General features: G+C 39.8%; 5 protein-coding genes across 6 annotated transcripts; 3 read left to right on the forward strand and 2 right to left on the reverse strand.

The window, feature by feature from the left end:
- Positions 1-836: 836 nt before the first annotated feature.
- On the forward strand, positions 837-8603 carry LOC103712260 (protein PHOSPHATE STARVATION RESPONSE 3; the record flags this gene model as incomplete). Its single annotated transcript, XM_039117585.1, has 10 exons — positions 837-1019; positions 3789-3840; positions 3980-4012; positions 4150-4709; positions 5109-5316; positions 5395-5471; positions 5568-5607; positions 6418-6490; positions 6604-6673; positions 7967-8603. Coding segments are annotated over 10 exons (1581 nt in total), but the record flags the coding sequence as incomplete, so codon positions are not given.
- Positions 8604-8786: 183 nt separating this feature from the next.
- LOC103712230 (vacuolar cation/proton exchanger 3-like) lies at positions 8787-34050 on the reverse strand. Its single transcript, XM_017844064.3, has 12 exons — positions 33485-34050; positions 32242-32502; positions 32044-32111; positions 31888-31916; positions 16855-17051; positions 16566-16775; positions 15568-15702; positions 14990-15106; positions 14866-14919; positions 14502-14618; positions 10449-10545; positions 8787-9212 (listed from the first exon to the last, which is right to left on the reverse strand). Exons 2-12 carry the CDS (start codon positions 32500-32502, stop codon positions 9190-9192), a joined length of 1308 nt encoding a protein of 435 aa, XP_017699553.1. The 5' UTR covers positions 33485-34050; the 3' UTR covers positions 8787-9189.
- A 5360-nt stretch (positions 34051-39410) lies between these two features.
- Positions 39411-45517, forward strand: LOC103712229. 2 transcript variants are annotated; one of them, XM_008798699.4, is made up of 3 exons: positions 39411-39696; positions 41792-43648; positions 45001-45517. In XM_008798699.4, the coding sequence occupies exons 2-3, from the start codon at positions 41842-41844 to the stop codon at positions 45288-45290; spliced, it is 2097 nt and encodes a 698-aa protein (XP_008796921.2). In that variant the 5' UTR covers positions 39411-39696; positions 41792-41841; the 3' UTR covers positions 45291-45517. The 2 variants fall into 2 exon arrangements, with proteins under 2 accessions (XP_008796921.2, XP_038973514.1); XM_039117586.1 differs by lacking the exon at positions 39411-39696 and adding an exon at positions 39707-41531.
- A 4818-nt stretch (positions 45518-50335) lies between these two features.
- On the forward strand, positions 50336-63611 carry LOC103712228. The gene is made up of 12 exons (XM_008798698.4): positions 50336-50731; positions 51847-51905; positions 51991-52099; positions 53163-53252; positions 54098-54211; positions 55777-55950; positions 57323-57807; positions 58626-58725; positions 58871-58930; positions 61584-61676; positions 61799-61918; positions 62647-63611. Exons 2-12 carry the CDS (start codon positions 51898-51900, stop codon positions 62959-62961), a joined length of 1668 nt encoding a protein of 555 aa, XP_008796920.3. The 5' UTR covers positions 50336-50731; positions 51847-51897; the 3' UTR covers positions 62962-63611.
- Positions 63612-64070: 459 nt separating this feature from the next.
- Positions 64071-65414, reverse strand: LOC103712227. Its single transcript, XM_008798697.4, has 4 exons — positions 64949-65414; positions 64709-64841; positions 64494-64538; positions 64071-64340 (listed from the first exon to the last, which is right to left on the reverse strand). Exons 1-4 carry the CDS (start codon positions 65412-65414, stop codon positions 64283-64285), a joined length of 702 nt encoding a protein of 233 aa, XP_008796919.3. The 3' UTR covers positions 64071-64282.
- Positions 65415-72089: the final 6675 nt, after the last annotated feature.

Raw genomic sequence — 72089 nt, forward strand, 5'->3', positions numbered from 1 at the left:
CTATTAATTTACTGCGAAGGGTATTTTTGGAATTTTAAAAATATCTTGTTTATCTTATGACAATCATGCCTTCATGGATCCTAAACGGCAGGGGTATTTGCAACCAAATCTTAAGTTTTGGTTTTTAATCGAAAAAAAATAGAAATATTAGGATGGAAGCGCAAATCTCAAAAAGCTGAAGGAGATATTTCCTAATTATCCGTAGCAATCCGCCTGCAGGCTGTAATGGTTGAGAGGTCATCTTGAGTATGCGGCTCGAGTGGGCAGTGGGGATGTCCAATTTGTTTTTTTGGATTGGAGGGTTGTCCAACTTGTCCGGCCCGGCGGGCATCAAATGAGCCGGGGATGATGTCACCGACCCAGCGCGCATCTGGTGCCGTCTCAAGCAACGAAAGGGCGCGCATGGATAACTTGCTCGAGCTTCCAGCCTGGAAGTCCGGCAAGTGAAATTTGCGCGGTCGAGCAGCATCCAAGTGGGCGATAAAAACTCAGGTGGCGTCCCACCACGCGCCTATTTTTCCACCTCCTCAATCATCGCTGTCCGTCAGGCGGCGGAGGATGACGCCCTCGGTTTATTCTGATAGGTATCATGCGTCCCCCCTTTCTTGCTCGCCGTCTCTTCTTCCGTCTTACTTACTTCTCCTGATACTTTTTGTTTTTTATTTTCCTATCGGACGACGACACGGCGTCGTTGTCGTGGGAGGGAGGACATGCCTTTTTTGCATTCATCTGGAACTGGTGGCATTTTGGGAATTCTGGGTTTTATTCTTTCATCTTTTGGTTTTACAGGTCATCATCATCTAACCTAGAGTGGAACGAAAACAAAAGACTCCTAATTGGAAGATATTAAAACAGGAGAGAAGCGAAGACGAACGGAGGATTCGTGGGAGCTCCAATCATTTCCTTCGGATCGTCGTCGTCATCGACTCCAGCCGCCAGCCTCCCTGGGATTCCGAATCTCTTTGCTTTTCCTGACATTTTGGCTATCCAGGGATCTCCCATCTCCATCTGCAGCTGAGGTGAGTGCTTCCTCTCTCGCTCGCTTGCTTTCTCGCAGCCATGCCCATGCCCATGCCCATACCAGACTAAGCTCTCTCTCTCTCTCTCTCTCTCTCTCACACACACACACACATTCTGCTGCGCTTTTCCTTTCGGATAGATTTCCTCTCCCCCTTTCTGTGCATGATTGCTAGCTCTGTCTCGAAGCTCGTGACAGGAGGGGAGGCATCTCCACGAGCCCCCTCTGGATTTGTCGTCGCCAAGCCTGGTGGCCTCTTTTGTTCGTCCATCCGAACCACAGATCCCGAGCCATGACCGATGTCGATGGCCATTTCGGACCCTGCAAGACGGTACAGTCCGTAGATATGAATAGATACCAACCCGAGTTAATTAGCCAGCCGAGCTCACCAGTTTCTTCCCAAGATTATTCGCCTACCGATCGAGTTAATGGTAGAAGCCAATCGACCGTGTTCACGGAACATTGCTTAGAATAGGCCTAGAAAAATTTTATTTTAAATTAAAAAAAAAACCCGATGATGTCCTCGTTTCAGATCGAAGAGGAGGAGGAGTCTTCTTTAGCTTCTATCGAGGGCCGTTGTAACTGGTAGAGTTCGAGCGATCTGGTTCTTGATGTGTGCGCATTTGGAGAGATTATGTGACGCGTTGTTGGATCAGAAACCCATATCTTTGTTCCAGCCTTTTGATCGTGCTGTTCTATATAATATCGGTTAGTTAGTGTGTAGATTTTAATTCACCGTAGAACAACAAAAGCCTTCGGATAGTGAATTCGTTTCAAATTGGCATCCCCCACACCATAGAAATCTGGGATGATTCCCTGTAGGTTCATCCTCCTGGCAAGCCGGATAGTAAATTAATGCTTTTGGCTTTTGCGCATCAAGACTATGATAAGCAAAACCTGAAGGGTGAACCGTGTCCGGTGATGAGGAGAGCTCATGATGTGTGCTAAAAAGGTAGTTGATATGGTCCAAACATGTGTTGCCTGTGAGAAGGCCCCCTTTGTTTTGAAGATGAAGAAAACTGCGTCGGGTGGCATTATCACGTAAGTGACTGTCTTGGTTGCTGGTTGCTCTTGTGGCTTGTGCTGCGTCAATAGAGTATGGCCATGGTTTGGTGCAGATGGCCTTTACCCTCATGCTCATGAAAATTCTTCTCAGGCTTCCAACCAAATTACAAGACTAGACTAGTACTTTGGGCAGTATAACTTGGCTCCTAGCTGTGGTTATAATGGGATTTATCTCCATTAAATATGCTGGCAGCTTCATGGCGATCAGATGATGCTTTCAAATGATGTGGTATAAGCTTCTTATCTGTAAGAACTTCGCAAAGGGAACGATTATCATGAAAATGAAAAATACAGACTGAAGAATAATATGTTCTTCGGTCCACTTTCATATGTGGGTCCTTCTAGTAACCTGTATCGGAGATAAATTGAACCCTTTGTGGGGTGTCAGTTCTTGGATGATTCTTTGGAATCTTCTAAGAAATGAATTTTGATTATATAGGGAAATATCCCAAAGTCCGTAACACCAGACCCTCAAATAACAATAACCAACTTGATTGCTGAAAAACTTTCAAGAAACATCGAAATATGTATGAGCTTACGAAAGTCAGAATTTAGTTATGCAGCATTGATGACCTTGGCTTAGGGTTCATATAAATTTATGTTTTAATATATTGATAATATTTATAAGTGTACTTCTTTTAACCATTCCAATTTTTGGTGTAGTCAGTGATAAAGTTTTCGCAGATTTCTCTGTAACTTGTCTGATGTCTTCTAATTATTACTAGCTTGAAGCTCACCAACAGTCAATTTAGTCGAATTATCAATATGATTTAAGCATTAATCTACATGCATGATCCCATCTAACTATACGTAGCTGTATCACTGAATCCTTTGGAATTTGGTGAACAGGACAATCCTTAGCAGTGTCTAATGACAAAATTTGTAGCAGTATCTAAGCAAAATAACTATTCCAGTATCGGCAATTTTTATGTTTCATATGCTGTACCATATTAGTTACCTTGCAAGGGTTGGCACCAGAACTTAAATGGTTGACTGGTCTCCCCTGATTATCAAGCAAAATAACCATTCCAGTTTCTCCAGCAAGTTTTACCTTTGACACACATTTGTTACATCACAAGGCTTGACACAAAATCATAAATGTTTTACCATGATTATTTTCATATGATGACAAAACAGGGTCCTACTGAGCCCTTTTTGAAGTCAAACACTTTCAAATTCTTGAGAACTGCATGACATCAGCAATAAAACTGTTTTTTTCTGGAATCCAACTAAACTATCAACGGTATAATCTTTCTCTTTTTTAGCATTGGCTATAACTATAGAGAGGTCGAGCAAAGACCACCTCTCTGGGATTCCTTTCCCTTTTTAGGTTAGAGGATTCGGCCTTTTCCTTTTTCACCTTATGAGGTTGCTACGTTCTTAACTAGAGTTACTGTTTTCGGTATTTCCTTTACAGTGTTTGACTGACATCAATATGCAATAAGCCTCTCTGGACCTGGAATGATGCGGAATGCTGGTAGCATGATATTTGATGATTCTGGTACTTAATCTCTAATTTGTTTCTGAATGTACGTCTATTGATAGTTGTCAGTCTTTGAATCATCTGCTAGTGTCTCCAAATTGAAATATTCATCTATAAAATGCTAGGTCAGAGTATCTGATCTCTATGTTAGATATTGTGTAACCCCAGGATTGCCCATTTCAGATATTTGAACACACTTTACAACTTTTTGTGAAAATGCAGATATTTGAAACACCAATTCTTGACATCTTATGGAAGCATGCAGGCTTCTATGGTACAATCTGTTTAAACCCATAATTGTGTACCGTATCTCTCTTATTCTTCAATAATCCCTTTGCACAATTAAATCATCCATTTTATAAAGTTTTTTTTTAGCACTGTAGTGTGGGCTGACAAAGTGGTTTACCTTGTAGGCTCAATAGAGATTGTATTCTTCAGTCAGTTTAGTAAGTGATTCGTTCATCAAAGAACATGAGTAGCCACAGTATCATCACAGTCAAACAAAGCAATCCTCCTGAAGGAACGAGACATTGCTGTCATGCTTCAGCCTCATCTATTTCTAACTTGTTCAATGTCCAATCAGATTGCCAAGAATTATTGGATGACAAATTATCGTGCGCAAGCCCATCCCCCCATGTTCAAAGAGAATTAATCAATTCATCCTCCCCCGAGAAGGGCCTTCCTTTTTGCCTCAAAAAATTATGTCCAGAATCTGAACCAGGAAGCTCTCTCTCTAATGAGTCTCACACTCAACATTTTGAGCATGCGTTTTCTGGTTCTTCTACATTTTGTGCTAGCCTATATTCGTCGTCTTCAACAAGCTCTGAATCCTATCGGCAGCTCGGTAATTTGCCCTTCCTTCCTCATCCTCAGAAATGCAAGCTGGAAAATTCAGTTGTTCAATCTTTGAATTCTCCTCTGCTTCATGTTGGAGATACAAGTAATGTACATAATGAAGATGAACACTCTGATGACCTGATGAAGGATTTTCTTAATCTGTCTGGAGATGCTTCAGATAGTAGTTTTCATGGAGAGAATTATGACAACAACAGCATAGCACTTGGCGAGCAGATGGAATTACAGATGTTGTCTGAACAACTTGGCATAGCTATCACAGACAATGGGGAAAGCCCGCGGCTGGACGTAAGTATATTTTTTATTTATTTGCTGTTGTTTTCTACTTTTATCATGGAGGTTCTAGAAGAAACATGTTGTATAATTTGAGCCGATTATCTCCTGTAGATAAATGTTCAAGATCTTGGTCTGATACCACAATCAACCTTTCTTTTTTCTTCAATTCGAACTTCACCATTTTCTTGAAAAATTAGTCCTATATTTAGCCAAATATATTCGGACTAGTTCCTCAGCACTTCCTTGAGTCTAAAGTGGATATGCTGGCATCGTCCAATTGTAGTAAAAGTGATATTTCCTTTGACAACCAATGAGTCGCTGAAAATACTTTGAACAAACTATAGTTATAATTTCATCAAATTTGTTCAGAATATTGTTTTGCATCTAAAGTGGCTATATTTTTTTATTCAGGATATTTATGAGACACTGGCCCCATCTGTTCCACTTTCCTCTAATTGCAACCAGACTTCTCAACCATTAACACCTCCTGCTAAAGTTCAATTACATTCCAAATCCTCCACATCTACGACTGCAGCTGCAAATAAACCGAGATTAAGATGGACCTTGGATCTCCATGAGCGGTTTGTAGAAGCTGTAAACAAGCTTGATGGGGCCGAAAGTAAGAACATTATTTTAATTTGTAATGTTACGGGATGTAATTCTTACATCACTTAGCTGACATCTCTTTCTCATGCAGAGGCAACTCCAAAGGGTGTTTTAAAGCTTATGAATGTTGAGGGTTTGACCATATATCATGTAAAGAGTCACTTGCAGGTAATACAGCAGATCTCTTATAGGAAGTATTTTCTTTCTTGCAATGTTTACTTGCTGTGATACCTCACCCTTCTATTGTGTGGTCGTAACTTGCAGAAATACCGACTTGCCAAGTATCTCCCAGAGGCGCAAGAAGGTAAATAATGAAAATATTGAAAAGAAATTGCTCCTGAAGCAGCGCTTGCTTGGTATTGGAAAAATGATGTCTCTAACTGAATAAACCAGTATCATAAACTAAAAAACTAATCCAGACTTCGACTGAACTGATTCTAAGTTAAGTTACGTTTCTCTGTGAAATATATTAAAATTTATCAAGGTGATCATCTACAACTTGGCTTGCATATGTGTAGAGAATCAATTTTTGGACTTGGCACTGGTGGGACGGTAGGGTATCCCACTATCTCGAGTATCAGGATAGGACAAGTCAGGATATGGACCTGGACAGGATAGGACATCCACTGTCTTGATCTTGAGTGTTGATAAGTGGGGCGTCCTGTTCATGGAGTAACTGGGATGGCCTCATCTCACGGTATTTAAACCTCATCCACCAGTGTGAAGACAATACTTCCAATTGACTGAGCCAATGCTCCTCCTCTTCCCACTTCTCAATGAAAAAAATGGGATAAATAGAACTTTCAGCATCTGTTGTTAAACAGCAGCGAAGTTAGGAAGTTCATCAATATATATAAGACTGACAGTTTGCAAAGATGAGGCATCTTTCCTAGGGAGCGACTCTTATGAGCCATCAAATAACAAAATCCTTCTGCTCTATCTGCTGAAAATTTTATAAATCAGCTCTTTAGATACATTACACAAGTTGCCAGCTCTATTATCTGGACGTCCATGAATACTGTATCACTGTTATTCATTTATAATATCTAGGTAACAACCCTAATTTGTCACTGACATGCCTATTTCTTATGGTTTTGATTACATGCTTATCAAGACAAAAAAGCTTCCTCTTCTGAAGATAAAAAGGCACCAACAATTAGTCATGAAAGTGATCTAGGCAACAAAAGGTAAAACTTACCCCCCACCCTCCCTCCTCTCTCTCTCTCTCTCTCTCTCTCTCTCTCATATTTGAGATCAAACTTTTGTCCAACAGCTCTTTCGCTAATCTATTCATTTTTAGGAGCACACAAGTGATAGAGGCTCTACGGATGCAAATAGAGGTTCAAAAACAGCTACATGAACAACTTGAGGTGAGCATTAATTATTGTAATTCTGGGTGAGAAAATTGACATTTCTCTGAGAGACTGTTTTTCAAGCTGACACATGTCAGTGATTGTTCAATTCCAAATGATATTATGCAGCTCTTCCAAACTGTTTTCAGAACTTTCACCAGTCCTATTTTCCTTTGGTATCATCCATATAGCATCATGCCAAGAACTTTGCATTTCCAGCCTCCCCTTATGATCAGTTTCAAGAAAGCGTGTGTTACTTGATCATGGTTTTATGTGGGACCTACAGAGCTTCCACAATTGGGCAGCTGTCTCTTGTATGTCAATGCCCATACAACTTTGATTGATCAATCAGGAGTGCTTTAGTCTAAAGTGATGTAAATATGCCCCAACAAAAACACTAGTTCATGAAATCTAGCCCATATTAAAATTTATACAAAAAGTGACAATTTTCTGTTTTCTACTCAACAATGCTTTTAACCTGTCATGCTACCAGAAGTACATCTTCATCAAATTTGCATCAGTTCATTGGAGGAACTTACAGTGAAACAAGTTTCACAAAACAGAATCAAATAAACTTGATGTGTATTCTCGTTTAATGGCCCTCGTTATATTCATCAGAAGATGTGCAATCCTACAGTTTTGCCAATTTATCTACATGCAGACACAACCTTATTTGCTGCTGCTGCATTCTGTAATTTGCATATATTGTTCTGGTCCACCTCACATCTAGCCAAGATTGTTGACTCATTTTCATCCTGGGCAAGTTGAAGAACATTTTAGAAGTCAATGGAAGCTTAAAAATTGGTCAAAACCAAGAAATGCCGTACCGGTCCGTACCGGCCGGTACGGGCCGGTACGTACCAGTCCGGTCCCTGACCGGTACCGGACACAGATGAAAACCGGTATTTCCGGTTTTCTTCTGTGAACCGGCCGGTACGGAGACCGTACCGGCCGGTACCGCTTGGTACCGGCCTCGTACCGGTGCGGTGTTTTTTTTGGGAGGGGGGGGGAACCACAGCGCCTCGCTGTGGTTTTTTTTTTTTTTTTTGATGGGAAAGAAAGTGGTCCGGACCGGTACGGTACCGGTCCGGACCGCCACTGGTACGCCGATCCGGACCGGTACGGCGGACCTTGGTCAAAACCACTAGCTCAAGTTACAACTGCTGTGACACTTCTAGATAAGAATTCAAATGAAAGGGGAACTGTAATTTCAATCACAAATTGTAGATACAGATGGAATGATATGAATATTGCCTCCTTTTTTCTTTTCTTTTTTTTTATTAATTTATTCATCTGAGTGCACTTCTCTAGGTACAAAGGGCACTTCAGTTACGCATAGAGGAACATGCAGGGTATTTGCAAAAGATTCTGGAGGAGCAACAAAAAGCCAGCAATACCTTTGTATTCTCCATGGAAATGCCAGACACAGAAATGCAGCTAGAATCTCCTCATCATTCCTCGCCACATCAAGCTGAATCAAAAGTTGATTCCATCTGTCCACCTAGCTCTTCCAACTCAAAGCATAAAGGCACTGATTCAGATACTGACTCCAAGCCCCTAGAAGATCATAAAAGGGCAAGGCTTGAAGTTGAGTGAGAAATAACTTCCTTAGGTTCATAGCTGGGATTCCATGCCATGACAACTTGCTGCCGCACCACATATGTACCTTGTTTAAGTATTGCAATGCTATTTTTATGCTTATTTCTTTCTACACTTTAAGGGGCCTAGCAGGGTTCTTATTTCTAGTCTATGTTGATAGCTGTCATGTGGAAAGTACAATTCAAAACCTAAGGCCCCTTAAATTGCTAATTATTTTGCATCCATGGAGTTCTGTCCTAGAATAATCTGATGAGTGGGTTTTATGTGGTCATTATCATTGTATCTGTCGATTTTCTTCTCCCGCGAGGTTTGAAGTTTCAAGGAAATATATTCATCATCTTAGCAGGCAGAGTAAATGCGAATTCCTTTCATCATTTCATCCATTTGCATCCTCGTGACATTATCAGTCTTTCCATGCCTGCTGATCCTGCATGCACATGCATGCGCACACGCATGTGTTCACACACACACACACACACACACACACACACACACACACAGAGAGAGAGAGAGAGAGAGAGAGAGATGCATGCTGGGTATTCCACCTTCAGCAATAAAAACATTATTCTCATGTCTATCAGCATTCTGATAATTGAAATATAAATAGGCTTGTCAACTATTATGATGATAGTAGAAAAAATTGTGAATGAAGGGAAAAGAAAGAATGACAGCAGTTAGAGAATTATCATCTTTTATTATGGTTCAGCATTTTGACATCATCCCAGTTTTCCTCTACAAATTACATAAATGAAGCTCTCTAAATAAATCTTCAGCCCTACCGCAGCAGAAATTTCCCATGAGGCAGAGAACAACGAAACCATAAAATTCTGAGTAACCAATCTGTGCTATGGTATTGCACCAAAGACCAAAAATCATAAGGCAGCTGGACATGGTTGAGCATGAGTTCTGTGACTACAAGTATAAATCCCTAACTCCTAGCCCTGGGGAGATTTATCTTCTGCAAAACCAATTAGTTACTTGGTTATTGGTAGTGCAAATGCACACAAGAAAGAAATACAGATAGCATGCTGACTATTAGTGAATGTTGTATTAATGTTTGAACATGCAACATGAGTTTATGTTCTCAAGACAATACCTAAGGACAGCAGCAAATGTCACATACACCATTAACAAATACATATATTGCAGACATATCAAAAGAGAAACACGTACTAAATTTTCTAATTCGTGCATGACTTCTTGTCATGCACCAAACAGTTCTCGTGAATCTCAGAAATCAAGGCTGTAAAGTTCTCATCAGTTTCTGTGATCACTACAGCTTTTTGCAGATCCAGGTGATGAAAAATAACACATGGATTCTTCTAATTTCAAATTAACAATCAAGAAAATTGCATTGTCTGTACAAAGAAAAAGACTTAGTCATCACAATTTTACAAGCATGTAGGGATACATACAGGCATTCCTGACATGTAACATCAAAATTTATGGCTTTGCTAAATATTCATCTGGAATATTAGACACTGAGATGACGACTGCATTCTAATGTTGCTTGTTTTCATGCACTCAATCTGTATCTGGATCAAGTTTGAGAATTTAGATACTTTCTCTAGAGCATGAGGCCAAGGAAAGATAATATAATTTCTCATCCGTGTAGACTATATTTTGAAAATTCACGTATTATCCCTTATTTTTTGACTATACAGTACCTACCAGCACTACCTACAACAAACTTTTCAAGCGAAGGATGTGAAAATGCACATGTGCAAAAGCACTTGAGCGTCCTCAAACACCACTACATGATCTGATACTCATGCACAAGGTCCAAGAAATGTAAAATCCTGAATTCTAAATAGTATTTTAAAGACAAGCTGTTTATGAGAGCATAAAAGGATTGAGTTGAGAAACATGTCTCTGACATTTAATTCAACTCAAACTTTTGCTACCTTCAGTTCATCTTAAGTCCAAACTTTTGATAGTTGATACTTTGAATGATGATAACATTGCAAGAATTAAGACTGATAACAATCAAAAGCCATGAACTTGTGATCTATAATTGATTCTTGTAAGTTGAAAACACAGAAGCAATATTTCTTATTCCTGAAGAAAAATCCTTTTTGCAATTTCCTCGAGGAAAACAAAAGTAATGGTAGCATATAGTCCATCAACATGATATATATCATCAGATGTCAAATTACTCAAATACTTTCAGAAATTGAGGTTATGAGGAACTCACCAACAGAAGCAGGATCGACATGTACATAGAAACTGGCAGCTACTATTAGATAGCAAAGAATAAGCATTAAACCTTTGAAGTAGTTTGAAGATCCATCCTGAAATAAAATTAGAGATGAAAGATAAGCATAAAGAAAAAAAACAGGATCTTCATATGGTTTTTATTGATTTAAAAAAAGTATAGTATAGTCACTAGAGAAGTGTGGTGGGTGTTAGAAAAGAACGAAATTTTTATTAGATATATTAATATGATAAAGAACATGTATAATGGATTGGTCATTGGAATGAGAACTATTGGTGGTAATACTAGTGAGTTTCTAATCATGATAAGTTTCGCATCAAGAATCTGCTCCAAGTTCTTATCTTTTCGCGTTAGTTATAAATAACTTACTAGGCATATTCAGAATTATATTCCTTAGTGCATGCTATGTATGGATGGAATAGTCCTACTGGATGAAACTAAGATTGGAATCAATCATCAGTTGGAATTATAAAAAAGTACCTTAGAATCTAAGAATTTTAGGTTAAGTAGGACGAAAACATAATGCATGGGATGTAGTTTAAGTAAAATTAAAAATAGAAATGAAAGTGGAGCGAAAAATTAAGAATCATGAAATTTCTAGTAGTTATAATTTTTGGTATTTAAGATCGATTATTCATAAAGAATAAAAAGATTGAAGAGAATGTTATCCATAAGATTAAAATATATTGGATAAAATTGAGAAGCACAATTGGGATATTATATGATCGTAGAGTACCTGCTAAGTTATAGGAAAAAATTTATAGAACAAACAGACAACTACTTATGCTTTATGGTACAGAACATAGTATACTATACTGGTCGATACTGGTGCGTATCGAATATAATACTCGAGCCCATGGCCTAGGCTCAACTCATATCAGAGCTTGCTTGTAAGATGGTGCTCTATTCTTATCTGAGATAGAGAACATGGGACGAATCCCTTGCTTCTTCATTCAAAGCCCTCGCCCCACCTTTATCCCCCACCCAAGCTCCCCACGAGCACCCAAGTTCTCTTGCCTCTCACCCCCACGAGCACCCAATCTCCCATCCAACAAGCACTCAAGCTCCACCCCATCACCTCTCTCATTCCCCTTCTCTGCCCAAACGCCTCAAACTCCTACCTCTCTCCTTCCCATTCTCCTCCTCTTCACCCCTCTCTCCCCCTATATCTCTCTCTTCTCCCTTCGTGTGTGAATGTGCGTGTGTTAGGGGTGCTCCCTTCTCCCATCTCTGTGCATGTAATAGCAGACCTCTCTTCCACTCACTCTCTTTCTCACCATCCCCATTAGTATCTCTCTCCCCCACCGTGCCACCTACGATCTCTCGGTATATGAAAGCATGGCAAGGTTAGTAGTCTGATTACTAGAACAGCAATAATTTTTTCTGTTATAATGATTGTTAGTTAGAAATTGGTATTTCAAAATTTTGGAGAATTTTTAAAAATTATTTAAAATATTAGTGCGGCACTATTCAATAAAGCAAGGTTAGTAGTTTGGTTACTAGAAAAGCTGTAATTTCTCCTATTATAATGGTTGTTAGTTAGAAATTCAAATTTCAAAATTTTGGAAAATTTTTAGAAATTATATTAAAATATTAGTGTGGCTTTGATTCGATATAGGTGTGGTTTTTGGATTATTAGGTCCCCAATGATCTTTGTAAAGTGATTAGATTACCTAGTTGTAGGTGCATGCAAGATAAGTAACAGTTTACACTTTATAGTGCCTATTTAAAACTATTTGCAAAATAATCCATATCTAATATTGTGCAAATTATTATTACAATTCCAAATTTATGTATATAACATCTCTGTAATTATATGAAATTGATTATGATTGCATTACCATTAGTTAACTGCATGATTATCACCTATTATGTATAACTTTTATATAATTGGATCAACCATGTGAAGTTATATTTGTTGTATGCTTAGTGTAAAACTCGAAGTGGTATTGTAAAAGAAAAGAATGCTTGGATTTTGTGTATGTATATATATGTATATGCATATCTACATATATATGTGCATACATATATATGTATAATTATGTGTGTGTATCACTTGACTCTCGGCTTGAGTATGATATGGATCCAGACTTGATTACGTGACCTATGCCATAACAGGTAAATATGCCAGCATGACCTAAGCTGTAGGGGTTAAATGCGGCCACTGATTATCGTTCCAAAATTTGATGAGCCCCTGCCATAGGGGTTAAATGTGGCAGTGACCCATGTCACAGGGGATGAACGTAGCCACAGTCATGGCTGTAGAGCTAAAATAAATTAGAAACTTGATATTCGGGATCAAGCATATGAATGTATGTATAGTTGAATAAGAGATAAGAGATTTTACTTTATGATGATAAAATGTATTGCTTCATTATGTGGATATTATTCAAAAGACAAAATATATTATTTCACCATGTGGATACTATTGAAAGTAAATGTTATGAACTTATAAAGACGTATCATGCCTTGTATAATTTCATTGAGCTAAATTATTTAATATGGCTTGATCCAGTTCTACAAAGTGGATTTATTACTTGCTGAGCCGTGAAGCTTGTTAGTTTCACTTTTTTTTCTAGATCCAAGAACAAAAGACAAGACTGGTATCTACTTTGAGGGAGAGCACTTAGAGCAATGCCATCTTTGTAGTTAAAGTAGATTTAGTCTTGGTCAACTTATATGTACTAAAGTGTTGTTTGACAATTATGTATAAATAACTTAAATACTAGAAGTTTTGAGCTGTAAATTTGGAAGAAGGTACCTATTTATAACTTGAGGTAGTGTGTACGAATATATGTGATACTTTCTTTAATAGTTTAGTCATTTTGACAATCATTACTGCCTGTGTATGAATTTTATATTTATATTTTCTAGATTATGTTAAATTCATTAACAGGTGGAAAGCCTTGCATGCTTATAAGGCTAACTTTTGTGATGTATACGACAATTGTCATACCCTCGAACTATGATTTTAGGGTTAGGGGCGTGACATCAAGTGTACCATATAGTAGCGATACCAAATCAGTACACTGTATGGGGGGTATATCGAGTATCTGTATACTAAATCGAGCCTTGTACTGGGCGTACCAATACTGTACCAAGATGTAACCAGTACGAAATCCAATACCAAGATGATGAACCTTGGTACAGAATATTGAACTATTTGAAAACATGTACACGATGAGTATGGCTGAAATGAGAACGTTGAGGTGGATATATTGTAATACAAGAAAAGATAGTATGAAGAATAAAGTCATTCGTAGAAAGGTGGAGGTAGCACCAATCGAGGACATAATGAGAGTATGACTTAGATGATTTAGACATGTACAACATAGGCTGAAGGATGCGCCAGTATGAATGAGTGATATGTAGAAGAAAAGAGAGGTAGAAGAAGTCGACTAAAAATCATATAGCAGTAAAAGACTTGATATCACTATATCTTTTAAAATGTATGACTCTATATAGAGCAGAATGGAGGAAAAGAATTTGTGTAGCCCACCCTATCTAATTTGGGATGTAGGCTTAGTTGAGCTAAGATAAATTTTTATTAGAAGTAAAATTAGGAACAAGCGATTATAGAGCAACTGATAAACCAAATATATTATTACCAATAAGGTTTCAAATATAGATACTAGATCTCCTGCCCTTTGTTTGCATGAATGGTACAATACTAAGTATTGACACACCGTGTACTGGTGTCAGAAATATGCGAGAATGGTATTGGTACCATTCACACCATCCGTTTCGGCAGAATTTGAAACCTTGGTTGCCAACATGTAGTTAATTTCACTATTTATGATCAAATTAGAGGAATAAATGTCAAAATTTATCAAATGATCTTAATCAGGCCATATATTTTGTCGACAAAGAAGAATATAAGGATGAGCGGCAACCCATTTAAGGAAAGAAGCCAGAGATCAATCTACATTTATATTTCTGAACAAAAGAAAAGTCATCATTTCAATTTCCAAGAAATAATTCCCAAATTCTAGAAGAAGATACTGCTATTTTCCTAATTTGCATGAGGTGTACCTGCAACATGAAGGCTACAACTAATACTGTAATAAAGAGGGTTGCTGTCTCAAAGAGTTGAAAATTTAAGTCCATTGGTTGTCCCATAATCCACCCTATTACCACACAGAATGGGATCTGCAAAACAGTATAACAAAAAGAGTTAGATACATAATGCAGATGAGAGAATATCATCGAAGAACATCAACAAAGCTCAAAGCAGAATCTATTTAATTTTGTAGTAACAGTTGTTCCAAGCATACAATTCTATAAAAAGGTGCATTCTTTACATTTAGCTGCATCTTGTACATTTTTAAACAACTCTTAGATATCAAAATAACTTCCGTGATGACAAAGGCAAAAGAAGATGTAGAGGTACGCTTACCCCAAGCATGGATATTTGTGTAGATGATCCTATTGCAACTCCAAGGGAAATGTCCTACATAAGGAAGTCGAAAAAAATCAGTTTTGGATGACTGGAAAAGAAAATGGAGAGTTAAGAAACTTACAAGTTTATCCTTCATGGCAAATATAATGGCACTTGCATGCTCAGCAGCATTCCCCACAATTGGGAGCAAAATAACACTTATAAAAGGAACAGGAATTCTCCATGCAACTGAAGCTCCCTGTAATTCAAACACAAACTAAATAGATTGTGGATGAAATAGTGGCAGGAAGACATTATATTGGCAAGAAAGAAATAAATAATGAAATAGCAACAGGAGAATTTAAGCAAACTGGTACTCTTGTCAGATATGAAACTAAAATCAATTAATCATGGCTTGTGCATTTAAAACATATTTCTAATCAATAGACATGAAAAAAAATCCATTTGAATTTGCACATTTATTTTGTTGAACAGTTCAAAAAAAAAAAAGAGTGGCATGGAATGTAGTTCATGGATGTTATTCTGAAGATGTCCTCGACTATTATGTAATCCCTAAGTATCTCTATGTAAATGGTTGTTTCATTTAGTTATTAAACAAGAACTATAAAGCTGAATACTTGATATGACAATAAATGACACCAAATACCCAAAAAAAAAAGTGAACCAGAAAGGTAACATCATAATTACCAGATATATTACCTGTAAGGCATCAACTAAGTATTCAGAGAGGACTGAAATACAAGCAGTCAAAATTGCAAGCCAGATGAATGCCTCCCATTGAGAAATCTCAGCGACTTCCTCATCAACTAAGCTACCTTCATGCTGGCTTCCTCCCTTACACATTAATTTAAAGAACATCATTTGACAATCTTGAAACCCAAGTATGATAGAACTGCATGAATACAAAAAATTTGGGGTATCTGCATAAGCAAACTTGTGCATCTGCCAACAATTCACTGCTACAATAGAGCATATCACAAATTAGTTTAATTTATCTTTTGTTTAAATTAATTCTCAGTTATATGTTAATCTGCATTCCGAAAAGTTAAGTATTATGGTAAATCAAGCGTGGAACAAGTGGAGGTTTCTGACTACAGAGATGTTAAAAAACACGATGGAACAAGGCTAGCAACAGCATTCTCCATTTTAAGGTTCAAGGAAATAATGAAAGACAAGTCTTTGAATTTAATAATCATCACAGAGAAGTTATTTATGATCATAATCTGCATGATGCACCACTTTTAACCTAAAGGAGAGATAAAAAGGAAAACTATGGACAAGTGTTTTTCCCCTCCTCAATGGCTGTAAATGGATAACAATTTGCTAGTTCTACTATCGACCCAGATGTCAGATTGGTTAACAGGCTGGTACTCTATGTATCATGGCATTCAACCATTAAAAAGGAGGTTATCATAGTCCAACTTATCAAGAAACTAGCTAATTCCATAAAGTAAGAAAGCTATTAGGACAAAAAATTAACCAACATTCAAAATCAAGTAGTTTAAGAAAAAGAACCACCAGAACATCAATGAATGACAGCAGTTACAATTTAATGTTCATTTTAGCAGGCCAATCAACATTATAAGGCTATCCACATAAAAGGAATGCTTTATAGTGCACAGCTATATATGAAATGCCATAAGAATGCAGCACATCATTTATACTTAGCTGTTTGCAATAATGTATACAGGACCAACCTCGTGAACTGGATCATGCGTATTTTTATTTTTTAACTGGAAAAAGAGATAGGCAGCATAAGCCACGAGCATAATGCAGCTGCTAAATCTTGAAAGGGCTAATTCCGACTTGCCATATTGTACTTCAGTATGGGTATAGTGGAGCACAGCAGGAAACAGTAAGCCCATGACTGCCATTAAAAGCAATCCAGAGTTCACTACAGCAGCCGCCTGTCCATAAAAATAGAAGCACTAACTAAACTTCATGATACAAAGTAACTATATGTCCACTAGATATGAAAGTAAGTACCTTATTAAAAACTTGCTCCTTTTTTATAAAAATAATCCCTCCACTGAAAAATGCACACCCAAGGACCAACAGCATGTTTGACAATATGGATCCCAAAAGTGACTGTTGAACAACACGTATCATTCCACTTTTCAGTGCAAAGATTGATATTATCAATTCCGTTGCATTACCAAATGTAGCATTTAAAAGACCACCCACTGCATGTCAAATTGAAATGATAAAATAATAAGTGAATCATTCAGACATAATGGTAATAATCATGCCAATGCCATATATATAGAAAGCACTTATTAAGAATAAATTCAACAAAAATCAACTATTAACTCAAATATTATTCTTCCTAGATAAGTAAAATAACCATGATGTGGGGTGAGTAGGATGTGTCAATCTCCAAGATTGGTAGATCGATCACAATCAAACTGGAAGCAGGTGTTGAATGAATTGTTCAATAAATTAGGTTTCTCTGGACAAGTTCAAGTGAATTCATTAAAATTTACAAAAAACAGACGTCATCTTATTTTCTTTTGCAATTATAAGGGAGATCACTGAACTTTTTTTTGAGGAAATAATCAGAACATTTGAAGTGATCAAGTTTGGTCCTGGCATCTCCATCAATACCAGCTAAAAAGATTAACATCCAACAGCTTCACTTGAACTGGGCATTGCCACAGTGGTAAGACCACCTTCATCTAATTCTGGAAGCTCTGAGTTCAACTCTTGAGTAGCGAATCCCAAGCATCCAAATTTGGGTAGCTCCCGGGCAGTTCTCCTCTCAGGAAAAAGGAAAAGGAAAAAAAATGTAAAGTGTTCACCATCCTTCTCTTTCAAGATATACCTGACAACCTTATCATGCATGCAACTTTTGTTGGAGGATGTAGTAAAAGCAGTATTGTGTTCCATGTGTTTCATCATGTTATTTTAAGAGTAAAATCATATATCGAAATTTAATAAATTAGTAAAAAAAAGCTAAATGATAGGAAACTATAAAAAAAAGAAATTAAAAAGAAATTATATATCCTAATCATAAAGTTAACAGATATCTGATTAATCTTAGGAACTATAACAATTAGACAGGCAGTTCATCCAGCAGGATGACTGTAAAACACAAAAACCAGATAACTCTAGCAATAAAAGCATCAGTCACCAAATTTGGGACAACCGTGTAAGAGGGCATTCACGAATCACAAGAAGCTAATGACGGGGTATCAAATGTAACTTAAGATTCAGTAGAGCAGCAAAACCAGCATGCGGATCCCTACAAGCAAACCATCAAAAGGAACCCATTGAAATTGGTGAGAAAAGTCTAAAAAGAAAGCCGCCTGGTGGGACACAAAGTGTGAAACATGAATCAGTACCACAATCAACAGATGTGAGTTATAGATACCAGGAACTCTGAAATGGTAAAAAAAATTCTTCACCATAATCAAAAATTTTTAAAAAAAAAAAGAATCACAAAGCATAGAAGCAAGGTTAAATAGGTTTTCATAGGGCCCTAATAGATGATACTAAGTATTTAATTAATGGACCAATATGCATCTGTAGAACATACTTTTCATGAAAATAAAGAATGTAAGGAAGGAAGAGTTGAGAGGCCTCCCAAGTCACCAAATCATGATAGATTTGATCACTTGGGCCCTGTTTGGCAAGGCTGCCAGATTTCAGTTTTTCTTTCCAAAAACACAACTCAGGGCAGAACAGGTGTTTGGTAACACAGATTTCATTTTCAGTTTTTTGAAACTGGAAACCATTTTCTAGAAATTGATTAAACCAGAAAATGTGGTTTTGACTTTTTTTGAAAACTGGCAACTGCCTACCACCACTCCCACTGCTCACCACTGGTCACCACAGCCAAATTGGCCGCCACCTTCACCTGCTACTGGCCATCGCTGCCAGCCATTGACCCCTACCACCGATCGCCGCCTCCCGCTGCTTGTTGCTGGTCATTGCTGATCACCCCCTGCTACTGGCAATCACTGCCACCCACTACCACCACTGGTCACCTGTTAGGGTTTCCCAGTGCCCTAGGGCGCAGCGGAAGATACGGGATTATAAAATTTTCTTATAAAACCCATTATATGAAACCCTAATAAGCCAAGATCGACTTAATAGTATAACCAAATAATGTAAAAAATATAATCTTGGTATAGAAGAATACCTATCACGCTATATCCAATATATCTGAAGATGTCCTAAAGTGCCCAAATGTTCACCCTCCGATGTTGATCCACACAGGAATGGGTTCAAGACTCTAGCTCCACCAAAACTTGATTCTAATTGTTCAATCCTTCCAAAGGATTTAATTGGCTGATTTTCCTTCACTTCCTTCTTCCTTTCTACCTCTAAAACATTCACTAGCCTTTTTGTCCTAAAGAAGACCCTCTTGTCTTGGGTTAGGACAAAAGAGAGACTTGTAAGAAAGAAGGGATAAGGGAGAGAGAAGGAGAGGCTTTTTCTTGGATGATCTTTAGAACCCTAAGGCACCTCCTTATTTATAAGAGATGGAGGGATGCATCATAAAGGGATGCATCCCATCCACACACCTCATCATGATGAGGCATGTGCCAAGAGATGCATCCCATCATGATGGGGTGCTAAGGAGAAGGGTGTATCAACTTCTTTCTCACATCTCCCTCTTAAATCCTGATGATCCAAGGGCTCAAATGCAGTGAACCAAAGCCAAAGGTCCAGATCTAGGCGCCATCTAATGGTCCAGATCAGGGCATCATCATCCAGGGTGTCATCCAATGGTCCAGAAGCAAGATGCCATCACCGATGGTCCAGATTCAGGCGCTGAGCAACGGTCCAGATCTTTCATCCAGAGAGCCATCCAGTGGTCCAGATTCAGGCGCTGAGCAACGGTCCAGATCTTTCATCCAGAGAGCCATCCAGTGGTCCAGATTCAGGCGCTAACCAGTGGACCAGATCCTTCATCCAGGAAGCCATCCAATGGTCCAGATGAAGGCGCCAACCAGTGGACCAGATCCTTCATCCAGGAAGCGATCCAATGGTCCAGAAGTGAAGGCCCTATCAAACCCAATCCAATTGGGTTTAACCAACTTAAAGAAAACATTAAACCTAATCAAATCAGGTCTAATTAAAGCCAAATGGGTTTCAACTCATGGCTAACCCATATTAGGTCATGATCTAATCATATTAGGTCATGATCTAATCATATTAGATCAACCTAATCTAAGAATCATATTCGAATTTAATTTGAATCAGGAGCTAGGATTTGCAACACGTGCTAGCATGTTCATCTTGCAAACATGATCTAATCCAATTAGACCCTTGATCAATTCCCTTGTGTGTGACCCATTGGGTTCCTTATCTTAGCCAGCAGTAGGTGCAGGTGCAAGTTGACCTAACCTGATTAGAATACCTCTAATCCAATTTAGGTTCAATTTAGTGCTAAACCTGACTTAGCAATCAGAACCTTTCTGATGCTTTGATCTAATCAAACTCTTTGATCCGATCAACCCACAAGACATGATTGACGTCTAGCAACGTATCATGTCTACCCGGAAGATGAGGAATGTATTGGACAAATCCAAACATATCCTTCAGTGGAAAGTTACTATGCAATTCAATCCCTCAGTCATACTACATCCTGAATAAGTGCATGAGTATGGATCAATATCAAACTCAATCACTTATTCATGTCTCTCTCAATCTTTTATATGATAATTCAAACAATGAAACATTAGAAACTCTTTCTAATATTCATTTTGCTTTGATCAAAGGCTTCTTGAATCATCATAAGATTAGAGTAAGTAGGATGTTACCTTCTCTTACTAGAAGTAACTGATTCCTTGTTGACCTACTCACAACCTTCGTACAAAATCCACCATATCCAGAATACCCCGTGCACAACGCAATGTCGTGAATGAGGGTAAACCAAAACATAGCTTCAAGTGCACAAGGTACCATGGTGATCTCAGGTCTAAGGATCACTTGCACAACTCCCACTATGAGAACCATCTTTTGATAATTAAGTAAGAATCCATAAGATGTTCTCATGGCTGGTCATTTCAGTGAACTCATTCCTCTAATGAGCACCCACATCTTTGTATTAATGTCTCACACAAGTGATTGTGAGATCAATCACCCTCTACATTGAGCATACATAAGATGTGCCAGTCTTTCCGGTAATATTGATCCCCGACTCAATATACCAATTTGACTGGGAATATTCTAAATTAGGATTTTAGGATTTTAGGTCTCACTGGTATGATCTCATCATAACCCTAAAACCAATGTCCTAATTTATGGGGTTCATCATCCAATAATAAAATAGATAAGCAGCAAATGATGAAACACAATGCCTTTATTGATATATATCGAGTGTCAAAGTACATGATTTGGAGGATTACAAAGAGAAATCCATCAAATGATTGGCTTATAGGGCATCTACTCTTTCAATCTCCCACTTGCACTAAAGCCAATCGCCCTTATATTTTAACCCCATACAATCGAGGTGACGATTGAATTGCTGCTGTGGTAGAGCTTTAGTAAATGGGTCTGCTATATTGTTCTTTGTGTCTACTCGTTCAATCTTGACGTCTTGTCTTTCGATTATCTCTCGAACAAGGTGAAAGCGTCTCAAAATGTGCTTGGATCTATGATGAGACCTTGGTTCCTTAGCCTGTGCAACTGCTCCAGTGTTATCGCAATAAACTGGGACTGGTCCGGCAATCTCAGGAACTACACCCAGCTCTGTGATGAACTTTTTCATCCAGACTGCTTCCTTAGCAGCTTCACTAACAGCTATGTATTCTGCCTCAGTAGTTGAGTCAGCTACAGTTTGCTGTTTGGAACTTTTCCAACTCACAGCTCCACCATTCAAAGTGAAAATATATCCAGAGATTGACTTGCTATCATCTGGATCAGATTGAAAGCTAGAATCTGAATAGCCTTCTAGTTTCAATTCTGATCCTCCATAAATCAGAAAAACATCTCTAGTCCTTCTCAAGTATTTGAGAATGCTTTTCACAATTTTCCAATGATCCTCCCCGGGATCTGCCTGAAATCTACTTACCATACCTAAGGCATAAGCTACATCAGGCCTGGTACATAACATAGCATACATGATCGACCCTACTGCTGAAGCATAGGGAATAGAACTCATTCTATTCCTCTCTTCAGATGTCTTAGGAGACATCTTCCTAGAGAGTTGTATGCCATGTCCTATGGGTAAGAAACCTTTCTTACTTCCATCCATGCTGAACCTCTTCAGCACATTATCTATGTACCTAGACTGGGACAAACCTAGCATCCTTTTAGATCTATCTCTATAGATCCTTATACCAAGTATATAGGATGCTTCACCCAAGTCTTTCATGGAAAATTTCTTTGATAGCCAAGTCTTGACCGATTGCATCATTGGAACATCATTTCCAATGACCAATATATCATCCACATATAATATCAAGAAGACAATAGCACTCCCACTAGTCTTCTTGTACACACAAGGTTCATCTATATTTTTAATGAAGCCAAACTCTTTGACTATCATGTCAAAATGGATGTTCCAACTTCTAGATGCCTGCTTTAATCCATAAATGTATTTCTTAAGCCTACATACTTGATTTGCTCTCCCTCTTGAGACAAATCCCTCTGGCTGTGTCATATAGACCTCTTCCTCAAGATGACCATTAAGGAAGGCGGTTTTGACATCCATCTGCCAGATCTCATAATCATAGTATGCAGCTATAGCAAGCATAATCCGAATAGATTTGAGCATAGCTACTGGCGAAAAAGTTTCATCATAATCAATGCCTTGTTTTTGCCTGAAACCTTTTGCCACTAGCCTGGCCTTGTAGGTTTCTACTTGGCCATCAGCTCCTATCTTCTTCTTGTATACCCATTTGCACCCTATTGGAATCACTCCCTCAGGTGCATCAACCAAAGTCCACACTTGGTTTGTATACATAGAATCTATCTCGGATTTCATGGCGTCCAACCATTTGTCAGAGTCCCTACTCTTGACAGCTTCCGAATAGGTCAGAGGGTCATCGTTATCAATGATGTGGGCTTCATCATTCTCAATAATAAATCCATACCTCTCAGGTGCATTTCGCACTCTTTCTGACCTTCGAAAAGGAGTAGTGTGTAGTGGCTGTACCTCTTCCATGGGTATATCTGGTTGAGGATTATTATGTGTCTCACCTTGTAGGTCTTGAACTTCATCAAGTTCAATTTTTCTATCCTTGCCCTTTTCTAAAAAAAACTCTTTTTCCAAGAAAATGGCATGCCTAGCAACAAATACCTTTTGTTTGGTAGGATTATAGAAGATATATCCTAAACTGTCTTTAGGATAACCTACAAATATACATTTGTCCGATCTAGCACTTAGCTTATGTCCAAAATTTCTTTTGACATAAGCATGACAACCCCATATCTTAAGATACTTAAGATTAGGTTTCTTTCCTTTCCATATCTCATATGGAGTGCTAGATACAGACTTAGATGGTACTCTATTTAATACTAATGCAGCAGTTTCTAGGGCATGTCCCCAGAAGGAAATTGGAAGATTTGTGAAGCACATCATGGACCGTACCATATCTAATAAGGTACGATTCCTTCTTTCAGCTACACCATTTAATTGTGGCGTATATGGAGGTGTCCATTCAGAGAGTATACCCTTTAATTTAAGATAGTCTAAAAATTCACTAGAAAGGTATTCTCCTCCTCGATCAGATCGAAGGATTTTAATACACTTTCCAGTTTGTTTTTCGACCATACTTTGATACTCTTTAAATTTATCAAAGGCTTCGGATTTATGTTTTATTAGATACACAAAACCGAACCTTGATAAGTCATCAGTAAATGTGATGAAGTAAGAGTATCCATCTCTAGCTTGAGTTGACATAGGACCGCACACATCAGTGTGTACAAGTTCTAACAACTCACTTGCCCTTTCTCCATGTCCCGAGAATGGAGACTTGGTCATTTTACCCATAAGACAAGATTCACAAGTTCCTAATGATTCAAAATCATAAGGATCAAAGAATTTATCTTTATACAACTTATGTAACCTTGTCTCACTAATATGACCTAATCGGTAATGCCAGAGAAGGGTATTATTAATATTTTCTCTTTTTCTTTTATTATCTTTGCCAATATGAAACATAACATTATTAAGACATAATACTAAAAGACCATTTTCCATAGTGCCATAACAATAATACTCATTAGATAAAGAAATAGCGCAACCATTGCTCTTTCCATTTATTTCGAATCCTTTCTTAAGCAACAAAGGAATTGAAATTACATTTCTAATGATTTTTGGCATAAAATAACAGTCTTCTAGCTTCAAGAACTTTCCGGAGGGTAGCTCCAGTATGTAGGTGCCAACAGCTTCAGCCTGGATGGATTCTCCTCCAGCGCCATATAGCTCGAAGTCACCTTTCTTCAGTCTTCTAATTTTCTGCAGTCCATGCAAAGATTTGCATATGTGAGAACCACAACCGGTATCCAATACCCATGAATTAGAATCAGAAGAACTTAATGTCATATTGGCATGTAATAAAAACATACCTTTTGATGCAACACTTGCATCAGGCTTCACACTTGCAAGAAAGCTCTTGCAGTTCCTTTTCCAATGCCCCGTCTTGCCACAGTGGAAACAGGTACCGGGTCCAGAGATTTTCTTTCCCTTCTTCTTTTTGATGCGACTCTTAGGGTTTAGTTTTTTCTTTGAACCCTTGTTGCCCGACTTCTTCTTTGAGCTCTCACCAACAAGAAGGATCGGACCCTTGTCCTTCTTGATGTGAGACTCTGCTGTTTTCAGCATATTTAGAAGCTCAGGCAGGGAGGAATTCAGTTTGTTCATGTGATAATTCACGACAAACTGCGAGAATGAGTCGGGTAGTGATTGCAGGATCAAATCCTGACTGAGCTCACTGTCCATAGCAAAACTAAGTTGACTTAATCGAGTGATTAAGTCTATAACCTTTAAACAGTGGTCTTGCACAGACGATCCCTCGATCATTCTAGCACGGAACAACTGTTTAGATATCTCATATCTAGCAGTTCTGCTCTGCTCACCATATAACTCCTTTAAGTTAAGGAGTATAGAGTGAGTATCCATGCTATCATGCTGCCTCTGCAATTCATTATTCATAGAAGCAAGCATAATACATTTGACAGTCAAACTGTCATTTTTCCACATACGATATGTGGCCAATTCCTCCTCAGTTGCATCTTCCCCTGCTGACCCTAGGTCAGGGGTTTCAAGAATGTAGGAAAGTTTTTCTTGTGTGAGAACAATCTTTAAATTTCTCAACCAATCCACATAGTTGGGACCAGTCAATTTGTTTGTATCTAAGATACCTCTAAGTGAGAGTGAAGATGCCATTTTTGCAGAATTAATCTATAATTACAAAGAACACTAATATAAGCAGACCAATCATGATGACATGTATTCAATCAGACAAGGACTTTTATCTAATTGTTACTCCCACTATTTTTGTCGAATATCATAACCCTCAAGTATGATGAATGAGAAAATACTAATTTTCTTAGTGGGGTTGAGATCCAAATTCCTTATAAAAGACCTTGTGGGAATCACAACAAGCCCTTATAAGTTCAAAGGTAGGAAACTCTTTCCAATTGCATCCCATGCAATTCCCAACTTTATTCTATCCTCTAGCACACATATAGTCTTGTGGGAATCACAACAAACTATTGTGTCTAGTTAAGTCAAACCCTTCATTTTTATACAGTCATATTTGAATAATGCTGCCCTTGTGGGAATCACAACAAGACAACATATTAAAATATGCCATATGCATCATATGCACCAAGATATTACAATATCAATCCCTAATACTAGCCTTGTGGGAATCACAACAAGCTAGCGTAGATATTGACATAATAATATTTAAGCATGAAGGAAGGACCTTTATAGTGTTATATCAGCAATTAGCTTTTCCATGGAGGTCAATCAAATGTTGGCCAGGTAAGCAGATGGGAGGCTCTCCTTACTTAGTAAGGTCCTAATTAAATAACCACCTGTAGCCTCTTTCCTAGACACCAACTTAGTCAATTGATTCAGAATGGCTCAGCTTAAAGCAATTAACACTACGACTTAATTATGAATTTAGTGAGGGCTTTCAAATAGTAGTATCTTACTAACATTAAGCTCAACCATAAAGGACAATCAAATAATTGGCCAGGAAAGCAGGTGGGAGGCACCCCTCACTCAGAGAGTGAGGTCCTAATTAAGTAACCACCTGTGGCTTCCTTCCTAGACACCAACTGAGTCGATTGTTCCAGAATGGGTCAGCCCAAAGTTTTCATACTACTATATTGGTCTCATTGCACATTCTATAATTTAGCACTAGCAATTATACTATGCTACAACATGAATATAACACTATCTCATAGCATAAACTAATCATGCATACAAACAACCTAGCTATCTCATAGCATCAAGATAATAGCATGTATTATCATTTGGTTAAACTGATTAAGGGTGGCTCTGATACCACTGTTAGGGTTTCCCAGTGCCCTAGGGCGCAGCGGAAGATACGGGATTATAAAATTTTCTTATAAAACCCATTATATGAAACCCTAATAAGCCAAGATCGCCTTAATAGTATAACCAAATAATGTAAAAAATATAATCTTGGTATAGAAGAATACCTATCACGCTATATCCAATATATCTGAAGATGTCCTAAGGTGCCCAAATGTTCACCCTCCGATGTTGATCCACACAGGAATGGGTTCAAGACTCTAGCTCCACCAAAACTTGATTCTAATTGTTCAATCCTTCCAAAGGATTTAATTGGCTGATTTTCCTTCACTTCCTTCTTCCTTTCTACCTCTAAAACATTCACTAGCCTTTTTGTCCTAAAGAAGACCCTCTTGTCTTGGGTTAGGACAAAAGAGAGACTTGTAAGAAAGAAGGGATAAGGGAGAGAGAAGGAGAGGCTTTTTCTTGGATGATCTTTAGAACCCTAAGGCACCTCCTTATTTATAAGAGATGGAGGGATGCATCATAAAGGGATGCATCCCATCCACACACCTCATCATGATGAGGCATGTGCCAAGAGATGCATCCCATCATGATGGGGTGCTAAGGAGAAGGGTGTATCAACTTCTTTCTCACATCTCCCTCTTAAATCCTGATGATCCAAGGGCTCAAATGCAGTGAACCAAAGCCAATGGTCCAGATCTAGGCGCCATCTAATGGTCCAGATCAGGGCATCATCATCCAGGGTGTCATCCAATGGTCCAGAAGCAAGATGCCATCACCGATGGTCCAGATTCAGGCGCTGAGCAACGGTCCAGATCTTTCATCCAGAGAGCCATCCAGTGGTCCAGATTCAGGCGCTGAGCAACGGTCCAGATCTTTCATCCAGAGAGCCATCCAGTGGTCCAGATTCAGGCGCTAACCAGTGGACCAGATCCTTCATCCAGGAAGCCATCCAATGGTCCAGATGAAGGCGCCAACCAGTGGACCAGATCCTTCATCCAGGAAGTGATCCAATGGTCCAGAAGTGAAGGCCCTATCAAACCCAATCCAATTGGGTTTAACCAACTTAAAGAAAACATTAAACCTAATCAAATCAGGTCTAATTAAAGCCAAATGGGTTTCAACTCATGGCTAACCCATATTAGGTCATGATCTAATCATATTAGGTCATGATCTAATCATATTAGATCAACCTAATCTAAGAATCATATTCGAATTTAATTTGAATCAGGAGCTAGGATTTGCAACACGTGCTAGCATGTTCATCTTGCAAACATGATCTAATCCAATTAGACCCTTGATCAATTCCCTTGTGTGTGACCCATTGGGTTCCTTATCTTAGCCAGCAGTAGGTGCAGGTGCAAGTTGACCTAACCTGATTAGAATACCTCTAATCCAATTTAGGTTCAATTTAGTGCTAAACCTGATTTAGCAATCAGAACCTTTCTGATGCTTTGATCTAATCAAACTCTTTGATCCGATCAACCCACAAGACATGATTGACGTCTAGCAACGTATCATGTCTACCCGGAAGATGAGGAATGTATTGGACAAATCCAAACATATCCTTCAGTGGAAAGTTACTGTGCAATTCAATCCCTCAGTCATACTACATCCTGAATAAGTGCATGAGTATGGATCAATATCAAACTCAATCACTTATTCATGTCTCTCTCAATCTTTTATATGATAATTCAAACAATGAAACATTAGAAACTCTTTCTAATATTCATTTTGCTTTGATCAAAGGCTTCTTGAATCATCATAAGATTAGAGTAAGTAGGATGTTACCTTCTCTTACTAGAAGTAACTGATTCCTTGTTGACCTACTCACAACCTTCGTACAAAATCCACCATATCCAGAATACCCCGTACACAACGCAATGTCGTGAATGAGGGTAAACCAAAACATAGCTTCAAGTGCACAAGGTACCATGGTGATCTCAGGTCTAAGGATCACTTGCACAACTCCCACTATGAGAACCATCTTTTGATAATTAAGTAAGAATCCATAAGATGTTCTCATGGCTGGTCATTTCAGTGAACTCATTCCTCTAATGAGCACCCACATCTTTGTATTAATGTCTCACACAAGTGATTGTGAGATCAATCACCCTCTACATTGAGCATACATAAGATGTGCCAGTCTTTCCGGTAATATTGATCCCTGACTCAATATACCAATTTGACTGGGAATATTCTAAATTAGGATTTTAGGATTTTAGGTCTCACTGGTATGATCTCATCATAACCCTAAAACCAATGTCCTAATTTATGGGGTTCATCATCCAATAATAAAATAGATAAGCAGCAAATGATGAAACACAATGCCTTTATTGATATATATCGAGTGTCAAAGTACATGATTTGGAGGATTACAAAGAGAAACCCATCAAATGATTGGCTTATAGGGCATCTACTCTTTCATCACCATCACCACTGTCACTGTATTCGCTGCCAAACAAGTTTCTAAGTTTTTGGTTTTTTAAAAAAGAGGAGCTATTTTCATTTTCCAAAAAAATTAAAAACTGAAAACTGGCAACCATGCCAAATGTTGTGTTAGCAAATGGGTGCTGGTAGGTCATGTGAAGGGATCCTAACTCCTGAAGCAATAGTAGCTCTTATTGCCATGACAAAAGAGGGTAGTTACCGCACTTGTAATGAGAGACCTTCAGGTGAAGAAAACATCGGGTTGTCATGTGTCACTAGTTGTTTTTTTTTGGGTACATTGGCAGCTCACACATAACAAGTGTAGGACTTGCCCAGAAAGTCGGAAAGTAAAATAGACCGCAAGGGAGACAGGACAAAAGCCTGGTCCACCCAGATAAAATCGTCTGAATAATAAGCCGCATAGGAGGCCACTCAATCCGCTGCACTGTTGGCCTCTCTGTAAGCATGAGAGGCCCGATGGGAGATGCATTTGCCTAGCAATTGCATTCCCCTATCAGCACTCCCGATCCATGGATCCCCTCAATCACCATGGCGGAGTCCCTCTTAAGGATAATGCGGTCTGCCCCCAGCACTCGTCTCGCATAGGAACTAGCAGTTAGTAACCATAATAAGAAACTAAGAAGCTCCCAACCTTGCCTGCTCCTTAGTGATGAACCAGCAGTTTCTTAGCCATCTTGGTTAGGATTTAAAATCCACCATGTCTCAAACTATTACAAACAAACAACTTCCTGGATTCTGGAGATGTTCCAGTGGATTGAACCAACAAAGACATGATAGAAAGTAGAAACATTCTTGGCAGAGATCGTAACCAAAAATCATAGCAGTGACTCAAGGCCTTAGCATCTCTTGGAGAATACAAACTTCAGAAGCAATCACAAAAATAGCTGTGAAAAGAGGGTTCATCATCCAATAGCAGGACTCTAGAGTTTACAGGAAAGCCTGCAAATAACCCATTTCCTTGATACTATAAAACTTGAGGAGCATTTGTTAACAATGATTGTTTGCATTAGGACATCACACTAGGATGATTACATCATCACATGGCTACATGCTTACAAACAATTCATCATGAAAATAATTAATCTGCAGAATGAGTAAAGGATAAATCATGGAAAATGCAATAACCTAGAATATATGAAAAAACAATGGCAGCTACACTATTTAACTCAAAAGCTAGGCAAAAGATAGATCCCTTAACTTTACATTAAAAGAAAATGATTGCCTCGTCCCCAAAGAGAATTGAATAGAAATAAAAGATAATGACAATTGCGTATATCTACTCTTGCCACTCTAGCACTAATATGGGAATTCATCTCTCAGTCGAAGTCACTACAAGGGAGTTGAAATTTCCACCACCTTAAGTGACCTACCTAATTTTGTAAGAAATGGGACAAGTTTTGAAAAATAAATTTCACATTTTCACACTCCTTTCATCATTAGTACATATTACAACGAATATACACTGCCAATCTCCTCAATTATGCTTGCCTAATTGATACTCACACCATGCAAAAAGAGCTTCATCTGAAACTTTGGCCCAATAGAGACTAGTCCTCTTTTCCTGCTGAATATAAAAAGATGTCCCTCTTTTATCCTCTTTTGAAAATCAGCTTTTATCCTGGTTTTGCACATCTGAGAGAGAGAGTTGTGCTAGAATACTTGAGAGTATTTGGCTTGAACTGCTTCCTAGTGAAAATCTATGAAGGGTCTCTCAAAATAAAAATCAACATTGTTGATCATGATCTACGACAATGTAAAATGCCTAGTAACAAAAAATCATAAGTTTTTGAGATCTTCTATTCATGCATCAAGTGAAAACAAAATCGACAATTTTAACATTGTGATATCATGTTTTAGCTTGATCCATAGCTCTAAAATATCCAAACTAGCTAACAATTAATTTGCATATATGTTTGGAATTGCAACTGAAATAGTTTATGCTATGTTTTTGCTCACTAGCTATATTGCAACCATTCAATTTTTACAGGCAAAAGAGCTCCAAAATAAATACTTTTTAGTTTCTAAGTATTTTACATATTGTAGATCATGATCAGTGATGCTGATTTTCATTTTGAGAGACCCTTCATCGATTTTCAGTAAGATATGTTGTACCGATACCGGTAGGCATACCGGTCGCCTACTGGACCAGTACGGTTCGAACCAGTTTAAACCAGTTTCGAATTGGCCAACGCGCGCGGGTGCGCATCCGTGCGCTACCTCAGGAACCGCGCGCGGGCGCACTGCCCTGAGGGCAGGCACCGGTGCGAAGGTTCGCACCGATACCGGACTTGTACCACTCGGTTCCGGCCCCATTTTCCACGCTTGAACCAGACCAGTGGTCAGGGACCGGATCGGTTTGATATGGGTGAACCGGCCGGTATGGGCCGGTTCAGCATACCTTAATTTTCACTATGTAGTATTTAGAGGCAAATACTCTCAAGAACATTCCAGCCAAACCATAAGTATAGTGAACTTATGTTTGTGCTCCCCAATCTGTTCACCATTGTATTTTGTGACTATCTCCAAAGGAGTATCAAGCACCATCAGCATCTACCAGGCATACATTTCAAAAGATACTTGAAATGAGTTTGCCGAGAGCGCAAGAATTGCCTATGTTTGTATATCATAGCCATAATATCATCTAAAAGAGGGCTTATCCCATAATATGCATATATGTACAATCATTTTTCCTCGATGAATTATTATCCCATAATATGCATATACCTAGGGTTGTTTGTCCTCAATGAAATCTTGGTTTCTCAAGTTTTTCACAAATTTTTTCAAGTTAATTGAACAAAATGGAATGAAAAACTTGCAGCAGCCCAAGAGAGAATAATCGTAGAAATGTGGAGAAGAGATAGATTGCTAACTACAAAAATCCACCATCATGTTACACGGTTATGTGTGTTATAATTAGTCCTGGATATGCTTTATTTCTTAAAAGAATACAAGGATCTTCAATGGTCCTTGATCTACGCCATCACCACAATGGCAGTGTCTGTATATCATGACTCGTAAAATGCTCCATACCTGAGCTTAATATAGAAAACCAAGAAAAAAGAGACCTGGAATTCTAATATTTATGGAAAACAAAAGCTAACCTGTTGGTCCAGTAAAGAATGCTAACTGCCTGCATCATAGGGAAAGAAAAACTATATCAGCTTACGGTCATGATGCATAGATAAAATGAGAATATCTATCAACGAAGGCATGAAATACAATAAATGATTGGAGAAAAAAATGATAAGACTTCTTACTCGGTAGCAAATCCTAAACGTTCTGCTAAAGGAATAATACCCAACATGCTTAGAAAGAAAACCCATGCCTGCATAAGTTTGAAAATAAAATGTCACAGAAACAAGAGCTGTAAACAGGATTTATATTGCATCTAAAATGATTTGCTAATGTTTGTAGATAAAGCAACAATGGGATGGCGTATAGATCAGTAAACTCACATGGTTAGCAGTCAAATAATTGATCAAGATTGCTACAGGCCCACAAGGCATCAATATATTTATCTTGGCTGTAAATAGCACAACCTTTATGCTCCTGAACAGTTGACTCTTCAGATATTTTACAGAAAAATCTTGTTCAGCATCTGAAAGGGTACCATGCTGGCCTCTGTCCAAACCAAGAGACTTCCTAGCAAGCGTGTCAGGGCTAACAAGGCTTTCATCCTCAAACTCATTGTCCGATCTACCATTCACTGAACCCATCTGTTCTAATCAAGACATTGATATGGAACAATAAGTAGCAAATCAAAAAATGGATAAAGAAATTTTGGAACCATTAGAATCACATAATGAAAAAATGCATTCTATTCTTTTCCACAACTAAGATTATGAATTTGACCAATTTACAATCCAAGAAAGATATAACAGTTAAATTTACGTAGTAAGTACTACACAATATATTTGATAGATATTTGAAACAAGCCACCATGCAAGGTGCATTACAAAATAAACATAGGGAAAATTCACTTCAAGATGAGAATGCACTGTGGACATCTGGGTATTTTCACTCATCTTCTCCATCTGTTTAAAGAGGAAAAGAAGTGAGAAAAAAAAACCAATCCAAGTAAGAGCATCCCAACAAGCATAGTTGCAGATACACCAACAATTTGGAGGCCTGAATGTCCTTGGAGGTCATGAAAATGGCATGTTAATAACTGAAAAAAGAGCAGGGTAGAGCTGACTCTGGTTCCACATCAGGGGAGAAGATTCTGTATCATATTTCACAACCGACGCCCCTGATCAGAAAAGACTTGAATGACAGTAATGAATGTGTCAGGACAAGAACGGCATCGGTCAGAAAAGGAGGAGCGAATTGAGAAAAGGTCTGTGGCAGGAAGGCGACGGTATGGCAGGGTAAAACAGGAAGGCAACGAATCTTTAAATTCTATCCGTCCTCTGTTCAAGTCGTAGCACCTGCCTCGACAGTTTGGTCGTGGAACAGTTTTATTTTTTCGTTTCCAAAAGATAAGAGCCGACGACAGAGACAGCGGTTCGTTCTTGTTCGCATTGTCGCCGCACAGCGGAAATCCTTGGGAGATGAGACGAAGAGAGACTGCGCAGCTCCAAGAAGGGGAGATGATACGCATCCATCCACGAATTATACTATAGAAAGCGGTGGAGAGGAGGGGAGGGAGAGAGAAGGAGAAAGAAAAAGAAAACATGGAATTTCTTGATCGCAGCGTACCTGTGGCGGAGACCCTGAGTTGAGTGAGAGGGAGAGCCGCCGCGACCGCAACCGGAACCGCCTGGGAGAGAGGAAAGAGGCGAGGGGGATATATACAGGGTTCTCGGATATGTGCTCTAGGGTTTAGGCCCCCACGAAGGAGGAGGAGGAGGAGGAGGAGAATTTTGTTGCCGCCGGCATCGCGAGGAACAAAGAAGGGAACAAGTGGGATTCAAGAAAACTTCGGGGAACGATACGGGATCGGTCATCTATCTATCCATCCATCTATCATTTGCGAAGGAGAGAAAAAGATTCAGGGAGGAGAAGGGAGAGATAATGGATGATGATGCCAAGAAAGGGAAATTTCTTGGCAAACGATCCATCACGATGGAGAGAGAGAGAGAGAGAAGCAGCGAGTATCGCTTGTTCAGGAAAGAATAATGAGAATAAATAATGGCGCTAGGCAAAAATAACAACAATAAACGGGGAGAGGGGGGTTAGGAAAGAAAAGGAGAGGGAGCCGAGAGGAGAAGGAATAGAAGCTCCTCGCCACGTTCTCGTTGCGGCCATGGGATGCCAAATAAAAACCGTAGTCTTGCCCTCTTTCTTTATTCTTCACGTTTTTGCCTCCTCTCCGCTTTGTCTTTCCTTAATGGGCTCCATTATGACTAACCAACGGTCGCTCTCATAACCGCCGGGGTTTTCGTACGTACGAACTACTGGCTCCCACCCATATGCCCCGCCTCTCGTCGGATGCAGATAAATAAATAATTTTAATTTACACGCACACATATGTATATATATTTATACGATGCATATGAATAATGGCAACTACTTAGTTAGATTTAAATTAGACATCAAAATTTAAATTCTATTAGTTACATGCTTTTGTGTGTGTGTATATATATATATTTCGAAATCATTTCAAGCTTTATCAGCACATCCTGATTGATATAGTAGCAGCATTCAATATGCAACTTTAGAAAAATTATCTGCCAAAGAATTGACACTGTTTTCAATCTTCTGAGTGTTATTTCTCCTTCACAATGGCATCTTAGTAGATACAAGCATCCACCGTGCGTGCCATAAAAAGGCTTCTTGGCTCCTTTTTCCCAGATCGGAAAGCCGAAGCCTCTAAGATCAGAGAGTGCGGGTGATTTGGTCCTACGACCTTTCCAAGAACAGGTTGATCCAGATGTTCGGGGATCTTTTAAGCCAACGCTAATTCTGACTCGTTATGGCCCTTGGACGCGGTTTGACGCAGGACATAGGAAAGCTTGGCAGGCAAGGCAGGCAAAATTTATTTTCAGAGGTTGAGTGTGCTTTATCTGGGTGTAAGGGTAACATGGGACCATAGCACCCATGATTTTGACTCGAGGGTATCGGAAGAGGGGGGGGGGGGGGGGGGGGGGGGTGCCTCTTAAATGGAGCAATGATGATGCCTCCTAATAGATGAAAGGCTTATCAATCGCTATAAATGCAAAAATATTTTCTGATATTGATTATTGAGGATGTGGTGATAGAATTATCTCATCCATCTTTTAATCATCGACTAATGACAGATGGAAAGTATTGTTTGCATCGTATCCTAATGGCCTAAAAAGATATAGTTCCGATGAAAGTCACAGGGATAAGTTGAATGCATTGAAATGGATAATTCAAAATAACTGAATTACCACGTAGCATTTGACAGCCAAGTAGAGTTTAAGGGGATACTGGTCGAGGCAGAATGAACCATCCTTGTAAGTGCACTCTAAAGGTATAGGTCGAGCAATAGTGACTTTTTCTAAATATTAAGTATCAAGCTTAAAGTCCTTGAATATTAGACCTTCAACCTAGCAAAGAAATTATAACATGTTATTGAAACGAAGACCGTTACCGGAACATGGAAAGTGTAAAGCAAGTGGCACTAACTTTTGAATAGACAAGTATTAGCAATAGAAACAGATGATTACATGATCATTAAAACTATATTGAATAAATATTAGAATATAATTTTGAGAAGGGACTCTTGGCCGATCAAACACTTATCAATTTATTTATTTTATTATCTTCGGTTACTTTTTCTTATCTTAGTTTATCTTTAGTCTATAGTTTGCAACTTAGTTCCATACCCATAGATAACCTTTCTCCAAGAAGGCGATGCCTCAACAGTGAAAGTCCTTGAAGTTCTAGATAGAATGACCTACTACCACTTTACCTCTTTACCTTTTTGTGGTTTCTTCTACTAATGGTATGCCTGTGCAACCGTTCGACCTAACCACATGTCGATCAACAAAAATGGAGCCAGCAAGCCTTCTGTCTATATACGCACATATATACAACTTCAAGTAGAATAATGTTTGAAGTCTTTTGAAATAGTCCAACTGATCATAAACCACAACTTAAAGAAATTTTCTTAAATTTGAACATAACTTATGCTAGCAGGCAAATCATTATAACCATCTAGGATACATTAGAGTGAAACTTCCTGAAAAAGATATGAAATAAAAAGGAGCATATAACATGATTAATAGAGGAAAGGATGAAGAAACAAATAAGATATATGGAAAGGATGCTATCAACTTTTGAGTTGTTTCAATGGCACTCTAAGCGCAAACTTCAAAGGAAAAAACTCATAAAAAGTGGTGTAAATAACTTGTAGACCAGCACCTGCATGCAAACAATTTGGTAGCATAGAAGATACTCACGTATTGTTTATATCCTGCAAGGTCTAAATCATACATCTTGCATGACTACCCTGGGAAGCACTCTTCGGTTGAAAAAGAAGACGAGCCTCCAATATATGTTTGAGTAACAATCTAGCTTCCAATTTAAGCACAAACAAAACTTAAAATTATACATTAATTGAAAGAAAGTAAAACTCATGTAACCTTTTTCAATAGCTTGTATGATGGTAACAATAGTAAAAATAAATTTTATACAAACTCTTTACAAGCTTGCTGACAACATTTCTCATTAGATTCAAACTTTATGATGGTGTCTAGCAAAGAAAAGACCAATATATATATCCATCGAATCCTACAAAGAGAGGCTCATTCAACCAACAAAACCAATAGCTTAGATCAAATTATCAATGGCATGATCATGTGTTGCTATTGTAGCTTCCGTTGCAAGTTGCAAGGCCACTAGCTTGGTCTAATTATCAATATTATGATAGATTGTTGCTATCATGGTCTTTGTTGCTTGGTGCTACAATCAAATGTTAGACTAACCATAAACAATATTATTAATTAAATGGAGGACCATCTAATAAGAATTTTAGGCATACTTTTGTAACACCCACACCCAACCCAGCTAATATAGAACTGGACCTAGTTTAGTGACTAGTCTAGATGTAAGAGATAGAGTAGGGGATAAAAAAGAGAGCCCTATTCAACTTGAAATATGAGACAAACTCTTCATCCATCTCGATTTCCTATGGGAGCTAGAACACCTAGCCTCCATTAGCTATTTAAAGATCTCTATACCTTCGCCTTACCCCCTGATAGGTTTTGCCGATCACCACCACTAAGCCAATGGTGGTTCCTTTCTTCTTCTTTTGTTGAACTCCAACAGTGTTGGCATATGGTGCTCACCGGATATTTTAGTCCCAAGGCCAAGGCAAGTAGAAGAATCTTTCTAAGAATCCTCTTTTTTGGTAGGGCTATATCAATTTTTTTCTTCCCTGGTGAGGCTTTCTATCCTTCTTTCCTTGATTTGCTTTCTCTCCTGCTGATTGGACAGCAAATTTTCGGAGGTCTTCTTCTAATGCTATTGTATGGAGAAACTTTTCCCCGGAGGAACTTTTGGAGAAAAATAGTTGATTCAACCTCAGACCCTTTTGAATGTAGCGGATAACAGCGGAGGTCGAGAATTGATGTGTATTCGATGCTCGCCGAAATCTTAAGTTCTGAGAGAGATTTTTAAAATTATTTAGATTTGTAGTTTAGTTTCACTCATAAGGTAAGTAATATGATCTTTTTTCTAAATTTATCAACAAATTATAAAATTATTATATTAATAAATTTGAATCATATTGTTCATGATGCATGAATTTGATGAACTGTATTTTATTTCTGAATGTGCTCTATTTTAGAATATATGATGATGCATAATTAGAAATATCAAACTCGTTCGATTGATTTCGATGTTGCATGATTTTTTTATATTTTAATTGAACTGAGATAGAAATTGCATGATTGGTTTTAACTTTCAGCCTGGCTATATTAGGGATCCTATCAATGAAGGCTAATATGTTGGCATTTGATTAGACCTAAAGATATATGTCGCAAGAAGATGTGTCATACCGCAAGCAGATACACGACCCTAAAAGACTTTGCTGTAAGATGATGCATGACACACCGCAAGAAGATACGGGATATTATGACCCTGCTACAGGAACAATATAGTCATAGTTCATCGTTGACGAGACGAACTTCATGATTTGAAAAAATTTGGATTTACGAATAAAATATTATTTTGAGAAAGATCGAATTTGGCATGAGTAATATTTTGATAATGCTGCACATTAAGATTTAGTTTTGAATTAATAAATTTCATATACTTATTTTTTATAAATAATTATTTAATTTATTGTCTGATTAATCCGGTTAAAGTGTTTATTACTTGCTGGGTTGTCTAGCTCATTATTCTATATCTTATTATTTTTACATATTCTGAGAATGATGGCATGGAGTTATGATCGGAAAAGTGATTAGAGGCCTAATTTGACATATTTTATTTAGATCAAAATTTGACTAGAGTTTGATTTAAGATATTCTAAATATTGTTGGTTCTGTGAGACATTGAAATTTGACTCTAGTTATTTAAATTGAAGTTTGAACATTGGTTATTTAAATTTATTCCGTTGTTTGTTTATGATATCATGATGAGATGCTTTGCATGCTTGTAGGAAGAATTTTCTATGAGTATGCAGTAGTTATCGCAATCTCTGGCTCACAATCTCTGAACGAGAGAGTGACTTCTATTAGGCGCAAATATCAAAATTAAAAAAAAATTATTTTATGAAAATTAAAGAATTTTATTTTTATGTGGACTTTAGGACTAAAATTTTATAAGGACTCCAGTATTTTATTTCTACAGACTTTTATTAGGGTTTTGGGCGTTATGTCCTGCATCAATTTGGTATAAGAGCCGTTTGTCTTGCATCATTAGTAGTACGTAATACCATATGTTTTTGTGTAATTGTGTGTGTGTTATAGATCCAAGCACTCCTATCTATACTCAAGGGATGCTTGCTAAGGGCAAGTTTGAAGGATATGCTTTCACATGGATACACCATGTCGAGCCACTCATTTGCTGGTCGATAGTAGATGACATTCAAACATGAATATCACAAGTTGTTGGCAATCTCGAGTGTTGAACACAAAATTAATAAGTTGCCATATAACATGGTTGATAAGCTTTAACCTAATTTGCATCTCGTTTCGTTTGCGAGTTGTTTAGGTTCAAACCCTGATGGTAGCATCTCTTGATATTTCTTTCGAAAAATTTTGTCGTATACGCTAAATTATTTCTAGATTTGTACTATATCACCCAAAACTAGTCCGCATAAAACTCCAATTAAATGCCAAAAAAAATCCTGAGTGCGGAAAGAGGTACCCGAAACGTCCGGTGACGCAAACCACGAGCGCACACAGTTGCCTCGAGCACTCAGAAATCTAGACACACATGGCTCTGGTCTACCGTGTAGAAGAAATTTTTATTTCCATTTTACGTCTAGCTAGACGCACTTCACGGCGGACTTTAAGATTCACAATATACAGGATAACAAGCTTGATGATCCTATAGTCCCACACGAATCTCAAAGTCCAACGTGGAAGGCAACTGTGCGGCGTATCTACATGAAACGCAGCAACGAGGGGCGCAGCAGATCTCCAGGAACCCGTGGTCTGATAATCCCGACGGCGCCGGGACCCGTCGACTTACTTCTTTTGCTGTCACTTCAGGGTCTATTTCTCCGCCTTCAGTCTCCGTCCTCTCCAGCCCCTCGCGCCCTCCCTCCACGCTCCCACCGACCTCCTCTCGCACTGGTTTTAGTGGCACAGCGCTGGGGTTTCGCAGCTTGCCCTCTGTTCCTCTCTCTTGCTCTTCCTTCTCCTCTCTCATTCGCCGATCTCCCGGCACGGGCGCGCTCCGGCCTTCTTCTCCCTGCGGAGGAGCACCAGCACGGGGATTAGCATCGTCGTCGGACATCGGCCTCCCAGCAACTGCCGGTCCTTCTCTCCTCGGTGAGCCCGATGCCTTTACTCTCTGATTCGATCCATCTATTTTCTCTTTTCTTCTTCTTCGTCTTCTTCTTTTGTTTCTCCTTCCCCTCTTCTCTTGTCTTCCCTTCTCTTCTCCTCCTCCTCACTCCCCTCCTCCCTTGTTCCTTGTTTCCTTCGCTGCTTCGATTTAGAAAGATGCACATTTTAGTCCTTGCCTTCTTTCCACTCTCCTTCCGGACGTGCTCGCGGCGTGTCGTTAACTAGGACTTGGTTTTTATAAATCAAACAGATGGTTGGCAGATGGTCTTTTAGGATCACCGTCATGGCGATATCAACTGTCAGTTCACGTGCATATTCGCCTTCGGATTCTATCCATCCAGAGGGCCTAGCAGGACTTGTTCCTGTCAGCCATAATAACGGATGGCATGGATATGGGCTCTTTATATTGTTACCATTTAACTTCAATTAAATCACACCTTGGTAGGTCGATATCGTTCGCTACCTGATTCGTGCCTCTGTTTACATCATGCAATCCTGTCATAAAATTTCTGTGCACATTCATGCAGCGATTGATTGACTCTTTCCCGATGCCATTTTTCATGTCTTGTTACGTACCTGGTTGAGCAGCACTATGCAACCGCATAGCTTCAAAGCTTTCCCTTAGCATCCTGCGTTTTTTCCTTGGAATGTGGATTGATGATGGGATAATATGGTTTCCTGGCGGAATCTTTTCAACTTTATGTGCTAAGTATAATGATAACATCAGAAAGAAAGAATTGAAGAAATCATGGCCGACCATACATTCGTGTGTATTTGTGTGTGCTTTAATCTCTAGATTCATTACATAGATAGAATAGACCATGCACCAGCAGCCTCAAAAGTTGTTAATGTTTCACCTTAAGCTCTTGATTATTCAAAGCCACTAAGTTGCCAAAGTTTTCCTTTTTGGCCAAAACCTTGTTTGTCATGTCATGCTTGCGGCAGAATGGATGTTGTTAATGGCCTTCTTGCTCCTGGCTTCTATTCTCGGTTGGTTATTTACTGTGTTGCTTAAACTATTTCTATTTGCAATCATTTTGTTTTTCTGGCTGTCAATAATGAGGTCCTTCTCATTTAACCTATCACATTTTCTTTGTATTACGTTTTTGGCAATCCACTCCCTTGGATCGCCAAAGGATAGGTAATCATCTCATTTCATACATCATTAGATACCTGCCTATTATTCGAAGAATAATCACATTACATTGTTAAGTAGTTTATTGAGGTGCATAGATATGTCCGGTGTGTGCGAGGCTTGTCCGAATTCCGAAATAATCAGTAACAAAGAAATGAATTGAAGTCTTAGTTTTCAGGGTGTCCTCTTGCTTCTCGATTTGCCTTGGCTAACTGTGTTAGTAATTCTTGATTCTTTTGTTGTGAGCCGGATTGGGCGTTTGCCCAATTCTTTCCTTGAAAAAAGAAATGATTGAAAATCTGCTGATTTTAACTAAATAAGATAAACAGAGAGAGTGACAGGCATCGTGGCTTGTGGTGAAGAGTTGGGGGTCTTCTTCTCTTTATTTTTGAAGCTTTTCTTGGCCCTTGAATTCCCCAGCATCTTCTCTCACGAGTACGTTACACAGGCATAGCTCTGTGACATTGTTGTTTGTTTTTCCCCTTCTTCGTTTCAATTATCATTGGATTTCTTTTATCCATCCATCTATCTAGCTCAAGGGAGGATTGATGGGAGACTTTTTATGAGGGCTTGTGGAATTTCTCCATTCATGAATGAATTCCCACTTCCATCTGACATTGGGTTTTGTTGAGCACCACTCGTTTGTTGCTCTGCTTGAACCCCAAAATCATGGCTCCCTCAGGTATTATTTTGTTGTTGTCTTCTAGCCTCTATCTGCTGTTTTTATGAAAAACCTGATTACAAAAATGAGGAGTTTGTTGTTCCAGGCTTTCTTGGAAGACTGTATAGTAAGGTGACTTTCAGACTGTGACCTGCTTTTTTTCTGAGCTGAAAGCAGTGTCCCTTTTGTTAACTTACTCCTAGTTTAAATTTTATAAGTCAAGATTGGTTGCTACTTATCCAGAATGAAACATCAGCTGGATGTTCCTTCATTTGTTGCAGGTGAAGGTTTACTGTGAACTTTTCTGAGCAGAATCTTCTTTGTTCTGACGATGAGTACGAGTGAAGCAGGAGAAGCAGTCGAGCAACATGGAACAGCTTTGGATGAGGAGAAAAAGAGAGTTAGATGCAAATATTGTGGGAAGGATATCCCTGGTTTTAACCGTCTCAAGCACCATTTGGGTGCTGTGGGGAGTGATGTGACAGCATGCACTGAAGTTCCAGCTGATGTTAAAGCATGCATGAGGGAAGCCCTGCTCGAAAAGAAGAAAGATAGGCTGCTCAAGGAAGTAGGGGAAATATATCATCCAGATCTTCCTTTGAAGAGGAACTTATCTCCTGCTTCTAGTGAAGTGAGACGCTGCCAATGGAGACCAACCCAACCATCTGCTTCAGAGAAGGAAAAAAGTGCTGTGGATGCCTCAGCAGCGGGTTCTTATGCAAGTAGTTATCATCTCAAACCATCCCAGCCAACTTACTTGGAGAAAGGAAAGAAAGTTGCAGAGCCTTCTTCAGCAGATGGTGCAAATGGAGGCATTGCATGCATGATACAAGATAGGCATACAATTGTTAAGGAAGAAGTGAAGGATGAATCAGTATTGTTTGTTGAAAAGTGTATTGGTAGTTTCTTTTATGAGGCCGGTATTGATCTTGCTGGGATTAAGTTACCTTCTTTTCAGAGAATGATTGATGCTGTCCAGGGCTGCGGAACTAGGTTCAAGGTTCCAGCGTATGACGAACTTCAGGGATGGATCCTCCAGCAGAAAGTGAATGAAGTTCTTGTGCATGTGGAAGATGTTAGGCGTTCTTGGGGACGAACTGGGTGTAGCATCTTGCTAGATGGTTGGACTGATCAAAGGGGCAGAAACTTGCTTCGTTTTCTTGTGGATTGCCCCCAGGGAACAATATTTTTAAGATCCGTGGATGCGTCAAATGCTGTTCGAGATGCTGATGCATTTTTTTTGTTGCTTAGTAAAGTAGTTGATGAGGTTGGTGCCCTGAATGTAGTTCAGATTGTTGCTCATGATACATCATACTACATGGAGGCTGTAGGCAAGAAACTAGTAGAAAAGTATCGGTCTATATTCTGGACATTATCTGCGGATCATTGCATAAATATGATTTTGGAGAAAATAGGCATGATGGATCATGTGAAGAAGGTACTTATGGATGCTAAGACCATCACAAGGTTCATTTACAGTCATGCAGTGCCTCTAGAACTGATGAGAAAGCACATTCATGGGAGAGATCTTGTCAAATCATCAGATTTGAAGTCAGTAGCATCCTTTATTACATTGAAAAACATGATGTCTGAGAGAGAAAATTTAGTTAATATGTTTAGTTCGCTGACGTGGTATGCCTCAATTTGGGCTTCTAGAACTACGGGCAGACTAATAGCTGAATTGGTAAAAGATCCCTTGTTTTGGGCTGCTGCCGTTGATATATTAAAAATCACAGATCCTCTACTTTGTGTCTTGCATCAGATCCACCGAAATGATGAAGCTCCAATTGGATTTATATATGATGCCATGGATCGAGCAAAGGAAGCAATAAGAATGAATCTAGGTGGTGATGAAGCAAGATATTTGCCTTTTTGGTATCAAATAGATAGCATATGGGATGGTTATCTTCATAGCCCTGTTCATTCTGCTGCTTACTTTCTAAATCCAAAGCTTTTTTATTCGAGCGATTTCTTTGTGGATGCCGAAGTTACTAATGGACTTCTGCACTGCATTGTCCGTTTAGTGGAGGACCAGCATGACCAAGAGCTGGTAGTTCTGCAGCTTGATGCATATAGAGCAGCTTCCGGTGGATTTGCCGAAGATACCGCAATTGACCAAAGAGTAAAAATTCCACCAGGTCAGGAAATTTTTTTTTATATTATTTAGAGTTATCATTCATCAATCTAAGCATGGAAATGAGATGGCTGTCACAGGAGTTGATCATGACTAGTACACAGCTTCAGCTATCATCATTCTACCTTTTATATCCTTTTACCTAGTATTGCTTTTATGGAAAATTGTGTAATACATTCACCATGAACCAGAGGAAGCTATAGTATTTATTGGAAGAAGTTTTTGAGCAAGGTAGATACTCCCACAGGGTTAATAACAAGGCATTGAGCAATGTGACTAATAATTTTGGCCTTTATACTTAGCGTTGTTTCCCAAGATATGTTTAGCAGCTTTGAGAGAAACTGCTGATCATTCAACAATATCATTAATGGAGAACTGGCATATGGGATGAGGACTAGATAAGATGGATAGGTGAGTGTAATTAATGTGACAGTTAAGTGAGAACTAATTTAACCCATATCAGTGGGATATAGAAGCAAAAATTAGGCGCTTGCTAGCAACCTCAATTTATATTGCCATCAAGAGTTGCAGGACAATTATTAAAAGCGTTGTAGTTAAGGAAATAGTGGATTTCAGAATCACATAACTTGTAGATTCAACTGCATTTGCCTGTGTTCTAATGATGTGACTTCACTCATTTTCTAATTATTTGAAGGTTCATACAAATCTGATCTGATGAATTTATGTACTTATATTCTCCAATGGTCTTGGAATTTCTTTCCACTGGAGCTGAATTGGGTTCTTGCTCCTAGATCTAAAATCCACAAATTAAGAATTTCATCCTTGTAATATTTTTGGAAGTCTATTGTAAAGGAAGCTTATTCTAATCTTTAGGCTAACTCATGCAGATGTTGACTGCAATTAGTGCATATTCTCCAGTTACCAATTAAGTTGTATCTTCAGGTGTGCTTTACATAAAAAATCCTTGAGACTAACAAATGTGTGAAATTGAAGGTCAATTTTCCAAGAAAGAATCAAAAATGCTTATTACACTTGAATGAATCTTCACAGCTTTTTAGAATTTGTTCTTTCGGTCTTGGCATGTTGCAAGCAATATTTTTCATCTTTCATGTGCTATGTCTTTATCCAACTTCCTTGCAGCATTTGGCCATTCTACCATTTTCTTTTCTTAAAATTTCCCGTTCATATGGTCAATGGCATCATTGCTTCTTTTTGTGTTTTAATCTTCTTTTGAATATGCCCATGCATATTGTCGAGGATAGCGATGCTGCATCACATAGTACATCTCATGCCATATCTTAATCACATCTGCAGCAATGACCTGTATGTGAAATTATGGGTTCTTATATTTGTGTGTCGGCGCTCTGAGAATCTCCTGTACCTTTGCGCTTGCAGCTTTGTGGTGGTCTCTGTATGGAGGACAAAGTCCTGAATTACAAAAACTTGCCATTAGAATCCTAAGCCAGACTTGTAGTGGCTCTGCAAAATACAAGCTTCGAAAAGCCTTATCCGAGCAGTTGCATGCAGAGAGAAGGAATTGTATCGAGCAACAGAGGTTCCGTGATTTGGAGTTCGTTCATAATAATCATCATCTATGGCATTCTCCATCCAGCAGGGAGCAATGGAGCTATATTTGCCAAGAGGAGCTTAACCCGTCAGATGAATGGGTAGTAGAGGGCAACTAACTCCAAACCTGCATTAACATCTTTATCTTTATCTCCATCTTTTTGCTGTGCCGTATGTTGTTACCCAAGTTTACCTATCCCAGCTTCGGCCTATGCATCCCGCAATCAAAACATTAGATGGGCCGTTCTGTGAAATTGTCGGATATTACCTGTCTGATTCGTCAGGTAATATTTGTATGATCTTGGCTTCGAGGGTGTGGGTGAAAAGAAACAGTCTTCGATGTTTATCTCTGAGGGTTTCAAAATTGTTATGGCTTAAAAGTTTCTTTTTGTTAAGGAGTTTGTCGTTCGGGTCGTTTTACTTGATTTCTGAAAAGGGATAAGATGGCAATATGAGCTAATAACTTAGTAAGAATCTCCTGCACATGCACACTAGAATGAATAATAATGATGGTATCTGTTGCTGGAAATTGGATCCGGAGGTAACCGCGGACCGAGGGAGAGGCGTTCCAGCTGGTGGTGCGGCGGCTGACGGCTGCCTCCGGCGGACCTGCAAGAAGCCTATGGCCGAGGGTTCCGGCGCAGGCCCTCCGATGCTTAAGTCAAAGGGGGGTTTGTAGGTGAGTTTATGGAGCAATAAAGCAGTAATTTTGTAGAGGGAGAGAAGTTGAGAGAGAGAGATCCCCTTGCCTCGCAAGCGTTCCCCCCTCTTTATAGGAGGGGGTGTGGCGGTTATTCATCCTTGATTGCGATTGCGCATATCTCGGATTAAATAGGTTACCTTAGATGGCATAGGCGTTCAAATTAGCTGGCAATCGGTTGAGATGGTAGGAATTCAAATTTTGACAGCTGTGGTGACGGAGACTGCGGGATTTGATCCCGAATATGGAGGATTTGGTGCTTCCTTCTTTATGTGGGCGATCCGCGCTCGGCTTTCTGAGGTCGGCCTTCTGAGCTCGGCCTTCGGAGCTCATGCCTTCTGAGCTCGGTCTTCGGAGCTCGGCCTTCTGAACTCGGCCTTCTGAGGTCAGGCTTGCTGTCGGATTCGGATGCTTTAACCATATGTGTTGGGTGATCCATTTTTTCCTCCAACACTATCCTCCGACTTTCGAGTTCGAGCCGTTTTTGAGCTCGGGCGAAAGAAGTAGCTAATCGTTGATCATCCTGTAATATAGCCAAATATCTATGGAGATGTATGTGCCAAGTAGGGTGTACCTCTCGTGCAGTCGGAGCTAACGGCCTTAAGCCGAGCTGTCCAAGCCGAGCTAAGCGACTTTGCTCCGAGGTCGACTTCAGCGGCCTTCTTTGGCTTGTGGTCGACTCAGCAGGGTGCCTCCACTCAGATCGGGGCGTGTTGTCGTAGGAGGCGTCGAATGTTATCGAAGGGCGTCGAAATGGCGTCCCGAGGCATCCCGACCTTGGTTGAGGCTTTGTCGAGTAGTTCCAAGTTCGAGGGAGCCTTAGCTCGCGGTTGACTCAGCGGGTCATCCCGAACTCGGTCAGGGCATCCCGATCTTGGTCGGGGCATCCGAGCTTGGTCGGGACATCCGAACTTGGTCGGGACATCCGAACTTGGTTAGGAAATTATTGGAGATACATACAGGAGACGGACCTCGTCCGTTGGCGATCGTGCGCCCCCACTCGGAGCGGGGCGACTTTGGAGATGGAGATACCCGCAGGCGACGGACCTCGTCCGTTGGCGATCGTGCGCCTCCACTCGGAGCGGAGCAACGTTGGAGATAGAGATATCCGAGGGTCGTCTTTTGCATTCTCCGACCTGAAAATATGTAAAATATTGAAATTATTTAAAGCTAAAGTGGCGTCCCATACCTTTTGGAGACATTTTGATGACTTCCGAGCTTCGAAGTCCCTTAGGACTTGGCTCAGCACCGGCCTTCTGAGCTCGGCCTTCTGAGGGAGGCGTTCTGCGCTCGGGCTTCTGAGCTCGGCCTTCTGGGGGAGGCGTTCTGCACTCGGCCTTCTGAGCTCGGCCGTCTGAGCTCGGCCTTCTGAGCTCGGCTCTCAGTGAAAGCACTAGCTGTTAAGGTCACGGAAAATGAAGGTCGGCCTTGTGTCGTGAGGTACCGTCTGCTCTGGGAGGGTCCGCGTAGGTACCACGCCCTCGCATGGTTTTGTTCCTCCGGTGCGGGATCTAGTCCTGTTACCAAAAGAGCCCTCCTAGCCTGGCGACCGAGCGCCGTCCTGAGGACTTACACCCATGAGGAGGGAGTACATGCTGGTCTCTTACTTGCTACAAGCCTTGATGATCCGAACGAGGGAAGTGGGGACACGTAGCTTTCGTCTTGATTGCGGAAGAAGAGAGAAGAGTTTGAAGGGCAATAGGATTTAATGGGAAGAATTTGTTGGGTTTGCCATAGAGTCTTACAATCCCATTTTAAAACTCCATAACTTTCCTACTCTTTTTCCTCTAGACCTCAGCTTTTATTTCTCTTCCCCTCCAACTTGTTGATGTGAGACTCGGGCTACTACTTCTCACTGGTTCCCTCCACGTCCCACGTCGTTGCAGCGGGAGCTATGCCTGATTCGAGATGGCTCGGGAGAAAGTTTGTTCCTCTGCTTAACGTGAACCCGTGGAGGCTGCACAGTAGGGGCCTCCACTTGTTGCAGGCTTTGGACTACAGTGGTTAGTGCTTGGACTTGTTGCACCAGCGTGTTGAATTACTCAGGCTGGATCTAAGGAACTTGATCCGCCGGAGGCCTTGGTGGCGGGTTCTAGACTGAGTGGCCAGAATTTGGTGCGCGATGCCGAGAGACATTAGAGGCTCCTCTACTCCTCAATCTCATGATCACGGCTCGGGCCCTTCCTCTAATGCCAGCTGTTGCTGGAAATTGGACCCGGGGGTGACCGCGGACCGAGGGGGAGGCGCTCCGGCTGGTTGTGCGACGGCTGATGGCTGTCTCCGACAGACTTGCAAGAAGCCTGTGGTCGGGGGCTCTGGCGCAGGCCCTCCGATGCTTAATAAAGCAGTATTTTTGTAGAGGGAGAGAATTTGAGAGAGAGAGATCCCTTTGCCTCGCCAGAGTTCTCCCCTCTTTATAAGAGGAGGTGTGGTGGTTACTCACCCTTGATTGCGATTGCGCATATCTCGAATTAAATAGGTTACCTTAGATGGCATGGGCGTTTAAATTAGCTGGCAATCGGTTGAGATGGTAGGAATTCAAATTTGGACAGCTGTGGTGACAGAGACTGCGGGATTTGATCCCGAATATGGAGGATTTGGTGCTTTCTTTTTTATGTGGGCGTTCCGCGCTCGGCCTTCTTAGGTCGGCCTTCAGAGCTCGATCTTATGAGCTTGGCCTTCTGAGGTCGGCCTTCTGCGCTCGGCCTTCTGAGGTCGGTCTTCTGGGCTCGGTCTTCTGCACTCAGCCTTCTGAGGTCGGCCTTCTGGGCTCGGCCTTCTGAGCTCATGCCTTCTAAGCTCGGCCTTCTGAGATCAGGCTTGCTGTCGGATTCGTGTGCTTTAATTGTATTTATGGGGTGGTCCGTTTTTCTCCCAATAGTATCTAATAATATTATAGCTGCCGAAATAAAAATACTATTATCATAATTCCAAATACCAACAAATCAGTAATTAAATATTAGTTTAACTATTTTAAATTTATCTTTCGCATTTCATCAAAATGATTGTTGTATTTGTGAATTTTTTATAAAAACACTATCATTATTATCAATATGTCGACCCTTTGGCATTAGACTGGCCTCACCACCTCTTGCCATCTTCCAAAGGCAATGCATGCTTCACAATAGATTGCTATAAGCACAATAAAATATAACTATATATATATATATATATGTATATATATATATATATATTTAATTTTTAATAAAAAATGATAAATATTATAGGAAGGGCTTGAATCTTCAACCTTGCATTTAAAAGCCACTTGTAGCATCATGGCATGCTATAGAGTCACTTGCCCAGACAGGATGAGAGAGAGTGTAACATGAGGAAATGTGGAAGAGTTACAGATGAGGTGGGAAAATGCAGAGCGTAGAATATCTCATGCGGAGTAAACCGCATGAGTTGACATGATCTTCCACTCTTTCTCTCCCTCTCTTGATGTTTTTTTTTTCTATTTAAATAACGACACATTTAGGATGTGAGAAGTGCTTTTTTTCTTTTAAAAAAAGAAGACTTCCATTTAAGTTGATTTACATGGTTGTTGTGATACGATCTAAGAAGACATCATTTATTATTGCGCTTTTGAGTTGCATGAGAATATGGTTCTTTCTGAAAACACGGCTTCATATCACGACCTATGGTGATCTCAATAGGTTTTCCTGGCGGCTAATGAGGAGCATTTTCTATAGCCCATATCCATTTAGTGAATTGTTCCCTTTCTCGATTCATATAGAGATAATGAGATACAGAATTGTTGAATTTCAATGGATTGTCCTTGGATCGACAGTTAGCATAGTATTTGTGGTTTCAAGAAATTGCAACATGAAATATTTCCCTTCCAAAATCGTCGACCTAATCATTCTCTGTCCTGTTGTCATATACATGTAATATATTCTCCATGTCAAGTATGCGTTCAATAAAATGCATCGGATTCAAATGAGCTTGTCTTGGACATTTTGTTTTGCATGGTCGCTAATATTGTTGCTAGTTGCACAAATCCTCTTGGGATGAACTTTACTAATGCAGCATTAAACACTTTCTTAACCTCCCCGTCTTCCATGTATCGGACTATTTTGAGTAATACAATGCTATGTATGGATTTACAAGGAAATAATCAACATTGCGCGAGAGAGGCGGTCATAAGTCTGACAACTGGTTACTACTGGGCTGCAAAATGGGGGTTTGATCAACATTATGTCATATTTATCATTCTATTTTCTCTCGATAAAGCTTTGCTAGAGAGAGAGGTAAAATAAACAAAGTCATAGTTAACTAGAAGATAACAAAAAAAAAAAAGCTTATCAATAGAGATTTTTGACCATGACCGTGCAAACGTGCAATAGCTCCACACCCTCATCACAAAACCCAAAAAAAAAAAAAAAAAAGAAGAAATGTTGATTTCCGGTTGGGGACCTCCACGGCAAGACAAGAAGCAATAGGAGATGGACATGTACGAGTGGGGGGGTGGCTCTACGCCGCTACCTTTTGTTTCTCTGACTCCTTCCAGATTCCGTGTGTTTATTATTTATTAGCTTATCTTGAGTTTTATTTGCTTGTTTACGCGCGTTCGAATGTCGAGGAGGGTTAATTGATTGATTAATTAAGAATTTATTATTCTATTCCTCCCCTCCTCCGCTCATTTGAAATTTTGAAAAGCAGACCAGCTCCTCTCCCCTCCTGCCATCCGCCCCTTCTGGTTCTCCTTCTCCTTCTCCTGCTCTCCCACTGGTCTACACACTCTCTCTTTCTTCTCGGCTCCCCACCTCCCCGGGGCCTCTTCTCCTCGCGTCTCCTCTTCGGTTTTCGGTTTTTACCCCGCCTGATGTGTGAGAGAGATGCATATCGTCTAGATTCCAGGTACGTAAGCTATATCTCTCTGCCTGCCTCTTCTTCTTCTTCTTCTTCTTCTTCGTAGTCGTACTCGTCTTGCTAATCCTGTTATCAGATCTATCTATCTATCTATCTATCTATCTATCTACCTCCTTCTGAGTCGCAAGATAATCTCGCAACCCAGAGCGATGCTCGTATTGTTTTACGTTTTATCGATATGCTCAAGGGGGCCGGCGCCGAGAGGAGAAAAGAGGGGACGTGGTAGGGCCACCGGTGCTTGGGTCGCGCCCTCGGTCTTGCTCGTCATCATCTTTTTCTTTTTCCCTGTACCTCCGGTGCAGGGATGCCCTTTTTGTATGGAAGAAAAGGGCAAAGCAGCTGCCTTCCCCCAAGATCTCCCAATCCGTCCCCGCTTTCCCTACCTTGGTCGAGTCTGCTTTGCTCTGATTTCTTCCCTGGTTGCTTTGCTTGTGAGTCTTCGCCAGCCGTCTGTGTAGGGAATCCCCCGGCCGCTTCTTTTATCTCTTCTTCTTGACCCTCTTTTTATCTCCCCCAAAGAATTCTTTCATCCCTATTTCATTTCTTCTTCGAATAATTCAATCCTCCAGATATCCCATGGCGGTAAATCCAAAATCCTTTTGCCTTTTTTTTTTTTTAAATTTTAATAAATATTTTTTCCCTGGGCTAGTACTGTATAACAAACACGGCGGGAGTACCCTGGCTTCTGCTCCCTTTGTTCATCGCTCAGAAGCGCCCCCAGAGGAGGTTTCTTGTAGGTTCAGTCTTTCTCCCTTTTCAAGCTTCCCGGTTACTTCGCCCATGGACCAAATCTTCATACTTGAGCCTGGCACATCTTCTAGTTATCATGATCTTATCTGCAGATTATACCCATCGATGCTCTTAGCTGATCTTCTTTTTGCGACTCGTACCCATCCTATGACCATATCGAGCGTTTGTTCTGTCCAAGAGGTTGCAAGACCAAGGATTGTTTTCTGTCATTCTTGTGCTGAAAAAATTTGGTCGTCTTCCATTCTTCTGGGCCTGAAATATGACTTGCATTCTCGATATTATAGATGGTAGATTATGTGGGGATTGCTTTTTTAATTTATTATTATTATTATTATTTTTTTTTTGAGATTCAGTGCACAGGCGTTGTTGCTTTGTGACTGAAGAAACGTGCGAGCCACCTGTCCATGTACTTGTAAGTTCTCTGCTGGCCCATGTTTGGATGTCTCTAGTTTGCATCTTATTCTATTTTACTCACATATATCGATGCCTTTATGCAGAAGAGGCTCACTCCCTGGGTATCGCTTGATTTCTAAAAGAATTCATTGTCCAAATATTCAGATGGATTCTGTGAATGAGTCCGAGGATGGTCATCCATCTACATCAGAGGTCAGTTACAAGCTTGCAGATAAGATTTACTTGCCATTGTTCTTGTACAGAACCATTTCATCGATCGATGGTATCAGGTAAAGATGAATGAGGAGGTGCACTGCACAACATAGATAAAGACTGAATTGCTGGAAATTTTCCATCTATTTACCCTATGCTTCCTGAACATGTGGTGCAGCAACCGTGCATCCAGGTGTCCAGAAGAATCTGGCATTGCTAAACATCCAAGTGCAGAAGCAATAATGAACATCTAACTTTGAAAGTCTTATTGCTCATTCCTATCAATGTACATAAATAGCATAGACAGGTAGATGGAACCCCGTTGGGAGATTGAAGGCTTTTGATTCTGTCCATGCAGATTCAATAGTGGAACGCCTAAACTGAAATCCACACAGTTAATCATGTCCTACAACACCTAAATTGTTCGGTCCTAAAAATTCACATGTTTTCGACATTTTCTGCTTGTGCATCAAAGTATGACAAGATGTTTAATTTTATTCGAGTCATAGAATGCTTTGATCCAATTTTATGGTTTAGAAGCATCCAAATCAGTTATGTGTTTTAAGTCTCTAGATGATAAAATAATTTGAAGCACAGCAATCCATTGGCACCATCCATTTGGTGGTGTGCGTATGAGACCTCCATAACATAATTTTATGATATTTCAATTTTTAAATATTGCACGTCACCATCAGTGGTGTCTCCTCGATCTTTCAGATGCATTATTGATTTTTCACACGGATAGATTTGAATCTTTAGGTTCTTTTGGTTCAGCTCAACTCTTTCTGTGTGCATTTATTTATTTGTTCAGCAAAGTGCCTTTTGTTTCCCCTACACTTATGACTGACGATTAATTTGGATACTTTATGCCTTTCTTTGTGCAGTTTCTGCATCTGTAGGACTTATGTACGATATGCTTGCATGAAACCTGAATTTTCTATGCATATTAACTGACCTTGTTTCCAAATTCAAAACTTTAGACTCTGGACTGTGTCCATTATTTTCTCTTTTTCTCTTTTTTTTTTTGCCATTGTGGTTGTAAGCTTTTCTTCTCTTTTATTAGGAGAGCAATTCTACTGGAGGAGCTGGAGGTCTGAAGTCACGTGATAGAAAATTTTCTAAAGGTTCTTGCAGATTCCAGCTTGAACAAGATGTAAATGCATCTCACTCAACCATTTCTTTATGTTTGCGTAGCCAAAAGATGGTGATGACTGTTGTTTCATTTGCATGACTAAGTGTTATCTCTTGTTGGGAGCTTTCTTTTCTGGGATATTATGTGCTACCTTTGGGAACTTTTACTAATGATAGTCCATTTCTTGTGGTTCTAATGTTGGAGAACTGATTGTTAACTTTTCTAGTGTTCATTTCTCATGTTGTTTTTTTTTTTGCCTTTTCCTGTTTTTCTCCATTCACTTCTTGTCTTTTTTGAGGCTTTTACATCGGTTCTGTTCATTGCCTCAATGAATCTTGGTGAGATTTTGTTACTTCTTTTTCTTCTTCTTCTTCAAGAATATTGATTTGGGTCACAATTGGGAATCCGCCCTCGTAGCAGTAGAAGAACCCGACCCCTTTTTGCTGAAATTTTTACCGTATTACAATGAATTCAAATTTTTACTATATCGCACCAAATTTTTACTATATCACACTGAAGTACCTGACCCTTAGCTGAAGTTTTTATATATCACACTGAATTTAAATTCCAGTCTTATGGTTATTTTTTAAGACATATCAAGGGTTATGGATTTCAGGAGTCTAAATTGCAATAACTAATTTAAAAATTTGAATTATATAGTGTTAGAGAGACTTTTTCCTTATTTTCCTTCGGCATGTGATATTGACAGGAATATTTTACTTGAAAACATCAATTCTATTATTTGCTATCTGTTATTTTCTGTAATATCTCCTCTTGTACTATGAAGTATAAACCTTGGATGTTCTAATTATGTAGCTTTTAATTTGTGGCACTAGTAAAACATAATAAATATCATTATATTTCAGGTTCAAAGGCTTCAAAAATTGCTGCTTGAGGAGATGCAATTACATGCTGTCCTTGAAAATGCTGTGGAGCATGCTGCTGTAACTTTATCTGATTTATCATGCCTTCCAAATGATGTATGGTGTTATCTTGTTGTTGTAATGACTGTATATAGATAGTAGAATATGAATTCTAGTTTATGAAATTGCTTTTATGATATTATGCGAAGATAAATATGTGTTTGTGCTTAATTCAGTCATTTTATCTTGGTTTTTTTGGGGACAAATTGCACTGTTTTTCCCCACTTGCATTTTGAAATATGTTTTGGAGATCACTATACATTTAATGTCCCAGGAAAGCCATTTTATAGGATTTATCAATTAATATATCTACCAAAAATTATTTGGAAAACCGATTTGGACAATTAAGGGCTTGTTTGGGTAATCCAGCAAGATTTGGACTGAATTTCTTGTTGGATTTGTGGACTAGGAAGCGTATTTGAGCATGGACCATATCAACCCAACATGAGGCCCTTAGGCTGGGATTTTGGTGGGGCCTTAGAAGATATGGACTAGGTGGGCTAACAGGCCCACTTCTTGCAGGATATTCCTACAGGAATATCCAAACAGGCCCTAAGCAAAGATTGAAGCCCCCAGGAAGGCAACCACTCAATTTAGGCTATCATTTTTTATGAGGGCTTGATTGTTTTTGACTGTTACTTAGTAGTAGTGTGCATTATTAGACATACACGTGTCACCCTGCACTAGATTAAAGATTCTCCTCTAGGTAGGCTTGTGATGCACCTGCGGAACAATCAACTGATCTTCTCTTAACAAGATCTGTTGCTACAATGACTTTCCTTTCTTTTGAAATGCTTTTAAAACTTTTTTGTTATCATCGACTGTTTCCATTTTATTTTTCACCACATTGCCTCTTGTCTTCTTTGTTTCTCTCACTCTATCTCTTCTTTGTCAACCCTTCAGGTTGAGCTGAAACAATTGACTTACCAGGGCCGTGATTGACTGTTTCTGGACAATCTTAGAGTCATCTCAATAGGTTCCATTTATTTTGAGTTACATTTTCGGTTACAGTAATTGCATTAATTGTCAACCTCTCATGTTCCTAAATTTTTCATACAGCCATCTCAACATCATCATTTTCATTATAGTCATCTTTAGCACAAGCAGCTATTTTAATTTTCAATACTTACATCCATTATGAGAAATATGATATGGTTGTAATTTTTAAGTTCCCCCATTTTCATTATGATTACCTTTTGCTTTATTGTTATTTTTAGATGTGTCTTGTATACGCATAGAAGTATACCTATCCTAAGCAAAAAATTCCAAAAGGATATCATAATCCTAACATGCCTACTTTAACAAATCCTTAAATATATGTTAGGCTCTTTGCAAGTTTCAATACGATAGAGACATCTATGAGTACATTGCTTTAGATGGTTAGAGAAGTGGCAAGGGAACTTAAAGTAGCATGTTGTGCTTCAGGGAAAGTTTGAGGTACACAGTTTCCTTTTCCTTGTTAACTTTATACAGAGATTAATTGATTGTCTGCTATGGCAATTTATATGACCAAATCTGATGATGTTCCATTATGATTACTAATTCTGATAAATTCTATAAATGTCAAACTTTTCAGACAATAACTAGGTCATGTTACTTTTTTTTTTTTTAACTATATACAGGCTCAGGAACTATTATCCAATATTGCAACATTGGAGACCACTGTTTCAAAACTTGAAGAAGAGATGATCTCTTTGCATTTTCAGCTTATTCAAGAAAGAAATGAGAGAAGACTTGCTGAGTATCGACTGAAACAGTTACCTTCACAGCCACTGCTCATCTGCTCTGCTGAAAATGTAAAAGCACTTGTATGCCATTTAGTTTCCTTTACATCTCTTTGACTTCTGTTGATCTTGACGTTTGTAACATATGGAGAATACGCCCCAGATTAAATTGCAATAAGCTAAAAAGCTCTTAATACAAAACCATATCATATACAATTCAATTTACCATCATTACACATTGCTGATTAGACTTTCACTTAAGTTAAAATAGGCCAGTTATGAGACAATCCTAATTAGAGTCAGTCTTTTGATAAAAGTTCTGATGCATTCCTAGTTTTGCACTTAAGTCAAAAATTGCTGTTGGCTTTTCTGTAATTTCGATAGTGTCCCAATTTGACATCAGAAAAGAGAGAATGCACGATGACCATGTTCAGTGAGATGAATTCCTGATTTGATCCGGTGGTTTGTTGTTCAATCTTGGGATCATAACTTCGACCCATATGCTTTTTTTTCTGGTAGATGGTAATCATAATGCTGTGTTTATTTTGATATTTCTTCTGTTTTTTTAGTTCATAACTTTACGAGCAGCACTGAGAATCACTTTCCTATATAAAGGAAATGCCTGTTTGAGAATATTGTGAAAGAAAACATGGGCTAGTACATTTGGTTCATCTGAAGAGATTCTTATGCTGGAGCTAATCATACTATGTCAGATTAAGCTACTGCATAATATATTGGTGTTTTTGGTTTTGCTTTGACCGTTTGCTGTATATAATTTGTTTGTATGCATTATCAAAATCTTACATGTAAGATGGTGCTGCAATTTCTAGTGTTCCTAAAACAATTAATAGTAGACGTCCTAGCTGTTGCTGGTAGTAGTGAAAAAGGAGACATGAAAAATAAGCAGTTGGCAAATTTTTTCAACTCGGAAGCAGGAAACAATCATAAAGAATATTGAGGAATAATATGAAAATTATATGGAAACCATAGAGAAACTGGCCACCAGTGGCTTAGACGGTTTATTTTGCATTTTTATCAAATTTCGCAAAGATTTCCATATAATTTCTGGGAGTTCCTCTAGGTGCTTCTATTATGCTACCCATTTGGGGAATCTAGACTAAATCAGTTTCTTATTTTGGTAAACCTTTTTCATGAGATCAGTAGTATGGAATTTGAGTTATTAAGTTATTCTCTTGAAAACATACCCCGCTTATACTCTCCTCCATTCTATGGGTTTAGATGATTCTCAATCTGCATGCTATAGGAATGTCATTCTCTGGAACCTCATCTTTAGATATCATAAGCATTCTTTTCTTAATGGTTCCACTATATTGATATTGACAGAAAAATTCATGATTGTAGTCTGCAACTGCAAACTCTGCATGGCATTACAATTATGTCCATGCTTGCAAATTATGACCTATGGTAGTCAATTGTGCATCAGGATGCAATAGAAGACATGCTTATCCAGGAGACGGTCTCTCGAGTAGTTTTTCAGCATGTAGCTGCTGGAAGTTTAAAAAATCAGCTTCCAGTCAAAGGCCTTTGGAACCACCCTAATCAGCTTTCAGAGGAAATAGTCCGTTGTATGAAAAACATTTTTGTTTCTTTAGCAGATTGTTCCATTTTATCCTCCAAATCTTCCTTATTGGAAAATATTTGCTCTGCCTCTCCTGTTGGACATCTTTCAAATTCATCATGGTCAGTATCTGAACCAGCAGCAACTTTGTCATGGGTGGAGAGCCCTCAAGTTGATTTGGAATGTAATAGCGAACTTTTAGCTCCAGGAAGTATGTCTGATCTATACAAAGTTCGTGGAAAATTAAGTTGGGCTGATATTGGAAATTATAGTTTAGCAACTGAAGTTTCATGGATGTCAGTGGATAAAAAGCAACTTGAATATGCTGCTGGGGCACTTCGGAGATTCAGGTAATTTGTTATTTAGCATCTTTCTGTTTAGTCTTACCTTAAGGATTGTGGTTTTGAACTTTCTTTTTGAAGAGGTGCTTCTTCTTCTTCGTCTAAATATTTCAGAACAATTGTAGGCATCATGAATCTAGGCTGGTATATTTACTGTTTGAAAATGATATATGCTGCCTTTCTATTTATAATAAATTTAATTAAGAATATCGTTCCCTTTTTAAAACCTCATGTTTCAAGAACTTTTATTGGCAGTTTCTGAATATTTCACGCATCTATAAGCAAGTTATCTCATGTTTACCCTGCCTTTTTCTTTTGGTTACTCAATTTCCTTTATTATGACCTTTTTCATTTTTTTTCCTTTACTCTCTCACAACCACATATAGTTTTTTGCAAGCCATCTGTTAGTTTGTTTTTATTTTTCCTTGCTGTATTTCCATATAATTTAAACTCAGTTGCAGGATAGCTATTTGTATGATGTCTCATGATCATATAGTTGAATGGTGTCTTGAGAAGGCAGCCTGTTCTGAAATTCCAAATGAACTTCTTAGTATTCTTTTTATGGATCTGAAAATGCATGGTTTTTATAATTTTGGATTCTTTGAATAACTTCAACACTAGTTCTTCTTCCTACACTAAATAGATAACTAATTATATGCAACATGATGTTAGCCATCCATCCTTCCATGTTAAATTAGTGGTTTTTTTATAGAGGAGATGTAGATGAACTTCATCTCATTTGGGGGATGTTTTTGTTTTCCAGCATAAGGATCACTTGATTCCTTGTTGTAATTGATAATTACTAATATCCTTTAAATCGACTACAGATTGTTGATTGAGCAACTGGCAGAAGTAAATCCAATCCACCTTGATGGCAATGAGAAGCTGGCATTTTGGATCAACTTGTACAATGCACTAATCATGCATGTACGTGAGCTTGACTGCATATGATAGCTTCTTTAGTTTATTTACAAGAAAGCAGCTCAAATGCTGAAAATTGAGTAGGACTTAGTTTGGAGATAATAGTAAGTATGAACCGCCATATTTATTATGTTCATCTGGTTTTCCATAGGCTTATCTAGCATATGGAGTTCCAAGGAGTGACATGAAGCTTTTCTCTCTAATGCAAAAGGTTTGTCGCCCAATCTCTCCATTCCCTTCTTGTGAACTTATCATATTTGTTGCTGTTATGAAAACCGAATAGTCTCTGATGAACCCTTGAGCCCTCTTTTGTTGCTTGCTGATGCCTCTTTTTTCCAGAAATGCTGCAACAACTAATGCATGTGATAAGCCATCTATTAGATTTTCGTGTCTTTGTTTCTTATGTTTGTGCAGGTTATCAGCCATATGCTTACTTTTCCATTTCCCTTAGTTGGTTTTGTAAAGTCTATTTAGCAATCAGGTGAAAAGGCATGCATGACATTTGCCTGACTTGCAAGCTTCTACATGTATAATAAGCATTTCTGTCTTTATTTATGCTTCGATTCGAGCTTGTTTCAGTAGAGAAGTAGCAGACCATAATATTACCTTTGGTCTTTGATGGTGCCGAAAATGTTGAAGGAGAGGAATATGACATGATTCTTATCATGTTTTTATAAGTGAGGCCTCTCATTACGTAATATAAGCTTCAATACATCATGTTTCATGACTTATATTCATTCCAAGGTTAATATTGGAACAGTGGTTAGGATTACTGACCTTCAGTCTAAACTTTTTTAGTTTCTTATCTGTCAATTCCTCAAACTGGCTATTGGACCTGCCTGGCATCTAATTGTATCCCAACCTTATGAAGGCATTTCTGTAAATATCTACATGTGCTAAATGTACCCACCTGGCTTAGCTCTCTCTCTCTCTCTCTCTCTCTCTCTCTCTCTCTCTCTCTCTCTCTCTTCTCCCTTTGCGTTTAAGAGAGAAACAAGAGAACTGCAACAACTGGAAGTAGGAATCCATTTCTCATTCTTCCTAAATTTTAAAGGGGCAACCATACATCTTCCTTCCTATGTGCATTGTGCATGCTCAGTTCTAGTTTTCCTAATCCTCAGAGGTAGGTCTATCATGGACAGGCTGGAGACATATATATGCTAAACTGCTAATAGATGAATGGTTGACATATTGTAGATAGTGCTTTATTTTTTCTATTTAACCAGATGAAAGATTTTAGCAGGTAAGCTTGAATTCCCAGCATTTTAGATTTCAGTTGAGAACTGTCAGAGTTATAACTAATAAACCTATACAGATTTCACGAAATAAACTAACAGCTAGGAAATAGATTGTTCTGCCGACCCTCCTCCAGATTCTGGATGCAAGGCATCAGCTTGTATACCCTCACTTTAATCTTTTAATGTAATCTCCAGACTGAACAAACTAATCTGTAAATGAAAGTGCTATCACTTCCATACTGAAAAGAAAGAAAAATCAATTGATTTTGTGTTCATTGGGTGAATTTTATTCTGGTATAGTATTCTTTTTCATGTAAGCTGGCTTCTGCAAAAGGGATTTGTTTAATCGTGCATGCACTCGCATATAAGAATATCATAAGCAAACATATGTTGGAAAGTAACATGTGAATCTTCAAAATAGGCTGGCTTTATGTTCACCTACATTGCCACGTTGACCACCAAGAATGTGCGGCAGTTCCTCTAAGGTGGCGTTTGGTGACCCAAATGGGATCACCAAAGTAATCTTAGATCACTGATGATTCTTATTCTGAGGTAATTTGATCCCTGACGATCTAAGATCACCGCGTTTGGTATGCTATGTTTTGGTGATTAAAGATTTTCAGGTATCCATGAGTAACCTATTTGGTATTCCATGAGAAACTAAGATCACTGGCCATAAAATATCAAAACTACCCATAATATATTTTATAAAAATATATTTATTAATCTTATCAAATATATTATAATAAAATATTAATATACTTATTAATATATTTCATAAAAATATATTTACTATTCCTATAAATTATTAATCCTATAAAGATATATTAACTATTATTATAGAACTAATATTTTTATTTATACTTATAATATATTATTTTTAATACTAATATTTATTTTGATTAGGAAAATAAGGAAAATAAAAATATTTTAAATAATTTATTATATAGATATAAAGCAGAATAATATATTTCTACTATAACTTAAAATTATCATTGAATGATAATATGATTAATGATATATTATAATATAATATATCATAAATACAATACATATAATATAATATAATATACTATAATATATATAGTATTGATATAATATATTAATGATATACCGATATACCAATTTTTTATGGACTAAGGGGTATTTTTGTCCTCAAATTTCAGCCTAAGATTGTTGCCCTAGGGTGATCTTCGATACCCGACCTCAAAGACGGGTATCACATCATTGGGTTAGGTGATGATTTGAGGAGTGAGGGTGATTTGGGATCATTGCCATGTAGGATTACTGTGGTGTAACTAAATGTGGTGATTTCATTACCTCTACCCACATCACCTTTGATGTTGGAATGATCATCCCATACCAAACGCCCCCTTACTGAATGCCTTCACAATATCAGCAACTAATACCCTTTCTTGACTGCCTATGTATTCATAAAATATTGTGCGAACAAAGCCTATATCTGTTATAAATCTACTGTTTGATGTTCTACTTTGATAGGTAGAAATGCATGAAGGTCGTTAGTCATTTTATTTAAATATTTAAGACAAAAAAGCTCTCATTTAATAAGTTTGCATTTGTGCACTGTTGAGATGTCTAATATTGATGTCGTATGTTCGATAATAGGCTGCTTACACGGTTGGAGGGCACTCATTCAGTGCTGCTTGCATTGAGTATGTAATTTTAAAGATGAGGCCTCCGATCCACAGGCCACAAACTGTATGGAACTTGTTACTTTATGTGTATTATATTTCTTTTCTTCTGTTGTTATGTGATCTTTATTAGTATTCTTCTCATTCTCTTTCTAATATTTAATAAATAATGTACTTTTGTAATCTCAGGCTTTACTTCTTGCCCTTCGCAAATTGAAGGTATCTGAGGAACAGCGAAAGTTCTCCATTGAGGCATCCGAACCACTTGTTGCATTTGCTCTGAGCTGTGGAACATACTCTTCACCTGCGGTATTAATGTTGCTACTCTACATTACTTTTAAAAAGGAACAAGTTTAACTTGCTTCCGATAGCGAGTTCCTCACAGCTAGAACCAGTCTTTGAATGATGATGGGGAGGTGCACGCCTGTGAAGTTGGCATCTACCATGTATGTGATAGGCAGGGGGTGGTTGCAACATCACAGGCGTGTGGCCACCAATCACCATCTACTGATTAACACAATATTAAGCACTCCTGATAACACTGGTGATCAGTTATTTGGTAGCAGATCAAATTTTATTTAATGGAAGATTTTCATCTTAGAGAACAGTTGATAATCTACTACTGAACTATAGTGGCAGGCAAAGGAACAAATAGTCGGAAACTTTACTGCTGGTTCAAAACAATTTGTATTTTTAGCGGTTTTTGATTTGGTGCAGGGTTGTCAATGTGGTTATTATTAATGTTAATAGAAGTTATTTTCACTGATTGTCAAAAGCCAGACCGCAAAACTGGTAATTCTTCTATGCTCCTAGCATTAATCTAAACAGAAAGACCATACTACCTCCATAATTAAATCTTATTGAGGAAGTAGTTGTAACAGTCAGTAATGAATTCAAGACTTTCAATTTTTCTAAAACATGCTAAAGAGGCTGCTAATGTACTGCTTATGAAGCTCTGTTTTGAGAAAATGGATTCATGCATTCTCAATGATCGTGCATTATGTTACTCTGAAAATGAGAAATACTCGAATCTGCAGGTAAAGATTTACAGCCCCAGAAATGTGAGAGAGCAGCTCCAAGAGGCTCAGCGTGACTTCATTCGTGCATCAGTTGCAGTCAGTAACAAAGGGAAGCTTCTGGTTCCTAAGATGCTTCACTGTTTTGCCCGAGGATTCGTTGACGATGCCAACATGGCAGTCTGGATATCTCGTTTCCTTCCTCAGCAACAAGCAGCCTTTGTTGAACAATGTATGTCACAGAGGCGGCAGAGCTTGCTTGGATCCCGAAATTGTGGGATCATCCCCTTTGATTGTCGATTTCGATACCTTTTCCTTCCTGAAAAAATGCCATAATCTTTCCCTTTTAACAGCTTGTTTCTGATGATGAAGCTAGACTCAATTTCAGTTGAATCTTAATCCGGGAATCTGATTAAGGATAACTCTACCCACCGATTCTTGAACATTACTGCTTGAATTTTGAACGCTGATCTGATGCTGATTTCGTTCCCCAAGAGCTACTTACCTTTTCTCTTTGGCTAATGCTTCTGTTGGTCTTCTTCTTGGAGACCTTGCTGCTTGCTCGTAAGGTTGGATTCTCATAGCTCCATAATGCCGATCAATGAAAGGGGATGTTGCCAGTTTAAAAACATGGAAGTGCAGTGGCCTACAAATGAGAGGAGAATGTTTGTGCGGTTGCGCCACAAGGCAGAGTGTCTCTACAGGGGACTGTATGATATGTTGATGGCATGCATACCTTCGTTTTAGATTGAAAATGATGCTTTTTTAGATGAACTTTAATTCCTATCAGAGGGTTATGCATTTCCAGTCCATGTCAAATTAAAGATTGATTTATCTGTCTTGTCTAGCTGTTTGTAGAATCCGATCAAGTTATCTTCCTCTTGTTTATTTGTAACTGCAAAAAAAAAAGAGAAAGAACTTATCCTTCCATCATGTTCCCAGTTTCTTTCCCTATCGGAAGAAAGTGATTTAATCTTACAAGTTAATTGCGGTGTGGACTGCTCACCATCAAGTGTAAGTTCTCACATCCTGGTGATAGCAAAATTGCTCTAGCATTGTGTAACCTTGATCAGTTACTAGAAATCTTGGGAGGAGCACCGAGAGAAAAAAATGATCAATAATTTCTATATTTCGCTTGTGAAATGGCTGAAGCAGATTTGCACCTGGGTAGTAGAGTCCTGTATTAGTGTTAAAAAAGGATAATGATTGGATACCTGAGGCAATACTTTCTGCAGCATTGTTTTAGTTTTCAACTGTTCTCTATGCATCCGAGAACACTTTCTTGAACGCCAACTAGTTGTTGGAAACCGCGTACTGGATTGCGTGAAGAGCGAAGCCCGAGTTCTGAAAAACGACTAATTCCGGAGGTAGCGAAGCAGAAGGAACACTTGGGGGGGGGGGGGGGGGGGAACTACCAGCGCTGGTCAATCGTTTGCTGCAATAGCTTTGCAGAATGCGCAGATAAAATATTTATACATTCCGTTGGTTGATGAATGTATTCACAGAGTTGCAAGGTACAAGGAATGTGAAATAGTGCGTCCAATCTATGTCATCCGGTCAATACAGTGAATCATTTGTTTAGTATAGGAAATCACGCTCGCAAACTTGTTATTCCAGTGCGATGCATGAAACAGTTGCAGACTCAACGGATGTCTATTCAGGGTCCATCCTCTCCATCCTTGATTCGGTTGCAGATGTCCGAGCACTCTGCCAAGCTGATGGATGAAAAATGTCGAGTTAATATCACGGGAGGAATGGATACATGCAGAGCACATTGGGCGGTAAAACCTTATTACTGGTTGATGAAAAAACGGCAACTTAAATATGGAGAGACGCAGAAACTTAAATTTGGGCGGACAAAACCTTACCAATATTGGCGACTGCGGAATCCTTGCTTGAAAACCACAAGAGGCCTGCACATGGAATATCAAGAGCCCATTAGCTAAAATTCGGACCGCAGTAGTGTTCCTGGTGGAATTCTCCAGCGTGAGAATTTGATTGGAGAATTCCATTAACTTTCATTATACATACATATATATATATATATATACATGAGATTGATGGAGGAGGACGATAGGTCTACCTCCTGACGTTAAGGGGTCCTTCACCAGGAGAGCCGGCGCCGCCTCGGATGCAGGTGGTGACACACTTGATGGTGCAGGACTCTGCCTTGCTCGACTTGGGCCGCTGGATCCTTGCCTGCTTGCCGTCAGCTCCTGCATGCACATGGTCGTTCGCCATTGAAATTAACATATTATCGTGCGAAGCATGCACGGGCGACGGGAATCGACGAAATCAAGGGCAGAGAGCGGCGAAGTCCCACCCGAAAGCGTCTGGGGCACGTCCAAGAGGGTCTCCGGAGACTGAAGGGCGGGCGATGACAGGATGACCGCCGCCGCAAGCAGAGCCGGTGCGGAGCTGCAGCAGCAGCCCGATCGCCTTCTTTTGCTGCTGCTGTGGATACGGGGGAGGTGGAGCAGCGTGTAGCATGACTGGCTGCTGCTCCAGTTGTTAATGAGGGTATTCCCCAGCAAAAACAAGGACGCCATCTCTGCCGGTGGGTTGGTTTTAGCGTTCTTGATTGCAATTGTCCATCCTTCCCCTCCTCCGCCTCCTCCTCCTCCTTCAATTCCTTTCGGGAGAAAGAAAGCTGAAGCCGCCGTGCGTAATTTATGCATGCACACAATGCGTGGCGGTGTCTGTGCCGCCACCAGGGATCCCCGCCTTATCCGTTCGCCGAACTGCCTATTGGACGGTCTGATGAGGCAGCCGTAACCGCGAGCTTCCATGGCGATTGGGAGGAAGGGATGGCCCCTGGTGGGCCCGTAATGCGGATGCAGAGCGAAGGTCATGGGGAGTTCTAAATACACCCCCCCGATTGCTCAGGACACCCCCCAAAAACCAAAAAAAAAATACCCAAACTAACCTTTAGTGTAATTACCATATTGCCCTTGAAATTTTCTCAGTACACCCCCCTTCCTCCTCCTCCGTCTCCTCCTCCGTTTCGTTTTGAAAAGGAAAAAAAAAACCACCCCTCAAACCCCCCTTAAACCCCTCGATCCATTTACATCGTTTAGGCGATCTTTGAAGGAGATTTAAGCCCCATTCGAAGCATGGACAAGCAACTAGTGATTTGGGACGAAGAATCGGCCGCAAAGGTACGTGTTCCACCTTGTTTCGAAAGTTTTTTTTTTTCACGGTTCGTGCTCCGTTCGGCACTGGATCGCCGAACAAAAGGCTTCTGTTCGGCTGCATAGTGCCGAACAGAAGCCTTCTGTTCGGCAACGCTCTACCGAACAGAAGGCTTCTGTTCGGCTGCACAGTGCCGAACATAAGGCTTCTGTCCGGCACACTGAAGCCGAACAGAAGGCTTCTGTTCGGCACTCTGCAGCCGAACAGAAGCCTTCTCGTGCCAAATCGCGTGCCGTGCTGAATTTTGTGCCGAACAGATCCTCTGATTCATTAATTCTTGGTGATAAATTATTTTATATGTAGGGCTATGCTACAACCGAATCGAGTATAATTGGATCAGAATTTGTACTGGATTACACAAGCGAATTTACAACTTACGAGGTATTATAATATATTGTGCAATTTTGTATTAGTTTAGCGAGCTATTTTTACAACTGTGTACTTACATAAATTGTTTAATGTATAGATCTTCAAGAGTAGAGAGGACTTGTGTAATTGGTGTCGTGAAGCTGGGAGGCGAAATGGTTTTGTTGTTGTAATCAAATCATCCGATGCAGGTACCATTTCTAAGAAACCCAGAATTACGTTAGGTTGTGAGAGGGGTGGGACGTACCGAACCACAAAAGAAAAGCGAATAAAGACTGCCTGTGGGACAAAGAAGTGTGGATGCCCTTTTGCATTAAGAGGAAAGAAATTGGATACTGCGGATGATTGGATATTACTGGTCGTATGTGGAGTGCACAATCATCCCGCTGCAGAGAATCTGGAGGGGCACTCATATGCAGGGAGATTATCTGAGCAGGAGACGGAATTGTTAGTGGATATGTCGAAGAGTTTGGTTCGTCCAAAGGACATATTATCCACATTGAAGGAAAGAGATGCCCTCAATGTTACGACTATCAAGACTATCTACAATGTACGTCAACGGTTTAAGGTTGCAGAGAAAGCCGGGAGGTCTGAAATGCAACATCTATTAGGTAAATTATCAGAGGCTAAATATATTGAGTGGCATAGGAATTGTACTAATACGGATGTTGTGCATGACTTATTTTGGGCACACCCTGGCAGCATTGATTTGTTCCGTGCATTTCCCCGTGTGTTGATAATGGATTGCACGTACAAGACGAATAGGTATCGTCTTCCGCTCTTAGAGATTGTGGGGGTGACATCTACTGACATGACATTTTCAGTTGCTTTTGTATACTTAAATTCTGAGGGGGAAGAAAGCTATACTTGGGCATTAGAGAGATTGCGCAGTGTCATAGCTGATGATGTTTTGCCTGAGTTGATTGTTACAGATAGAGACTTGGCTTTGATGAATGCAATTCATAGAGTATTTCCTACTGCTAGACATTTATTATGTAGATGGCATATTAGTAGGAATGTTTTGGCCAAGTGCAAAAAATTTTTCGAATTGAAGGAGAAATGGGATAAATTTATTATGAGTTGGAATGTACTAGTGCTGTCCTCCACGGAAGACGAGTATAATGATCGCTGGAGTGCACTGCAGAGAGAGTTCGGTACCTATCCAGATGCACTACAGTATGTGTCAGATACTTGGCTGAGCAAATACAAGGAAAGATTTGTTGCGGCGTGGACTGATACATGCAGGTACTACGGAAATGTGACGACAAATAGGTATCACAAATAAAGACTCATTTAATTTTAATTTGCCTCAATTCTTATATCTAACTTTCATTTGTTTACTAGGGTCGAGAGTGCACATGCAAAGCTCAAAAAGCAGCTTGGATCAAGCCAAGGAAGTTTCGAGTCATCTTGGACTAGAATACATGGATTGATTGAGTTGCAGCACAGCTCCGTTAAAGCCTCATTGGAGAAGAGTTTATTGGTAGTGCAGCACAACTTCAAGCCAGCTGAATTCAAAGAGTTGCGAGGTTTCATATCTATAAGTGCGTTAAATCATGTCCTCGCCCAATCGAAACGAGCCAATTCAGTTGGATTTGATGATTCAAATTGTGGGTGCGCTATTCGACGCACACATGGTATACCATGTGCTCACCAGATTGCGCGGTACAGGGTGGAAGGTCGGCCCATTCCTCTCGACTGCATAGATCCTCATTGGAGGAAACTTGATATTCTGCCTACCCCCCCGTGCAGCCAATTCAGTTGAGTTGTGATGCAGAGTTAGATTTGATTGCGCTACGATTCAAGAAGTTAGATGGGGCTTCTCAATTGCAGATGATCAAGAAGTTACGAGAGATTGCAAGTCCAGATAGTACACCTCTTTTAGAGCCTGCAAAACGGAAGACCGGTTCACGTGGGCGCGCTTCACTGAAGGTTGATACGTCTACTCGACGTGACCCGTCTGCGTTTGAGTTGGTTCTATCTGGACAGGATAGTTATTCACCTGGTGTTGAGAAAGTTACCATCCGCAATCCATCTACTCAGATTCAAAAGAGACGGCCCAAGCAAAAGGTAAGTACCAAATATTTATTTCCTTACAATAGGTATCACAACGTCTACGGGACGGTCCGTGCCGTGCCGGTATGTCATGTGCCGATACGGGACATGTCGGGACGTGCCGTGCCGAGATGTGCCGATACGGGACATGTCGGGACGTGCCGTGCCGAGATGTGCCGATACGGGATGTGCCGTGCCGAGATGTGCCGATACGGGATGTGCCGTGCCGAGATGTGCCGATACGGGACATGTTCTGCCATTGTTACATATTTTCTATCATTTGATATTATTTGCAGGTTTTTCGTACTAGAGCCCAGTCACATACGCCCATTATCTATATTGATGCTATTCCTTCTGCCTTGAGACCATACATCCAGCATATCAAGGATGTAAAAGCTGATGGGAATTGCGGATTTAGGGCAATAGCTGACTTACTGGGATTTGGAGAAGATGACTGGGTGCGTGTTAGGAAGGATTTATTGCAAGAGTTGCAATGTCATTCGGACCACTATCGCACATTATATGGTGTGGAAGGGACGATTGCTGAGATCACTCATGTATTATCATATTATGATGATTGTCCACCATATGACAGATGGATGACTATGCCGGACATGGGTCATCTTATAGCATCCTGCTATAATGTTGTCCTATACCATCTCTCGTTGCAACAATGTCTGACCTTCCTACCTCTCCGTTCTGTGCCAGTACCTCTTCTATCCCGCAAAGATATCGCTATCGGATTCGTAAATGGAAATCATTTTGTTGAGGTACTACGTTCACAACACTTGCGAATATTTAATTTTGCTTATTTAATTTTGCTTATTTATAATTTTGTAGCTATTAATATTTTCTTATTTCTAATTTTGAAGGTGTTCTTGTTGCCGGGACATCCCGTTCCGCCAGTAGCGACCAACTGGCGAAAATATCATCTTCCTTGTGCTACCGGATGGGAAAATTCATATGAAGCACGGATTCAACAGTTCAAAGAGAGCATCTCACCTAATGTTATAATTAGCGAGACAGTAGAGTTAGATTGATTATTTATATATGTACAATTTTTGAAAGTTGTAAATTTTTTTGGCCTCTTAGAGTCATGTACTGTGAAACTCCATCATCAATATAAATCAAAAAATATCTGTCTTCGCATTGTTAGATTGATTGTTATGTGCACTGTTATATTTGTGTAAAATAGAACGGGCCAGGCTTTACAAAGATTACACGTAAATGTACCAAAAATATATATTTTTCATTAATATCAAAGGCTTTACAAAGATTACAAAGGCTCCATCATCAATCCCTATGACGCCATCGTCGACGCGTGTACTGCTGTACGTCCGAATGAGAGGGTCCTGGATCCGAATGAGAGGGTGCTGTACTCGGGCCAGGCTCATCACCCAGAAGTACCTGATGCATATGAGAAATAGCATCATATAGGTGCCCGGCACCTAGTGACGTAGCCTCTGAGGGACCCATCCGTACAATGTCGGTACTGATACCGAGTGCAGCTGCATTACGCCGCCGGTGCATGTCAGCATCATCATGACCTCCCCTAGCTCCAGAATGAGTACTCGAGCGCAGATGAGGAGGCTGAACTGCAACGTGCGTGATACGGAGATACCACTCCATGTATCCCGGTACGCTGTCTGATGGCCGGGTAACTGGGTGGCTCCTGCTCGCCTGGCTCAGCACGTGGTCCTCCCACCGCTCCCAAAGCTGATCCATATAGGAGTAATGTATCCGGTACGAGCCTGCTGTGGAACCTCTGTTGGCTCGCGTAGGGGCTAGTGGCGCTCGAGGGATGGTCTGAATACGACCAAACTGTCTAAGAACCCTTTCTGGATGATAGGGTTCTACGATATCAAGGCACTTGATGGAGCCACTAAAAAATGCGACGGGTATATATGGGCGATCTCCCCGAAGCCGATGATGGGGATCCCAAATAACCTGTAAAACAAAAGGTCCATTTCAGTTTAATACTATATCGCATATTAAAAGTACTGACAAACACAAGCAAATGGTAATATGATACGTACCTCATCGATGCTCAAAAGGTCCAATGACTCACGTAGAACCACTAAATGGTCCATCGTGGTACGGGATGGAGTACCGGGCATCCAGCGGTGCACGCGGGGACTGGCATCAGTATACTCGAGCGACGGGTGAGGACTGAGTGCTGGAAAATGCTCATAAATCCATGCCTGCAGAAGCGTCATATAACCACTGATCTGTCTCACTGATGACCTCGACGCAATCCCCAACTGCCGATACAAATATGCTAAGGCAGCTGTACCCCAGGCATATGTGCTCACCCTATCCAGATCCCGCAGTAAACACAGATACGCTATAGGCACCCTGGTCCCACTCTTATCAGCAAAGAGTGTGCAGCCTAACAAAAATAACAAATAGGCTCGTGCTGCACACTCTATCCTCTGCTGCCTGTCTCTATCAGATACAGAGTGAAACTGAGTCCTCAGCCACTCCATCCTCACAGACTGACCGCGCGATGACAGTACCTTCTGACGCGCGTCTCCAGCTGACACCCCCAACAACTCCACAAGTAGCTCCTCAGCATCCCGATCACTCATCCTCTCAGGAGAAACTGATACTGAGGAACCTGCGACAGGAATCCCTAAAATGGCGGATACATCATCCAACGTGATAGTGATCTCGCCAAATGGTATATGGAAGGTGTTCGTCTCGGGCTGCCATCTCTCTACGAAGCCCGAAATCAGAATCTTATCGATGAATCGATAAGAGCACTGTACTAACTCTACGAGGCCCGACTGCCTCAATAGTGCTCTGAACCTGGTATTTGGTTGGTTTGAAGACCACCACTTCCATTCACCAACCTTGGCAGTATGGTTCATGCACTTTAGTGGAGCTCGTTCCTGTAATATAAATGTATAATTACTACTACTTTATAAAACATCAATAAACAAAATATAATGCTATAACAAATAAACAATACCTGTTGCCTCCAGATGGAAGCTGCTATATGCGTCCTGAAACTGATCAGGACGGACTCATCCTCTGGACCTCCTGGACATGGTCCAACGGACTCATCGTCTTCGCCCCTAGCGGGCATATCATCATGCTCTGACTCAGGAGAGTCCGATGGCATATGAGCAGGCTCGAGAGAAGCAATCCTAGCACGACGTCTCCTAGCTGACGCCGTAGGTCTAACTCTGGCGGGACGGGGATCCATGTCTGAAAATATAGAAATTCAATGTTAGGCTATATCAAAGAAAATAATTCAATTGCATACATAAATGTTCGGCACAAAATTCAGCACGGCACGCGATTTGGCACCAGAAGCCTTCTGTTCGGCTGCACAGTGCCGAACAGAAGGCTTCTGTTCGGCTGCACAGTGCCGAACAGAAGGCTTCTGTTCGGCCGAACAGAAGGCTTCTGTTCGGCACCGTGCAGCCGAACAGAAGGCTTCTGTTCGGCACCGTGCAGCCGAACAGAAGGCTTCTGTTCGGTTGAGTGTTGCCGAACAGAGGGCTTCTGTTCGGCACTGTTCAGCCGAACAGAAGGGTTCTGTTCGGCGATCCAGTGCCGAACGGAGCACTGGAGGCGGGGGGGCGGGGAGCTACCTCGACGTGGTCGTGGAGGCGCCGGCGAGGTGCTCGTTGCTCGGGAGATGGCCGGGGAGGTGGTTCCGGGAGAATGCCGGCGACGAGAGGGAGAAGGGGAGAATGCCGGCGACGAGAGGGAGAAGGGGGAACGGGGGGGTTTTGGGCGAGGGAGAAGGGGGAGACGGAGGGGGTTTGGCCGCCGGCGAGGTGCTTGAGGTGCTTGAGGCGAAGTTTTTTGGGCGGAAGGGAGAAGCCGGCTGGAGTGGAGTT

The sequence above is a fragment of the Phoenix dactylifera genome, unplaced genomic scaffold, assembly GCF_009389715.1.
Source record: "Phoenix dactylifera cultivar Barhee BC4 unplaced genomic scaffold, palm_55x_up_171113_PBpolish2nd_filt_p 000243F, whole genome shotgun sequence".
NCBI classification, from domain to species: Eukaryota; Viridiplantae; Streptophyta; class Magnoliopsida; order Arecales; family Arecaceae; genus Phoenix; species Phoenix dactylifera.

What these genes read in the sequence shown, in the direction of transcription:
- LOC103712227 (XM_008798697.4), bottom strand. Translation starts at nt 65,414, where the DNA reads ATGGAAGCTCGCGGTTACGGCTGCCTCATCAGACCGTCCAATAGGCAG. An exon ending in GGACCCCTTAACGTCAGGAG is followed by an intron (nt 64,539 to 64,708) that starts GTAGACCTATCG and finishes TTCCATGTGCAG; the next exon opens with GCCTCTTGTGGTTTTCAAGC. An exon ending in TTCCGCAGTCGCCAATATTG is followed by an intron (nt 64,341 to 64,493) that starts GTAAGGTTTTGT and finishes TTCATCCATCAG; the next exon opens with CTTGGCAGAGTGCTCGGACA.
- LOC103712228 (XM_008798698.4), top strand. An exon ending in TTTTCTCTCTAATGCAAAAG is followed by an intron (nt 58,931 to 61,583) that starts GTTTGTCGCCCA and finishes GTTCGATAATAG; the next exon opens with GCTGCTTACACGGTTGGAGG. An exon ending in CGATCCACAGGCCACAAACT is followed by an intron (nt 61,677 to 61,798) that starts GTATGGAACTTG and finishes TTGTAATCTCAG; the next exon opens with GCTTTACTTCTTGCCCTTCG.
- LOC103712230 (XM_017844064.3), bottom strand. Translation starts at nt 32,502, where the DNA reads ATGGGTTCAGTGAATGGTAGATCGGACAATGAGTTTGAGGATGAAAGC. An exon ending in ATTCTTTACTGGACCAACAG is followed by an intron (nt 17,052 to 31,887) that starts GTTAGCTTTTGT and finishes TTTGACATGCAG; the next exon opens with TGGGTGGTCTTTTAAATGCT. An exon ending in TTGCCATGAAGGATAAACTT is followed by an intron (nt 14,920 to 14,989) that starts GTAAGTTTCTTA and finishes TTCCTTATGTAG; the next exon opens with GACATTTCCCTTGGAGTTGC.
- LOC103712229 (XM_008798699.4), top strand. Translation starts at nt 41,842, where the DNA reads ATGAGTACGAGTGAAGCAGGAGAAGCAGTCGAGCAACATGGAACAGCT. An exon ending in AAGAGTAAAAATTCCACCAG is followed by an intron (nt 43,649 to 45,000) that starts GTCAGGAAATTT and finishes TTGCGCTTGCAG; the next exon opens with CTTTGTGGTGGTCTCTGTAT.